The 60,700-nt window shown below is 40.3% G+C and overlaps 1 protein-coding gene across 4 annotated transcripts; it reads left to right on the forward strand.

Moving 5' to 3' along the window:
- Nucleotides 1–13,006: 13,006 nt before the first annotated feature.
- On the forward strand, nt 13,007–57,667 carry ndst3 (N-deacetylase/N-sulfotransferase (heparan glucosaminyl) 3). 4 transcript variants are annotated; one of them, XM_067584700.1, is made up of 15 exons: nt 13,007–13,441; nt 15,276–16,567; nt 26,343–26,430; nt 27,922–28,076; nt 29,500–29,685; nt 37,135–37,263; nt 45,011–45,193; nt 45,865–45,961; nt 47,044–47,167; nt 48,092–48,266; nt 48,701–48,871; nt 49,471–49,580; nt 54,200–54,302; nt 55,397–55,507; nt 56,456–57,667. In XM_067584700.1, the coding sequence occupies exons 2-15, from the start codon at nt 15,569–15,571 to the stop codon at nt 56,462–56,464; spliced, it is 2,640 nt and encodes an 879-aa protein (XP_067440801.1). In that variant the 5' UTR covers nt 13,007–13,441; nt 15,276–15,568; the 3' UTR covers nt 56,465–57,667. The 4 variants fall into 4 exon arrangements, with proteins under 4 accessions (XP_067440801.1, XP_067440798.1, XP_067440799.1 ...); XM_067584697.1 differs by having other exon boundaries at nt 56,461–57,667; XM_067584698.1 differs by having other exon boundaries at nt 13,007–13,434; nt 56,461–57,667.
- Nucleotides 57,668–60,700: the final 3,033 nt, after the last annotated feature.

Consider the following 60,700-nt stretch of genomic DNA (forward strand, 5'->3'; position numbering starts at 1 on the left):
CTCTCGCTTCTCTCTCCCTCTTCCTTGCTCTTACCTGCTGCATGGACGTGGAGCATACTTTGAGGTGATTGCGACTGACAGTCAGTGCTGGTGTTCTTTGCATGTGTGTTTGTGTGCGCATGTGTGAGTTTGTGTGTGGTTATCACTGCTTTAACACCCAACAGATAGGGAGTGAAACTGCATACTCTGGAAGTGCCACAGCCAATAAGAAAAGATTGTTGAAATGTCAAGACCAATCAGAGGTGATGCTCTTCTCTGTAGTGCAGTTTGGATCTGTGTGCGTGTGTGTGTGTGTGTGTGTGTGTGTCTCAGCCTTTTTGCAAACACAACAATGACACACACTTACACTAGTAACAGATGGAATCTGCTGGCTAAAACATCATTCATAAGATGAACAAATTCTTTTTTAGCTTGCTGCAGATGAATTAAAGCTGACTCTGTGCATGCATGTATGGCTGCGTGCATGCCTGTGTGTGTGTGTGTGTGTGTATATTTTGACATATCTACAACCAGGCAGGTGCAAGGGAAACTGCTGGCTCTTGCATCAGACAAAACCACATCAGGAACTAGAATGGTAGAATTGATGGGGGGAGAAAATACAGAAGAAAGAAGGGGAAGGAGAGAAAACAGCTTAGCGTAGCAGGAGGGTGCAGAGAGAAAGAAGGAGAATGCGGGAGGAGAGTAAAGTTGAATAGCAGGAGGGCGGGAGTGGGAGAGCCAGTGAATGAATGTGTTGTGGATCCATTGTGCCGAGCTTCTGAATGGAGTGTTAGTAAGCTAAGTAGTAACTGGTGATTTACAGTTCTGAGGCCATATCAGCTGAAGTGGGCAAACAATACCCTTTTATAAGAAACATTCAGCAATGGTAAAAAAAAAACAACCCAAAAAAACACGAAGAACTGTGCTGCTCTGGATCTAAAGAGGGGTGAAGTGTTTTGGAAGTCAGTGGTTAAGTGCGAGAAGAAACATCAGCAGAGAGGAAGAAGGGAGAGGGAGGAAAAGCTAAGGGAGGGACAGACACAGCAAAAAAGAGAGAGTGCGAACTGAACAAGGGGGATACAATATTTTTTCTCATTTTGGCATTAATGAAACATTTTGTAACCAATGTGTTAATTAAGTGTTGTATTGTCTCTGTTAGAAAGTGTGCCACGTGATCACCCTAACATTATCAACTGTTCAAATTTATCACAAAGCTGTGTTTGGTATTTTTGCGTGTGTGTGAGTTTGTGTGTGTGTGTGTGTGTGTGTGTGTGTGTGTGTGTCTGTGTCTGTGTCTGTGTTTGGGGTGTAAATAATCTCCAGGCTCTCTCTGCTGGCTGCAGGTTTGCAGGTTCCCAAAGATTAGCTTCCCCTCTGAGCTTTGAGCTATGTTCAGCACCTTAAAGCGCTCCCCAACCACTTTGAATGTAAAGACATACGATAATTCGACTACCACTTTGATAACAAGAACCTGTGTGGACTAGAAGCTAAGGTTTGTATTTGCTAAAGATATTTTCCACCATTTTTTTTCTGTCTCTCACTGCCTATCTCCCACACTCAGTGAGAAATGCTGAGATGCCAGTCATTATGAGCAGAGCCGCCCAGCATGGGGACCCTGAACGCAGACCTATCCATGGCATTAGAACAACAAGCCCTGTGACGAATGGGAGAAAATAGAGGAGTCGCGCTGTGTATGTGTGTGTGTGAGCGTGTGTGTGTCCACAGCTACACGTTTGCCATTCTGATTTGTTGAGAAAGAGGGAGATTCACATTCGACCACTCTGACTCTATTGCACTGCAGAATTGTGATAACGGCCACACACACGCACACGCACACACACAAACACACACACATTCACACAATCATTCACCTAATCTGCAACTGCACTCCCTACTGCACTGCCCGCTCTGCTCTGCATATAGATTGCGAAGAAGATAGTCCACAAGGAAGGTTCTGCAGAAGTGTCACAGGAGAAGTACACTCAAACACACACACGCTTTTGCACGTGCACGCTGTAAAGCCACACACACACAAGTGCTGCAGCAGGAGCAACAGTTGGCACTAGCTTGCCTCCCTAAACCCACGAGACCTCCTTTCAGAGACCCCAGAGACCTCAGCCTCCCTCCTAATGCTCCCCCATCCCTTTCCAATTCATCCTCTCCTCTGTTCCGTTCCTCCCCCTCCTCTGCCCTTCCCGCCCCAGAGAGTTCTCAGTTCTGACAGAACAGTTAATCATACAATCTCTGCAGGTCTCATCCTATGTGCGTGTGTGTGTGTGTGTGTGTGTTTGTGTGTGTATGTGCGTGCGTGCATGTATGTGTGTGCATGCCTGTGTCCAGCTGTACACCTTCATTTTCAGCAAGACAAAGGATTTATCTTTCTCACCTCCATTTTTCACTAATTTCTTTTAACTCATTTCAACTCCTCTTTGCCTGCCCTTCATCTCTCATGTCTTACAATAAAAAACACAAACAAGTACATTAAAGTAGAGACCGTTTTCAATAGTAAGTCTTGTGTTGGTCAAGAACACAAACAGCTGGATCCTACAGTTCCCATAATGTAACTTATGATGATGATTATTGATATTTTTTCAGACTGGAAAGCGCCCTCCAGGGCCACAGAGAACATTACACAATTATTTTCACAGACTGAGCAGTACTCCCAATGACAAGTAAACTTATCTTGATGCGGACTGCCCTGATAACCATTGTCATCTCTCTATTGATACCATCTAATAAAGGTATAAAAATACTTCTCTATATATGAATTGATCTTGATGTGTAAAATTGGTGGAGTGCACCTTTAAAAAGAAGCAAAATGAGGCTGCTGCTGGAGAAGACGCTGGTCATTCTGTATCTGCTATGGTGGATTTTTCTTACTATGATTATTGTGAGTCCAGATAGAAGCCCTGTTACAAGCTGAAATCTGTAACCTTCCCACACAATGTCACCTTCCCCTGCAGTGATAGGTCTCCAGCGAAGATGAACAAGTTGTCATGGAAGGTTGTGGGGAAGCCTGCAGTTTATTTGAACTAGCCATTACAAGAGCTTGGAAAATATCTCGGCTAATGAAGTGTGAACCTACTGGACTTCTGCTTGATTTTGATGCGTGGAACTATAAATGTGGTGCGAAATGTGTCGCTTCCAGTATGCTGGCTCAGTTTTAAGTGGACTTTATTGGCATTGTCAGCCAAGACAGGAGCAACCTGACAAGTCACGAGTATCCGATCAACTCACTGGCAGAGTACAGAGAGAGTCTCCAGCCTTGGTCAATGTGCCTGTATTTGCATTTTATACTCCACCACACAAATTGATATATTAGCTAATTATTATTTATAAATCCTTATGGAAACCAACTTTAAGTTTGAGAAACACTGAATAAATGTAAAATATCTAAATTAATTACATGATAGTTTAAAGTTATTGTCAGGGTGGGTGAGTGGAGCAGGTGGACCGAAATGCACAGACGTTAGGCAGGGACAATCCGACGCAGATATTTATTAATGAAAAAAGCAAAAAGTCATCGGAACAAACCAGAACGCAGGAGACACAGGGACATCAAACCAGAAGCAGGACAGAAGCACACAACTCGACAAAGACCAAACTGAAAACTGGACTATAAATACACAGGGAGTGATTGCAAATGAAACACAGGTGAGGGAAACGAGACACAGGTGAGACACATGAAATAATCAAACACAGGAAGTAAAGTGACCAGACACAAGGAGGAAATATTACAAAATAAAACAGGAACTAAAGTAGACAAACAGGTGACACAAAAAACACTGGAGGAACACACAAGGGAACAGAGAAAACCAAAACCAGGAAACAAAAGCAACACAAATGAAAGAGCCCCTCAAAAAGTCCAACTAAAAGCAGAAAAAATCTGAGGGCATCAGAGGGATAACAAAACCAAGGAAGTCAAAAGAACAAAAACACAAAGAGTCCAAAAACAGAAAGAGTCCTGGTAGGACGTGACAGTTATGAGCCCCAGTACCACATACACAAACTTGTGTTTTTGTTAATTATTCTCAGACAGCAGTGGACTATTCCATATTTATGTGCAGCTGCAACAAACAATTCAAGAAAGTGGAACAAAAGCGAAAGTACAAGTGGACAGAAAATAGACAAAGTTAAACAGCAAAGCATGCAACTCCCTGATGTTTCCCTTTGCAAGAGAAACAATTTTGCTAAAGAATGTGTTGCTGCTTTGTGCGGTAATGTTAGTATTGATAATGATGTGCATGATTTCCTTGTAATGATAGTGATAGTGACAAAGTGTAATTGAACCTATAACATTATTCTTATGTTGAGAATGCAGGATCCAGGTCCATCTCAATAGAATAGAAATTAAATATAAGACTGACAACAATTTTTGTTATTATCAACAAATCTTGCGAAAAGACCTAAATCTACAATGTGTCAGTTCAGTTTTTTAAAAACAACAAAGGCTAAAACAGCTGGGCACTGAGTGGTGCTCTAGTGAGTATTTACGGCAACAGGATGGTCTATGTGGGATCCAAGCAGTAACTACCATAACTTGAGACTGAAGCCAGTGCGGAGGTATCCTAAAGTGCAATGCCACCAACGGCCACTGGATCAAGTCAATAATTTTTTTCAACAAGTCAATATGTATGGTCTCAATTGCTAAATTTTGGTCCTCTAATAAGTGTGCTGGTGGTCATTTTGGAAATTATTGCTCCGTTAATACAATTTGAAAGCAAGGCAAAGCAACTTTATTTGTATAGCACATTTCAACAACAAGGCAATTCAGATTGCTTTACATAAAACTTAACAGGCATCAAGACAAAATGTAAAAGCAACATAAGGCATTATAAAAAGACATTTAAACACAATTAAAAGAGTTAAATAGAAAATAAAAATAGGCTATTATAGAATAAGAGATAAAACAGGAGAGTGAAAGTTACAGTGTAGGGTATGATATTAATCAGAAGCCTTGAATTTGATTTAATAAAAGGCAGCAGCAAACTGACGAGTCTTCAGCCTTGAACAGAGAGTTGTAGCAAGCCTGCAGTTTTCTTGGAGTTTGTTCCAGTAATGTGGAGCATAAAAACTGAACGCTGCTTTTCCATGTTCAGTTTTGACTCTGGGGACAGAAAGCAGACGTGTCCCAGATGATCTGAGATGTCTGGATGGTTCATAATGTAGCAGAAGATCAGAAATGTATTTTTGCCCTAAACCACTGCGTGCTTTATAAACCAACAGCAGTATTTTAAAATCAATAAATCAACAGGTAGCCAGTGTAAAGACTTCAGAACTGGATTGATGTGATCCATTTTTTGGTCTTAGTGAGGACTTGAGCAGCAGTGTTCCGAATCAGCTGCAGCTGTCTGGTCAATGTTTTAGAGAGACCTGTAAAGACACCGTCACAGTAGTCCAGTCTACTGAAGATAAATGCATGGACAAGTTTTCCAAATCCTGCTGAGACATAAGTCCTTGATATATTCTTCAGGTGATAGTAGGCTGACTTTGTAATCGTCTTTATGTGGCTGTTGAAATTCAGGTCTGAGTTCATGACTACACCAAGATTTCTGGCTCGGTTTATGGTTTTTAACATTATCAATTGAACCTGAGCACTGACTTGTAATCGCTCTTCCTTGGCTCCAAAAGCAATTACTTCAGTTTTATCTTTGTTTAATTGAAGAAAATTCTGGCACATTCAATTGTTGATTTGTTCAATGCACTTACTCAGTGCTTGTATTGGACCATAGTGCCCTGGTGATATAGTTATGTAAATCTGTGTGTTTTCTGCATAATTATGGTAACATATTTTCAATAATCTGAGCTGGTGGGAGCATGTAGATGTTGAACAGAAGAGGCCCCAGAATGGAGCCTTGGGGAACTCCACAGGTCATTTTTGTCTGCTCAGATGTGTAATTACACACAAAGTAGTCACTGTCCTTTAAGTAGGATTCAAACCAGTTTAGTACTGTGCCAGAAAGTCCCATCCAATTTTCCAGTCGGTCTAGTAATATGTTATGGTCGACTGTGTCGAATGCAGTACTGAAATTCTGCCACTCTGTGGCTGTCACTGACAACCTTAACAGAAGACCTTGCTGTGGTGTGCCAAGAAGTTGTTCAGCTGTTGAAAAACAGCTTTTTCAATGACTTTGCTTAAAAACAGGAGGTTTGATATGGGCCTATAATTGTTCATTAGTGAAGTGTTTTGATCGTTCTTTTTTAAGAGTGGCTTGATGACTGCAGTTTTCAGGACCTGTGGGAAGAAACCTTTGAGGACGTATAGTAGCTTTGATGTCTGCCATGTGGGCGTTGATTGACAGCTGCGATTGACAGTTTGCTCACCTGCTGCTCTCCCCAGTTCTGTGACATGCACCTAGTCAGATTATTGTTGCAATATTTTGGTAAGTTTAATGTTTCTTGATTACAATGCCTGCCCTGTTAGCACAATTCAGCTAAAGTAGCTAATGTTAGCCCAAGTGTGCACTGCTTGTTGCTTCTGAGGTAGTGGGGCGTGTTTCCACCACAACCCGCACTCCTTATTTGGAAAGTCCTGGCTCCAAACGGAAAAGATAGTGCCAACCGTAAGCTGCAACTCTGGGCTTCAAACCGGTTCCAATGCAAACCAATGGATGATGTCACACTTCGCTACATCCATCTTTATATACAGCCTATGGTGGGATCAAAAATTAACGACAATGCCCACATTCATCACAATGAAGGAACATGTCACCCAGTGCTACAGTATGGTTTGTTGATGTGTTTTCAATAACAATGGTCTATGGTACATAAAAACAAGCTATATCAGGCTTCATAGGCAATACTTGTTAGTTGGATCAATTAATAGTGTTTTGGGGATTTGCTGACAATAAGAAAACAGAACATCACCAGACTTGTCCTTAAAGGTCAATAATTCCGTCCATAATGGTCAATGAAAGGTCTGTTTTATGGATTTAAATGTATTGTTCAGACATCAAGAGCATTTACATCCTGCTACTTCATATTTGTTTCCAGATTGAGATTCAGGAACAATTTTGTCCTTGGAGCCATTACTAGTCCAAACACTACCCACCACTGCTAACTCGCTCACAACAGTCAAAGCACTAAATCCAACACGTACAGTGCTAGCCTCAAGTATTATAGTGAGTTATTATAAGTTAGTTTTTAGTTACTACAGTTTTTCATACAGAGCATTCCCTTCTTCACAGGTAGTGGGAGCCAACAAGACTGAGAAGAAATTTATGATCAAGCCAAGAAAGGATCCTAAAACACTCCAGGTTTTTTGTTTGGTCGGTTATCAAGTAAAAGGGGGCTAAAAATGTAGAAAAGTGAATTAATTTGGTGTGTTATAACATGTTTGAAAGAGGGTTGTGGATTCAATTTTTCCAATGGAGTCAATCACAACATTGAAGTTTTCCCAAAAAAACTTTGGTTCATATTATCATGTTCACACATTACACTGAAGACTGCTGATAAATGAATGCATGAGTCGATCCATCCTCGTTCTCCCTCTTGCTGATAAGATATGCTGATGGACACACATACCCTCTCTCACACGCTTACACACTCATCAAGTGTGCATGGAAGTGTGGGTGTGAGTGAATGTTACAAGTCAGCAATTTCGAGGTGTGAAAATTGCTCTTGCTCTCCAGGATATTTTTAATTTCCTATTAAACATCATTACATCCGCATGATTATGCATGGAAACCACACCCATGTACGTGCACATACACACCTGTGCACACACACACTACACACATTTATGCACCATCTCTCTCTGTCAAAGACAAACTCACCAAGTTCATACTGTGTGACTGCCCATGTGATGCTCATCCTTGTCCTCCATTTCATTAGACAGGGGGCGGGTGAGCTATTCTGGGATAGAACGGTAACTCTTTGTTGGTTGCTCAGCTGAAGAGACGTCACCAATAGCAACAGAGACCTATGGCCTCCCCCCTGTGGCGTCCAGCTCTCATAGTTATGGTTGCGAGTATCCATGTCTGTCTGTGTGTGTTTCTATGGGTTCATCCCACTATGTGTGCAGACTTTGAGTGTGTACCTGTGTTTTGCATGTGTATACAAACGAAACAGGATGTGATATATCACTCACAGATCTATAACACTGGCATACAGCGAGGGATGAACACGTTAGTGTCAGTTGCAGATGAGGGAGACGAGCAGAGGAGAGGAGTGATGTGACGGTTATCGATCCTGCCTGGTAATTACAGCGCGATTTATTACCAGAGAGAGGGAGTGGTGGGAGTGAGGGAGAGACAGGAGAGAGAAGGTATCATATTTAGTTTGGGGTTGTAAGTCAGGTTTTTGGCGAGAGTGAACAAGGTCAGAGAGAGACAGAGATAGATCACTTTACTCCTCCCTCCCTTGAGTGCTGTGTGATCTGATCACTGTTGTGCTTTCTGACATACTCCCCGTCCTTTCTCTCCCCACTCATTCCTATTTTCTATTTTCTAAATCCTCATATGACCATACAATGCAGATAGCACTGATGCTCAACACAAGCAGGACTCATGTTTGTCTTCTTAAAGCCATTGGAAACCAAAATCCACAATGGCCTTCTAACTATGTAATTTAAGGTCTTATGTACATAATAGTAAGCATCTAAAAAGTATTAGAAAGTAGTTTCAAACCAAATTCGAAATGTTGTCATTTAAGTTTTTGTAAACTTTCCTGATATTGGATTTTAATTGGGTGTGGTTACGCTTGGACATTTATTATGAAAATAACTCAATAATTCCACAAACGAGTCATTAACGATGTGACGTGCTGATGTGCTGTGGTAAGCGTATTGTCTCATTTCTGGTTGCTGGAGTTTCTATGTCATTCGTAGCATTTCTGCATCTCAACCCAGTTAATTTTGATATATTCTTCATTACTGTGGCTAATTATCCACTGTACATTTAAACTTACACTAGTTCTGCTCAAGCACTCTTAGCTCTCTCCTTTTAGTGACTTTCTTGCGAGTCACACAGTTTACATGCTTTTCAGATCTGCTAGTTACTTTAGCTTAGCAGTTAGCGATAGCTTCCCTCTCTCCCTCTCCTGCTCTCTCTTGTGAGTGGGGGGCTTATGTTTAGCTATTTTTCTGCCTCCTTTAGTGATAAGGGTACGTGTAATAAATGTAGTAGTATATTTACCATGTTGGAGGTGAGGCTCAGTAAGTTAGAAGCACGGCTCTGCACCATGGAAACCCAGTTGTTAGCTACTTAAGTTAGCCAGCCCCCAGTAACTGGTGCGGGTGTCAGGTCAAAACGTGATCTGCCACACCTACACAGTCTTGAAAAATGGTCTAAACAGCAAAATGAGCGGTTTTTTGAACTAGGTTTTCTAATAGTTATGAACATTTATGGATGCTTAATGAGAGATTCAACTTTGATATTATATATATGCATTTTTACTACTACAAACCAAATTTCCAGGGGCTTCAAAAACTCTTTCATACATTTAACCTTTCCATGCATGGTGCCTTTTTGCCTGTCAGAAGCATCACTTGTAATCAGTGTTGAAATGAAGTGTTGATATGATATGAAATGAAGGTGCGCTCTGTCACTCTAACAACAAGCCTGCCAGTGTTTGCGGCTTGTAAAAGTGTGGGAGTGTTGGGTTGTTTACAGAGATGTGTGGGCGTTTAGCATGATCTTGTGGGTATGTGTGTGCATTTATGTGTGTTTCTGTTTGTGTGGAGGCAATATTGTTCCTGAATATGTCAAAAACTATGTTCTTATTGGCGAACCACATCCTGTCTTTCAATGAGTCACACAGAAAAACACACGTACCAAAACACACTATGATTCTTCTAATGTCGATGTTTGATTGAATTGTAGAAACATAGTGATCCTTTCTTTTTTCCTGACCACTTTCTGTTATTCACAACCTACAGTTTAGGCCTTAATGCTTTTGGCCACAACACAATACTTTTTTTACACAACTAACAATCCTTACACTTCCTGATTTTTTGCCTAGTTTTGCTTTCTTCACCAAACAAAAGCTCGTTGTGCATGAAAGTAAACATTTCACTTATAATAAAATATCTTGAAGTTGTTTCTATTGGTTTTCTTCACATGTATGCAGACAGAAACACAGGCCTACAAAGACACAAATATAAACACAGACAGGAGACACAGGGCTAACTTTTCAAACAAAATGATGGAAAGCAAAAGCAAAATGTGTAATAGGAGGCAAACTATGTGTTTCTTATTCTCACTGAGATTTGTATGTATACGTTGTACCTTATAACATAAACCAAGGCCCAATTTCCCCTGTAGATGATTTTTTTCTTCAAAGCAATGTACTGAATATAGGCTTGTTATAGGAGTATCATGTTATGCTGGCGGAGGGATTAGATTAAAATAAGAATAAGAAGTTTATCTGGGACTGCTAAATAAGGAATACATTTGATATTATTCATAGAGCATAGTTTGCTGGTGTATGTTGGTAATGCTGCTACTGGCAGCATTCCAGTAATAGATTGATTTGAGTCTGGTTATTCTATACAGTAGAGACCCAAAGATGGAGGAAGCAAATCTCTTTCTCTCGCTGTGCATGTGCATGTGTACAATTGTGTGCTGTCGTGCACGTGTGTCTTTGCCTTATCAATCTATAAGCGCCGTATTGATTGACCAAAAGATATTTCCTCTAATGTGCTTGGGGATGAGGAGTGCGAGGGGGGGGGGCAGCTTTCACTTAGCCTCCAAGCTCTTAAGAGAACATCTATCTATCAACATTTCCAGGCATGGGGAGGGGTCAGGATCAGGTAGGTGGTTCAATCACACGCACACACACACACGCACACACAAGCAGGAGCAGGAATCATTAAAATAGCAACAGCTATAAGCAAAGCTCAAGCATGTTGTTGTTTACACTGTGGGAGGCAAAAAGCTGATGCATCTCAGAGAGCTGCTAGTTTGAGCAATAGATCCCGAGCTTTGTGGAAACAGCCAGGAGAGGAGAGTATCATTATTAGTGCCAGGGCTCAGGGTCTAGTATGTGTTTAGTGAAAGTATGTAACAATCTGCCCAATGTTTTGTTTTGTTTTTAATTAGGTGTGTATAACGTGAATGTTGCACTGTCTGAATGCCTCCTGCCATGACTCCTGGGATGATGTGATGCATTGTGATGATAATTTCTTTCCCTGTTTTTACACTCTAGCTCCATTTGTTCTCTTCAGGCTTCGCACAGGACTAGAGACTCACAGAGCCACCATTTAGCTCTCAGCAGGGAGAGAGAAGAGGGGGAATCAGTCGCTCCTCCTCTCTTATCTCTCACTTAACAAAAGCCTCTGATGAAGACAACAAGCATTCTGCCTCTCTCGCTCTCTGTCTCTCTTGCTCTCTCATTTGTCTCTGGCTCTCCTCTGTTTAACAGTCAGAGTGCTAGTTGAACATGGCAGCTCTGACACTTTTCACATCTCTAGTCCTTTGTTGTGTGTGCTTTCACATGTGTGTGAGTGACTGCATCCTTGTGTGTGTTGTTGTGCATAGCACCGACTTGCTTGCCAATGTCTGCGCTTTGTGTATTTGTACTTTAGCCTGTGCGTCCGTACATAAGGAGTGTGTGTGTGTTTTAGAGCATATGTGTACATATGTGTGTGCATGCATTCTCTTTCTCAGTTTTCACAGCAGTTTTTGTCCTATTGTTTGTGGCAATGAACACGTCTGTAATTATCTTTAGGGTTTGCACACATATGCATGGGACACATATTCACATTGTAGCTGATGCTGCAGTCTACGCACAGCTGTCAACTTTTCATTTCGGGCTTATTGTCTCCAACTAGCACCACGGCAGAAGTGGTTCTTAGCTTGTAATGTGGAGGAAATGGGTGAACAGCCTCTCTAATTACACTTCACCCACTGACACTAATTTACATACAAACACAATCACACTCCAATCCAAACCTTCATTATCTCTGGATTCCATTCTGTAGGGCATTATATTTTGGCTGGTATATTTCATTCAAGCTCTGTTTCTCAGCACCAATGTTTAGTCATTACGCTAATTGAAAGCCACAAATAGGGATGTTTCCAGTGAGAATGTGACCCAAGAATGTCTAAATTTCTCAAACTAAATGAAGGGTAAGTAAAAGGAGCATGATACTAGTATGAAATGGGTTTTTTCTCAGCTCGCTGTGTTCATTATGTGATGTTTATGTGTATGTGCATGCTTATGAGTGTTTGTGTGGGGCCTTCGTGCATAAAGTTTTATGTAGCCAACAATCAGCCTAAACATCACCCTCAGCACAACTGTCTTTTTCTATGGGCTCATACATATTCTTCACACTTCTGACTCGGGTTCTCTCAAACTGCATGCACACACTCTAAATAAGCTCTATTGTAAGGCCATTACAATGTGAATGAGGGGCCCACCAGCTCTATTGAGAGGAGCATGAGTGAGTGTGTGTCAGTGCAAATAGGTTAGAGAGATTGATGAACTAGTAGGAAGGGAAAAGGGTACACCTAATCAAGTTAAAAACACTGTATGATTGACATGCTATGCCTGGTTGATTGGCATTCTACAGAAGTAGGCCTAATGGTGCTGATTTCTAAGTGTGTGTGTATGTGTGTGTGTGAGTGTTCAGTGAACATGCATGCATGAGTGTATTTTGAATACTGAATGTCAGAAATATCTTGTATTAAATCCCATGATTGATACCATCCCTGATTATTTAAAATGCATTCTTTTTACAGCAGCTACAGTCGAAATGTTTCTCCTTCTTCTCCCTCTTTTCATCCTTGAGCATTACAACTTGTGCAAGAAGCGAGAGAGAATCAGAAAGGCGCGCCATTAACTTGCACCGGTGCGTATCCGCCTGTGACATCCCTCATCCGCCTAACACCAACTAACTGGCTGTGAGCTTTTACCGGGACCGTGATCGCTGATGCCCGAGAAAAAGGCTGTTTGTGTCAATCAACCCGAGCCCCCTCCCTTTCTTTCCCTTCTCTCTCTCTCTCTCTCTCTCTCTCTCTCTCTCTCTCTCTCTCTCTCAATCTCTCTCTCTCTCTCTCTCTCTCTCTCTCTCTCTCTCTCTCCTCTCGATCGCCTCCACTTGTGTAGGCGCCCTTAAACCAGAGCATTTACGCACGGCAGTCAGTCGTTAACGGGCAGCCTGATATCGGTGCTCCTCCGTCTACTCGCTACCTAATCTCCACCCTAAGAGCAGAGATAAAGGAACAAGTGAGCATAGCGGGAGAGAGGAGGGAGACAGCGGGGGAGACGAGAGTAAGAGAAAGAGAAGAATGATGAAGGGGGGGAGGAGAGCGGATCATTCCGGCTGGCCGCCCCTGCTGCTCTAGTGGAGGGTAGAGAGAGAGAGAGAGAGGGGAGATGGCACAACGCTTCAGCATCCAAAACACACGGGAGTGGTGCGCCGCCGAGACCGGAGCCCCGGACCCACCTGAAGACGCATCACACTCACCGCTCTCCCGTCACGTCCTCTCCCCGCACGGCAGCGCTTCAGCCTCGGTAAGAGGTAAGTGGGCGAGTCGGTGGTCGATCTTAACATAAACTTCAGCGGCAGGAGACGGGATGGAAAAGTCTCTGGAAGCATCTGAGTTAATCTTTCAGCCTGTTAAAAGTCTGGGATGTTTATGATGCGGGTTGTTTTCTTTCTCGTATTTTTGCTTGGATTTAACAACACAAACACAGACGAGTCGATTTATTTCTACTTTTTACTTTTTTCCGCAGTTTTTAAGTGTTTATCATTTACTTGACACCACGAGTATTCACTTGTTAATCCATAATATTTAAAATTGGATATTTTTTCATGTAGCTTTTCAAAAATAATTGCAATTATAAATAAAAAAATTCTAATATGGCCACTGACTCAAAGACAGAAAAAAGGACAAAATGCCTTTGGAATTCATTTTGAAGTAGTCTATAATCTTTGCTTTACAGGTTTAATTTTAAAATAATTCAAAACTTTGCTCATGTAACATTCACAAAATGCATACTGTACTGTATGGGCCTTGCATCATAAGATTCTATTGCATGATTTAGACTACTTTAGGGAGTCATAGTTATTAAAATGTAAAACTTCCATATGAAGTCTCTTGCGTTAGTCTAATTCCAGCGCCCTCCTGTGGCTCCTAATAGTGAGACACAGGCATACCTATAGTATAGTAACATGTTGAACCGGCACTCATAATTGAGACACTCAGCTGCTTGTCAGATTAAATGTGTTTCCTACTTTTGAATCTTTAAACACCAATTTGAAAGAACCTCTTCAAAGATTGAGTAAGTCCTCTTCTCAGCAAATGAGAGACGATTTGCGCCACATCTGTAGTGTGTAACCAAACTCAAACTCCAAAGAAAGAATTTAACACAATTAGTATACTTATTCAAGAACTAATTAGGATGACACACATTTTATTCAAGAAACTGTTACTACTTTTCCACTGTGTGGGAGTAACTATAAAGAAAAGTGTTAAGTGTTCTCTTCTTTTTCATTTTCTGGTATCATACTTATGATATATAACTGGAGTTCTTCGTCTATGACCTTCTCCTTGCGTATGCTCTCTAAAGGCAAGGAAGGAGAGAAAGATGGGGTACGTGAAGAAAGACTATTGATATTCAAAAAGACAGAAGGAGAGAAAGAGGGGTGTAGAAAGATAGGGGGGAGTGAGGCGTAGAGAGAAAAGAGAGAGAGAAAGAGATGCTGTGGGATCTTTTCTTCTCCCTGGCTCCCGGCACATACATTAAGATGCTAATCCTGGTCTTTTTTGTCTCTTTCTATAATTCATCGCATTTTGTTCCTCTCTCTGCTCTTTTTCTCCGTCTCCCTTATTCTTGCACTTTCTCTCGCTCTCCATTTCTTCTGTACTGTCATGGGCTCCCCCCAGATTAGTGCTCCTGGCAAAAGGATTCCAACTCTAATTTTGTGGTATTTTAGATGATTAGGTTTAGGAATAGGACAGAAGTGCACAGAGTTTGGCGCAATTAGAAGAATTCTCTGTAGAGCTTTATGGGACTGATTAGTTGAGCTCTCATCCACCTCCCCTCACTGCTGTATTAACACACAACCAGCTGTTGTTTATTTGTGAGGATTGACTTTTTTGTTGTGTTTGTGCTTTTAAATGTGATGTCACTTTGTGTGTGTGCGCGCCAGAGGTTGGATAAGCCCTGAGGATGCAAGTTGTTTTCAATCAGATCTGTAGTTACCAGCTGTGCCCTCACATTCCCCAGGGTGGCACAACCTAGGTACACACACACCCGTAAGCACGTACGCAGAGAACTAATGCATACTATTCAACCTTGCCCAGAAAATTCACTCTTTCTTCTTTTCTCCTTGTCCCCTTTTTCTGCAGACATTAATCATCACTCGCTCCATCTCTGCATGTGAGTCCACAGGGAAGATTGGAAGGAGAGTACCTCGACTGCGTTTCCTCAATGAAGACCTTTGTTCCCCGACATCCAGCAAAGCTTTCTTCTCCACCTGCCATGGTGACATGACACACCCCTGAGTGGCTTTGCTCCTTTCTCACACATATAGACAATCTCTTGGGCTCCCCAAACCCCCAAAAGCTGTGCACATACTCTCTGGGCTTCAGCAAACTAAAAAAGACACCTCTTCCTACGCACAACACCTCCTGGATTCGTGATGACGGTGGCCGTGCGATTCCGTCGCCACTTACGCAGGCTCCTGCTCCTGCTGGCCTCCTGCTGTCTACTCTCCCTCCTCCTCTCTGCATACTTTCTATTTACAAACTCCTCGCCTTCCATGCAACTTGGACAATCTCCTGAGCCTGCCTGCTCACAGCCGCTCTCCATGTCCCCGTACCGTCAACTCCCATACCCGTACCCCCCTAACCCTCCTCACACACATGTCCACACTGACCCGGTAGTGCTGGTGCTGGTGGAGTCCCAGTATTCCCAGCTGGGTCAGGACATTGTGGCTATTTTGGAGTCAGCGCATTTCCAGTTCCGCATGGAGATTGCCTCAGGGAAGGGTGACCTTCCGCCGCTGACAGAAAAGGGCCGCGGACGATATTCACTCATCATTTATGAGAATCTATTAAAGTATGTACATGCAGACACATGGAACAGACAGCTGTTGCATCAATATTGTACTGAGTACAGAGTGGGCATCATAGGTTTCTACCGCTCCACCGAGAACTCCCCGCCTCTCCTCAAACTCCGAGGCCTCCCGCTGGTGCTTAGGACCAACCAGGTGCTGTGGGACTGCTGTGTGGTGTCTAGTTCTCCCCTCCTCCACCTAACCAAGCCTGGGACGGATCGAGGGGCCTTACCTGGGGAGGACTGGACCTCCTTCTCCTCCAATCACTCCACGTACCAGGCTGTGCTGCATGCGCGGGCCAAGGAGGGAGCAGGGGCAGGTAGTGGTGATAATCCAGGGCCTGGCTTCAGTCTAGGCCTGCAAGCCACTGTTGTACAGGACATGGGACTCTATGATGGGGTGAGGAGGGTGCTTTTTGGCCAAGGACTGGGCTACTGGCTCCACAGACTCATCCTGGTGGACGCCATCTCCTACCTCACAGACAGGAAGCTTACTTTGGGCTTGGACCGGCACATACTGGTGGATATAGATGACATTTTCGTGGGGAAGGAAGGGACACGCATGAACGCCAAGGATGTGAAGGTATTTAGGGTGATGGGTGTGCGATAATGTGCATAAGAGAGAGACAGAGTGGGATAGAGAAGATGAATTCCTGTCAGGTCAGTGGTGTTGGATTAGATTTTCCATTCTGCTATCAACTTCTAAAAATAGTAATTGATGGCTTTGCACTCTTGAAGATAAGAAATGTTTACTTATTGCACTATAAGTCTGACAGCTCAGCAAAAGATTTTACCAGGAGTGTATTTCAGAGGATTTAACTTGGGCATGGGTGCACTGAGGGGGTATTTGGGAAAGCTCATGCGTGTGTGTGTGCAATGTCTATGTGTGTTGTGTGCCAAGTGCGTTGTGTGTAAAGCATATGTGTTGGGGTACAGCAAGAGGGTATTTATCTCAAATGGAGGTTTAGCCAGAAGTAAAGAGGCCATTTAAGGGAACAAAGACGTGGAGTGAAAGAGGGAAAGAGGAGGGGTGCGGGAGAGAAAGAGAGGTAGTGAATAAGCCTTTGAAAAGATGAATGGCACTTATTCCTCTTTTCCCACGTTCCTCCTCTTAGGGAGACTAAAGGAGAGTCAGCCATGCAGCCTGCCTCTCAAGGCACCTATTGTTTCAACACACACGCTTGCATGAGCAAAGACATACACACATAGGCATGCACTTCCACACATGTACACATAGAGAAATACAGTATTTGCACACACTCACATGCATGTAAGACTTCATTTCTGTGGGAAGCTGACATCTATAAGAGAAAAAAAAAATCTCAGGTTTGCTGGAGTGTTGATAAAACCCTTCAGCATGAGGAATTTTGTTTTAAATCGGTGGTCACATTCTCCCACTGTGTCAGCACTCAGGGGCATTGAAGGGAAACAAATTGTGTTCGTTGGGTAGGGCTGGGTCAGTTTCCGGTTTTGCTGGTCTGGTCTGGTGTTTGAGCTTAAGCTGGTTTGATTCTATGCAAACCAACTGAACCAGCATTTGTCATCATTAGATGTAAATTGACACTAAGTCACACTGGCGACGGTGCACAGGTCCTCTTTTCTTACGTAAATGTTGTTATTTGGATAAACTGACCACATATCGCCTAAAAGATATTAAAACTTGATGAAGTGATATATTAACAGTCCTACAGCGAAAATGATAACAGCTTTATCTCTGCCATCATCACTGCCGGTTGGTGTGAAATGCATTCTGGGATACTTAACTTAAGCTACCTTTGGCCAACCAATGGTGTAACATCATCACTCAGTCAGGGACAGTCAGGTTGCGTTTGTAAAGCTGGTCCCACTGGTGCGATGTTGAATGGTTGTCGTGAGAAAGAAAAACTCGATGTCACTCAGTTGTCCTGATTGTGTTGCCGCTACATTCTCATTCATGGGCCGTCATTATGTTCCACTCGGAGCGGCTGAGTCACACGCAACACCCAGTGGTAAAATTCGATATTACCAGTCCAGTCTGGTATTTGGCTTAATATTAAACCAGTTTGAAAATGTTTACATCGGCCCAACCCTGTCAGTGGGTTTTCATGTGTGGGAGTGTGTGTGGGACTCTAAGACAGGTGAGATTTATGTGATATGCATGAGCTAAGGCCAAAGGCTTCTGCCCATCTCAGTGCAGCCACAGGATATACATGATAGGGAGATATGCGTGTGTGTGTGTGTATATATATGTGTGTGTTTGTGCGTGGGTGTTTTCTGAATCACTATTTTAGATTAGAATGTCACTTTCCGTCAATGGCTGACACCTGTACCGTCGGGCCAAGTGAGCCACCTGTCCGTGGCTGAAACTTGGGGAGGAGATGAGAGGAATGGGGAGGCTGAGAAAACAGAACTGCAGTGGGTGGTGAAGTGGAGAGGAATTCCACCCTTGAATATAAAAAAGATGCTTGTATCCAAAAAGGATAAAAGAGTGTATATCCAAACACACACACACAAACACACACATACACACACACAAACACACACCATGCGTGCACACACACACACACATACACACACACTCACAAAATGAGCACACAACCACTCTCTAGTTGGGAGTTTTCATTTTAAGTCTGCCTGACTCTTCAGCTTTGTAGCATAAATATACATGAGGATGAACCAGTGCCGTAGCAGAAGGACGGGGAGATGGGGATGGAGGAAGAGGTCGAGAGAGGGAGATGGAGAGATGGATAAATAGTGAGAGGGGCAGAAAAAAAGAGAGATTGATGCTATTTGAAACACTCACACTACTCCAACATTTCTTCTCTCTCCTTCAGGATAGTTGGCAATCATAGAGAGGAAGACTAGAGGAAAAAAGAAGGAAAAGATTTGCAGGGAGAGAGGAAGAGAGGAGAAGAGAGGGGAAGGTGGTGTATGGTGCCTAGGGGAAGAGCTAGCAGCTAACTTTACGCGATTTCAGAGAAACAAAATGCTGAAGGGAAATAGTGAAGCAGAGGGGAGGAGGTGCAGGAGCAGAAATATGGTGATTTGTAGCAGCCCTCCACGGAGAGCCTCGGGTAGAGTTGTCAGATTACAGTCTGAACAAGGCATATTTTAAGTAACAAGTAAACGTGTAAACCATGATTATGTATTAATAATCGTGCATAAACACATGTGCGCATTCAAATCAGCCAATTTATTGTAGTACAGTAGTATCTTTTCAGTGTCATATATTTGTCATGATGGGGTTTATTTGATTTGTAAATCATGTTCGCTTTCAGATGGGCTGATAAATGGAAGTTTTTCCTTTCTAGCAAAATGTAATTGAAAAGCTGTTGAAAGGATGAGTCATACTAGATGACCAAGTCAAGCATTCATCTAGCTTTCGCTGAAGGTTACAGCTTGAAAAGATGTCTCTTCATTCAATTAAAAAGATGAATGCATGTGGAATTCAAGAAATTATTTAATCATGAAAGCAAGATGTTTCCACAAAGTGAAGCTAAGGTTGTTTAAAATAGTGTGGGTGTGATGATATGATATGTGATGAAAACGAGGAAACTGTCCTAAGTTGGATTTGGAACAGACTAACTGATGGCCATGATGACATTACAGATCAGAAAAAAGGACATCTTATATTTTATTTTGAATATTTTAAATATTACTCTAAATATTCTGAGATGATTTTGTAACAAGCAGATATCAGTAACAAGTCACACCACAGCGCACATATCACAGTGAATAATTATGAATGACACAGAAACTATGTGAAAATATAAATCCGCTTCAAAAACAGCTTATGTGTAACACTACATCGGAGTATGTAACAGGATGTGTTAGTGGCCATTTAGTAGGACAAGGTGTTTGCATTGCCAGTGTTAGAAATCCCCTCTTACCTCAGTAAAGCCAACATTCATCTCCTGCTCTCCCAGACAGAAGAGGAGAAAAGAGTGAGACAGAGAGAGAGAAAGGCCAATTAAAATGCCACCCTCCTTCTCTCTGCACTCTTCATTAGTCTCACCCCACGAGTTCATCTGGTGACAAACAATACCCACACCCCCTGGTGTGTCCTGTGTGCACACACTCACACACACAGCTGTATTTCCTCTATTAAAAATGATTCACGGGGAGGCACCCCACGCATGACATTTTTCAAAATGAGGGATGATGCCAGTCAAAAACCCCCATCAATGACGCGCGCGTGCCGGCGCTTGTGTTTTTTAATTCATCCGTCTAGGTTTTCTTTTCTCTGCCTCCATTGGAGTCGTCGCTGGGAGGTGTCCGGTTGTCGTCTTCAGATCCCTCTTCATCATCTTCCTCCTACTCGGTCTCCTCCTCCTGCATTCACCTTTCCTCCTCGCCTGAGTCATTGATTACTATCTCCTGCCTATTTGTATTCTTACCTAAACCTCTCTCTCAACTTGTTTGCGCTCTTTTCCTCCCTAAGATGTTCTCTGCCTTCATGTCATCCAGGTTGAGAGGACACACTCACACACAAACACACATGCAAACACAAATAATGCATGTGAACTAAAAAGCAAAGACACATATGCTCACTTTGCACATAGAACTTAGCATGTTGATCATCCTTAAAGGTGGGTCTGAACTCAGTGAAAAGCGCTGTCACCTCACATTAACTAAGAATCCTCCCTTTCTTTGATGTGTGGTTAAATACTCACCATGTTTGTATGTGTGTAAGTTCGATTGTCCAGTGATGAACTGTCATTATTTCAGAGGAAAGTCCCTCCCTGACCATTTTATATTGTGACAGCCCATCCCTTGCACTCTTGAAAAGTTATAGTTGGCTAAAATAAGATTTAACCCCTTTTACATTTGAGAGCAATAAAAACACCATAAATCCTAAATTTTAACCTTACATTTTATGACTTTAACTAAAATAAAGAATATACAAAAATGGAAATTTATTTTTGTGCAGCAGAAACACATTTTATACATAGAAGGCTCTCTGGGTTAAATGTGACCTGAATTTATTCAGAAATTAAAAAATTCTGCACATTCAATAACATTCATTGAAATCGTTATGACTGATGAGGTACATTAAAAATAGATTTGTGTTTAGATATTTGTTACAGAGACTAATTATGAAGGCATTTTGTGAAGGGTTGGAATACTAACAGTTTGTAAGGGTGAAGCATGTACTTTCAAGGAAACAATGGGGCAGTTATTTAAATTTCATTACTCGTGTTTCAATTGGCAAATGAAATAATTACAACTTTCATGTGGCCTAATAAGCCATAAATTGTTTTTTTGCCTGTAGGACAGAGCAATGTATGACTGAAGAGGACAGATAATGATGTTGGGGTGTTTGAAATGAAGAATTTAAATGTTCAGGCCTGTGAGGAAGACACACGAGGCAAAGTCTTTTTTTCATGTCTTTATGATCACTTTGGTTCTTACAGATGACCTAAAATTGAAAACAAAACAAAAAAGGCAGGAAATATCTAGACTTCAATGAAGGTCTTTGGCTTAGCAGTCTGTAATTTATTGTGCAATCCTACTTACAGTTAATCTTTAGACCTAATTAAGTATGATGCATATTTGCCACTTAAGTCAATGGAACTGAGCTCACATCCTCATATCCGTTTATTACTTTGCCAAATGCTGTTACATAAGTGATGAAAAAAAGACATAAGCAGTGGAGAAAAGATCTGAAAACCAGTGGAGAGAGAAGGAAAAGGGAGAAAAAGAGAAGGCTTTTGGAGGCGCAAACTTCTTTTTTAATGCAAGTTCAGACAACATCATTTGAGTTCAGACAGCATCATTTATTTAATACATGGCAAAAGCTGGCACCATTGATAAGGAATCTTAGGTGTCAGGTTTTAATGTAGGTGGGAATGGGAAAAAAGAGATGACATATAGGACAGCAGAGGAGAACAGGATATTGCTTCCAGCATGATGCTTTCTGACATCTGTTCTCATTCGTGCCCTGATCTGGACAAGTGAAATTATCAGTCTGCAGGAGGAGAAGTTTTACAGTTACTCTGTTAGATAAAAAAAAAAAAAAATTACATGTTTACATATGAGGGATTTTCTTTCTTTTTTTAAACATAAAGTGCAAAAAAGACGGTCATCGCGGTGTCATTGTAATGAATCCCCCAAAGAAACTATTTGTCAACAAGAAAATGATCTTAATATCTTTTTTGTTTAATTAACATTTTTTTTTGTCAGTGCTCTCATTTTTACTCAAAATTAACTCTGTGAATGTGGCTTTGTGCCATGCATTATTTTTCACAAAATGAGGCAGGTTCTGCGGTCACAGCAATCACTGAAACTCAAAATCCTTGTGGGCCTGCCAAGTAGAATTCAGTGTAAGTATAGCGATGCCAAAGCAATCACAAGAACCTTGGATCCGTAAATGCAAGTGAATAGATGATTTTGTAAAATGCTCCAATAAAAAAAAAAAAAAAGGCTACATTGACTTGGATTTGACAAGCAAGACTGGAAGTGAGACAGAGAAGGGAAGAGTAAGCAAAACGAAGACTGGCATTAACTGGTAAAGTGCTCTTCCTGCTCATCAAATAGAAATGCCTGACCCAGTTAAATTTGCTGGTCTGGTGTTCACATTACATGCACAGATACACACACACAGGCACAAGCTCGTATAGAGGAATAAAGAACTTTGACCTGCTTTCGTACAAGGATGAAACCCCATAAAATGAGTCTAATTTTCTCGTTGCCCTAAAATCTGTTTGCATATGAATGCTCACTTGCAAATTATTTATTTTATAATTACTTTTGTTATTTTAGATCTCCCAACCAGGCTTAAGGCTGTGAAAAGAAAAGCAAAGAAAAGCAAAGAAAAGAAAAGAAAAGAAAAGAAAAGAAAAGAAAAGAAAAGAAAAAAGAAAAGAAAAGAAAAGAAAAGTAAAAAAACAGTGCAAAGGCAAGAATGACAGAATGGGGATATGGTGGAGAGGTGGTTGGTGTAAAGGGTTTGTGAAGGCAGTGAATGCCAGCTGTCCAGATGCCTGTCTCCCATCTGTTTGAACCCCGACATCTAGCTGGCACCTCTTCCAGTGCTTACCACACACACACATGCAAGTACACACAAGTACACACAGACATACACACACACACAGTCGCTCTCACGTACACAGAAACAAACTGGCATTGCTTCTGACACTAGCAGTGTTAGGCAGCTGTGGGATTGGGCACAGAAATGAGGGCTATCGCTAACCGCTAATCCCAGTGTGTGTTTACCTTCATCACTAGGATTGTCAAGATCTCTCACATGCTACATAGTCCCTCCTCCTGCTAATCCAAATCCACCCTTCCTTCTTATAAAGTATCTTTTATGGCCCATTTTAAAACCATCCCCAGCTTTGAGCTCAATATCCAGCGGACAGATTGGCTCCATATTGCTCAAAGCCCTCCATTCTCTCGGATCTGCTGCCGTTACTCTCAGAAAAACAGCAGGAGAGGACTTCATTGTTCCTCAAAGCCAGAGTTAGGGTTTTGTCATGTGCTCAGTGCAAGTGTTTTTGTCCAAGTGTACTCCTTTTTATTGCTGGGCATAGTTTGTATACTCTTCATGGTGATCTTCAGTAGTTCTCCCATCGCTTTCGACTCCTGAAAGGAAGATTTCTGAGAGCAACACTCTAGTTTGGGGAAAGTAAACTGCTCTCTTCTGTTTGGAGAACCTCTGGAGAGGAAGCATAGACTGAGTTTGAAGGGAAAAAAGTTATTAAAACAGAGAGGTTCAGCTGATATGCAAATCACTCTGATCCTTATTTTACTGATACAAAAGAGAAATTTACTCAAAACTGAGCAAAACAGAAAGTATATTATTATAGTCTGTGTAAGTTAACATGTAGTATCATAAAGAAAACACACAAAAGTCACCCAAAATTCAAAATTGAGTGACATAGAAACAACAAGCTATGTTATTATATCTTTAAACTTTATAATTCTTAACAATTCAACATAAAATAAATAAATATATTCTCCTAGAAGAACATTTATATTAATAATAACAGGGTTTGAAATGATAAAGTTAGGATTATTTAGAATTTTACAATAGGCGACTTGTCAGTAATGTTCTCTTTATTGTCTGCAGCAGCATTATGCTATTATAAGCCAAGCTCTCTGAAATGAAACCAGTAAACTGCAAAGTTTATCTATTAAATGTAGCCTATTACATAATACATTTTTTGAATGGTTTTAAAACCACTTTGCAGAGACTGGAAACTTGCTTGAGAAAGCTGATCCATCACAGTGAGCAATGGGTTGCCTGTGAAAGTTTCATAATCAGTGCTGCAGCTGCGAGGGAGTATTTTGAAAACTCTTCTTTCTTGCTGGTGTATTCTCTGACATGTAAGATTTGAGTTTTGGCTGCGGAACAAAAATCTCTTTAATGCAAGAAACTGCCAAGTTCACATTAGTCCTTTCAGAACATCCATGTTTGCTTTTTGGAATTTGAAATTCCCAAAACATGGCTCGTCAGCGCAGTGCTTTTCAGGAGCCAACTATCAGTTCTCGGATGACGGAGCACCATAAATGCAGCGCCATGTAGGCTTTTAAAAATGTTTCTCTGCTCATAGTGGCATTACCGCGCAATGAAGACATAACTTTCCCAAAATAGGAAGAAAATAAAGGTGACAAAATGTTCGCTGTGATAGTTAAATGGCAAAAGGGCTCGTATGGTCATTTGTGCCTCTGAGTCTCACTGACGCATCACAAAAATATCCTTTCATGGCTTTTCTGTTTTCTGCTATGGATGTTACGTAGCAGAATACAAATGAGGTGTTTAAACTAATATACTGCATACTTGGACACACACCTACGCCGACTCTCACATATACGAGCACACACGTTAATAATGCATTTCGACCAAGTGCATCGGGGAGTGTATATTGAGTTAGAATGCAAAGCACTCAGCTACAAACTTAATTTAATTCTTAAATCTCTGTATCCACACGTTTGTCTTTGTGTGTGTGTGTGTGTGTGTGTGTGTGTGTGTGTGTGTGCGTGCGTGCGGGCATGCATGTGTGTGTGTGTGTGTAAAATTTAGAGGATGTCATAATAGAGGAGACAGGGGATCAGATTAGGGAGCTGTGCACATCTGTCAGCATGCAGTCATCTTCAACACCATTAGATTAGAGCTAATTAAGACACTGTGCATGTGCCTGTATATTTGTGAGTTTGGGAGCCACACACACACACACACACACATACACATACACAGGAGAGGATAAAATAAAGAGGGAGAAAGAAAGACTGCCTGGAACCGATTCCTTGCTCTGACATCAGCTGCTCAGGTCTCGTAAATCAGGGAAGGTTCCTGGGGATCGATTAAAAGCAGCATGACAAAGATTGGTAATAGAGATGTGGCGCTTAGCCCGACAGAAAGACCCTACAGACGGAGAAATATAGAGAGAATATATAGAGAGAGTTTCAGAAATAAACAAAATATTTGTGGGGGCAAACGGTGAGAAGTGCAACGATAGCAAGAAGATGGGGTGGGAGAGTGCAAGAGAAAGAGCAAGGGGAGAGAGTTATAGAAAGAGAGAGGGAGCGATCTTTCCTCCATGCTGCTTCAGCCTTCCTTTCAAATTAGAACAGCCCCGTCTCCTGAGAATGTGACATTTTCACGGAGCAAGCGAGAGAGAGATGGAGGTTCAGAGAACAGTGAGGGGGGTGGGGGGGAGACAAATGGGGAAGGGGGGCAGAGAGGTGACTGCAGGTTTTCAGAAGCGGGAAGATGGAAGAAAAGAGGGAGAGTCAGAATGAGAGGAGGCAGTAGTTGAGGAGAGAGAGAGAGAGAGAGAGAGAGAGAGAGGGGGTTGCTGGGTTTCATTTGGTAGTGTTAGGGATGGATGGAGTGAATGATGAGAAGGGAGGAGTGTGTGGGAGGGTTATTAGTCCACCCTCCAGAGGCTACTAATGCACTGACCTTCATTAACTCGCATTACTGTCGGTGTGTGACTGTGTGTGCAAGTGTGCAACTCTCTTTAGTTAACACTCATTACAGAGTCTTTGTTTAAAGGCCAGTAAACTAATGAAGTCATTAAATAAGTGGAGAAAATCCTGATTCACGCATTGAAACCAGCGACTGAGGTAACTTTAAGGACAGGAACAGCCACTTGTGCACATTGAAAACAGAATAACAATTACAAAATAATGAAAAACACTGTAATGTCATAAGATGAGTTCCCACAGCCAACATGATAGTTCTCTGAGGTACCAGAGTTCACTTAAATGTACAACAGAGAGGCATTAGACCTGAATCAGGTGTTTATCTATGCAATTGCAGACAGGGGAGAGATGAAACTGATGTACTGAAGGGGATTCTTGTTATTCTGTCTATCTATCTATCTATCTATCTATCTATCTATCTATCTATCTATCTATCTGTCTGTCTGCAGGCTCTCCTCGATACTCAAAAGCAGTTGCGTTCTCAGATCTCCAACTTTACCTTCAACCTGGGCTTCTCTGGAAAGTTCTACCACACAGGTGAGCGCTGTAAGGCTGAAATAGAAATACTGTGCCTTTACTAGAACTATAAAGCATCACTGTAAAAAAAAAAAAATAGTATAACCTAGACCTAGCATGATTTATACATTACTTCACTACGTCTAGTGTCTAGTGTAGACACACAAAATGCATTAGTAAATTGTCAGAAATTTACTAAATTGGTGCAGACTTTTCGATAATTAGCTTCATGAAATAATGAGCTATCCATTGTTCTTATGTAAACTGAGCGTACAGTATGCCAGCAGTTTTACTAAAAAGCCATTTTCATTTTCTACACTAAAACATCCCTTTTTTCCCTTTTTGTTTTAATTGATATTTTCACATTTACAGTTTTGTTTGTACCTGCCACAATCCATCAATTGGAAACTTAGCAGTAATAGCAATTAATATTAATAACATAAGATGATCTTTACAATTAGTATTATGATTCAACTCTGTTTTGATCTCAAAAAAGCAGCACATTATCATATGGAAGTGTCTAAATAACTTTATTCTTTTCACTGTGAGTAGTCGTGATGGAAAATCTGTGCCTTATTTATTTGCAGGTTTGAAACATGGCACTTTGCATCATACAAAATGTGGACAAAATGATTCAGTTTTTTTATGATGTAGATTTCTGTTGTGCATATAAACACAGATTACTGTATGTCAGTAACCATTTACACGTTCATATTAGACAGATAACAATGACTTGTGAAAGAAAGATCTATCAAGATGAAAACAAAAGTGCAAATGATTTAATTTAAATTTGTACATTTATTTTGCAAAAAATATAAAAAAAACAAGCAAACAGTAAAAAAAAAACATTTAAATAAATTACATAAAGATGATTGCATTGAAATGAAGCATGAATTTACAGCACAGTAGTCACAGGAGGACTGAATTAATCCCACAAGCTTGCTGTAGTTTATAGTGTATACATGTGATAAGATATCCAATCTTTTTATCTCTTTCTGTCTCTAGATTTGGAGTTACAGAGTCATATTTATATACTGTAGGCATATTTGTGAGACTGTGACATACAGCTGTGTATTATAAGCTCTGTTGTGGTTCCAAGGACAGATTTTATAGATTTTTCGTGTTAAAGTGTTTAAATCTGCAGCAAGGGAACAAAGAAATAGGACACACTGGAAAAGAAAAATTGAGTTGAGACTGAACATGATTATAATTAGATGAAATCTGATATAGAATACAACATATTACCATAGCATCTGTTATTGCTATGGCATCATATTTCATCACCATGGTATCAGATCTCCTTATTTAGCAACACGAGCTTACAGTAAGACAACCCAGGTGCTTGATTATATAACCTTATACCAGTATGAAGCTGTGTACAGCAGCAATTTTTAACATGCTCTGAATCCTCATGAAGCATGCATTTGTATATGTGTCATTCCTTGTCCTTTTGTCCTTGTGTGTGTGTGTGTGTGTGTGTGTGTGTGTGTGTGTGTGTGTTTGTGTGTGCAGGCACAGTGGAGGAGGACAAGGGAGACGATTTACTGTTGAAGTATGTGGATGAGTTCTGGTGGTTCCCCCACATGTGGAGCCACATGCAGCCTCACCTCTTCCACAACGAGTCCTCACTGCTGGAGCAGATGGTCCTCAACAAGGAGTTCGCTCTGGTGAGAATGGATGTACACGCGCACACACATAAACACACACATACACACATTTCTTGCAGCTGTCTATATCCTTGTTGCTTTCCTTTTGTGTGTCCTTTTAATCATTCTTTGTTTCTCATGATTGCATTTTCTTCAAGGATGTCTGTTGATGCATGTCATTTCTTTGCCACAGCAAATTACAGACATGATGTTAGCAGGTCATAGCACTGGCACTGTTATGACTAACTTTTTTCACAGGCTAAAAAAGGAATACAGTTGTTATTTTCACTATGTTATATAGCATACAACACATGGGAAATATACAGCTTAAAACACACTGGCATATGCGTCCAGGAAGTGTGACATTCTTATTACACAGGACATAAACACTGGAGACCAGGGTTCAAGTCTCTTGTCCTTTGAAATGTTAATTTTAGTTTCAAAATGTGCTTTATGTGTCGCAGGCAGATGCTGTCAGAAAAACAAATGAAAGACTTTGACAGGGAATGTTTTGCAGATGTGTGCAGTTTATTATGTCCTTGTTAAGTTGATTAGAAAAATTATAATCAGGGCGGAATTACACTTCCTGCAGAACATGCAAATTAGTTGCATATGAACGTATTTTTAAGAGGTTTGGATTGGGTCCACAACAACGTAGGAAAATAGTTTTACTTCTTTCACCATATGCAATAAGAATGCTTTTGCAAAATTTAACATTTTGTGCTAATTTTCTAAAACCTAACAATCATAATATTCCAGTGGGGAATGATGCACTTTGATGGGCACACCTGAGCCCTTTTTAATGTCTACTGTTTTAATCTGAAGTCCACAAGGTAGAGTACTATTGTTGCTCTGCTCTGCTCTGTTTTGCTGTGCTTTGTTGGTATGTGTGTGTGTGTGTGTGTGTGTGTGTGTGTGTGTGTGTGTGTGTGTGTGTGTGTGTGTGTGTGTGTGTGTGAGTGGAGATGATTTGTATGACCATACCGGAGTGTCGTGTTACACATACAGTACAGTGATGGGGGAGCTGGTTCATGTTGTTGAAGGTGAACGTGATCATAAAATGTGATCCTTAACCTTTATCGTATACACACATACATACTCCACTCTCTCATCTCCTGACCATTGATGCTTGGCTTTGCCAGTGTGTGTAAGTGTGTGGCGAAGGACAACACCATCAGTCTGCAAGATGCACCCAGAAACCATCCACCCTCACACTCATATACACATACACATAAAACATACACAAACTTTTTTTTTTTTTTCTTATTTCCAACCTTAAGGCCAGTGTCATAACAAACACAACACAAACCCATATGCTCCTTCTACAAGGTCAGGCTGTTGGGCTCAGTGTGTTTGCGTGTATAACACCTATAACTTGTGTGTTACAGTAATGTACATAACCCTCACACACATGTGTTTTTGTATACGTGTCTTCCCCATCTAGGAACACAACATTCCAGTAGACATGGGTTACGCTGTGGCCCCTCACCACTCAGGGGTCTACCCGGTACACCTGCAGCTGTACGAGGCTTGGAGACGTGTCTGGAACATCCGGGTCACCAGCACTGAAGAGTATCCCCACCTCAAGCCCGCCCGCTACCGCAAGGGCTTCATCCACAGCAACATCATGGTGAGACAAAATTCTTACAGTAATCACATGTCCGTGAAAAGCCTCAGGCGTGCATCATCAAGCACAAACGTGTGCTCATTCACATGCACATCCATAAATGCTCTTTGATCATTTGACATGTTTCTAAGCATATGTTAAAATTCATTAGCACCTTCACAACTAGCATATTTGTAATTGGACATCTCATTTTTTTGTGCAGCTGAATGTGTAAATGACTGGTCTCGTTTGAAAATATATATCTTACAGCCAAACACCGTCATGATTATTTAATGTTTTTATTTTTGCTCTTTTAATCCTCTATAGGACTAGTATTCATGTTGCTTGTTGTTCACAGCTGATGGGTGTGGATATCCCATAGATTACAAGTCAGTGTTGACACATTTTACAGAATATGTTGGCCAGGCAGGGTGCAGATGTATGTGTTGTTTGACAAAAAGAGGTGAGTCAGGTTGATCAGATAAATATGATAAATATCACAACCAAGTGCATCTGTGAAGAATTCCTGTATGTTATCATGTGCTTTCCCTTAACACCATTGATCATGCATTTTGGAGCTTTCATTCATATCACATGATCTTCATGATTCATCGGTCTTGAATCAAACCTAACACTCAAAGCGTGTTATGTGGTGTCTTTGACTGCCACAATTAAAAAGGATTTGTTTAATTTATATAACTGAAATTAAAGCCATTTAGAATTCTTGGAGCAACAAAATCAAAGCAGACTTACTGTAAATGGGGAATCGCTTGGTTAAAAGAGCCTGTTTTGATATGTTGCTTTGCTGATGCTCTTTTATTTTACTTCAAAAAAAAAAACTATTCATCTACTGTCTCTTTGTTCAAATAAGTGTTTGCTGAATAGTAAATTGTGTGCTGATTGTTTCTTGCAGTCTTGAACAGAAAATCAATGATGCCTTGCGTGGTTTGTAACCTCTTTGTGTGCGCACGCATACGTGTTTGTGTGTGCGTGTGTGTGATATGAATTATTTGACCTTGTCTCACCACAGCATGCTCAGCTCCACATTGATTCAATATTTAATGGCTGCCCAGTGCAGCTAAAGGGGTGAGCTCTGCTGTGTGTATGCGTCTGTGTGAGCATTTTTGTATTTGTATATACGTGCAGGCTGTGAAACAGGCCTTGTACACTGTATTATAGGATAAGGATCTCGTAATGAGAGCATTTTTACACTTTCATGCTCCAATAAATAATTCATCAGTCAGTGTTTGAGAAAGCAAGAATAAAACTCTTGTCACCGATTTCACCTAAGCATGTTGTCTTCATCCCTTTCTCTGTTCCTCCTCCTTCTTTTTGCTCACTTGTCAGTCAGGCACTTTGTCAATGCGCACAACTGCTCCCTTATTGACAAAAGAGCCAATCACATCTGACACCAAAATTACCAGTCCATGTTGTTCTGCCATATTTGGATCTTGAGAAAACAATTTCAACAGACAGCTATGTCAATTTCCTAATCAGTTCTAGAAATCTGCTTTTTATTTCTTGACATCTTGTCACAGCATCCGAAAAGACAGCCACTTAATCCTACGTCCCTCCAATATAAAACCAAGCTGACAGTTTGACAGGTTATAATGTGTTATTATACATTATCAATAGTAAAGTATCCAGAATGAGTAAATGGTAAATAGACTGCATTTATGTAGCGGCTTTCTTGTCTTATCAACCACTCAAAGTGCTTTACAATACATGCAAACTTTCATCCATTCACACGCACATTCATACACTGATGGCAGAGGCTGCTATGCAAGGTGCCAGCCTGCTCATCAGTAAGCAGGCAAAGCTTTATTTATATAGCGCTTTTTAAAACACACAGTTACAAAGTGCTTCACACACACACACAAAAAAAATATAAATAAATAAATAATTAAAGCAAAATAAATTACTATATAAAACACAGCACTATGAGGAAAAGACCAAACTAAAAGGAACCAAAACATAAGATGGGAAGGTATCAGAGGCATCACTGAATCACTGATTTAAATAATAAGCCACTGAACAAAAATACATTTTTTTTCCTTAACAACATGAAACATCACAAAGAAAAACGGGAGAAACAACAAAGAAGAAACTGGCAGAAAAACTTTAATTTTTGTGTAATACAAGAGGAAAGCAACTTGGTATTGAAAAAAAGATTTTTAAGGAGAAACCTGACAGTAAAATTAAATCCCCAACAAAAATTACTCTAACTTACCGACCCCAATGATTGATGCACTTTTTTGGAAAGTTTTGTTCCTATTGCCTTAAAGCATAGGTTCACAAATTTCCAAGTCTGTCCTAAAACAATAGTCAGGTGCCCAAATGAACATTGACATATTTTTTTCTTGCTGTAATCATTCCTCTTGTTCATACTGGCAATTAAGAGAACCCTTCATAAGGCACTTTCAATTTAAGTGACGGGGGACAAAATCCAAAGCCCTCCTTCTGTGCAAAAATATCTTTATAAATTTATTTGAAGCTAATATCAGGCTTCAGTTGTCCAAATTAGTCAAATCAAGTCAATATCTTTCAAAGTTCCTGTCTTCTTAGTGCCAAGTTCTCTCTTTTTGTCACAATCCTTCCACTGCAACTGAACAAGAAAACACTTTCCGTCAAGACACAGAGGGAATTATTTTAGTACCAAGACTGTAACTGTGGAAGATATCCACTTGATTTGACTAAATCTGACAGCTGAAGGCTCATATTATCTTCAGCTAAACTTTTAAATAATTTTTTACTCAAAACGAGCACAGTGTATTTTGTCCCCCATCACTTACTAGGGATGGGAATTGATAAGATTTAATCGATACCGAGGCCATTACAGATTTTTTATCAATTCCCTAATTGATTCCTGACAAATTTTCTGTGTGGAAAAAGGCCTACACAGGTTTTCAGCATCAACTCAACTGTTCTATTATCTCTGAGTCTGAAGACAGTGTAGAAACAGAGTAGAAAAAAACGCATGCATGTGACTCAAGTGTGCAAAAGCTTCACTGTTTAACTGCTGTTTAATTTGGAACCGGTTTGAACTTTGTGCAGCATTTAATTTTCATTTTCTTAGTTAAAGAAAAAATCAACATTACCAAGTTTCCAGCAGTGTAGACAAATGAGCTTGATGTCATTGTTTTGCAATGTGCAACTGTCAGAAAAACATGCCGGCATCAATAAAAGGAATTGATTAGCTTGGAGGCATACGATTCCAATGTATATGTCATTTTGGAACTGGTTCTCAACTGGAGCTGGTTCTCGATTCCCATCCCTGTCACTCACTGTACATTTTAAGTGGATTCAGAGGGGATCTTCTAATGGTCAGTATGAACAGGAGGAATGATTACAGTGAGCAAAACCTGTTTCAGTGTTCATTTGGCCACCTGAATTTTTCAGACTTGAAAATTTGTGAACCTGTCCTTTAATCCCTACATTTTTATTGCATGGAAGAAACTTCTTTTCAATTTTTCAAGTTAGAAATTTCGTTCATGCACTGAAAACATGCTGGTAGGGGAGCAAGGACGCATGCAAATCAGAACAGATTGATGAAAGCTGATGATCAAGTTGACTGGGCTTTCATCAGCTGAGCTTTCCTGGTCTCTCAGCTCTCTTTCAGGAAATGAAGGGATTTCCGATGACTTGTTGATCATGTCGCTTATAGTCAGACTCCAGAGTGAGGGAAGCAAAATTATTCTTGAAGCCATCACTCCTGCCTACAGACTCTCCAGAGAGGATTCCCTGGTCTGGTGCTAGGCAGCTATATTCTGTACAGTGGACTGCTTTTTAGTTCTCTGAGGAAAATGTTAGGATACAATTACCTCTGGGAAGCTTTGGGTGACTCTCAGGTCTGTGAATTAGAATTATCTGCCACTGGTGGTCTCAGAGGTACCCAGTATGTGCTGCATCTAATTCATTCCCACCTCTTACAGTATCCTGCAAAACAATGTATTCTGATGGGACAGTAGGTTTCACTCCACTTACCTTCAAATGTTAGATTTGGTGAAGTTTAAAGTGCATTCTTGACTTTGGAAACAGCAGCTGACAAAATAATCACCCCTCAAGGTTTATTTAGTAGCTGTTTTGGAGCTTTCATTCATATCACATGATCTTTATCAGCATATGGAGTTTGCCCAGTTGTCAGGCAATTTTATATGCTTAAATCTCCTGTTTTTCTGAGCATTTTAACAACCTCTTGTCCGTGTTCGCTTTAAAAGTAATCTTCATCCTCATTATCAGTAAATGAAGATTATGTGATCAAAAGCTCTAGAACAACTACTAAATGGAACTTGAGGTGAGATTATTTTGTCAACTGATGTGTGGAAGGAAAAAATAATAATAATCATAATAATAATAATCAACTTTCAAGCTACCATGGACAAAAAGTCATCAGTGCCCACAAAAAAAAGAAAATACAGTATATACGGCCTATATATATAAAATACTATACAGTACGGGCCTCAGCGCATGCTGAATTAGAATTATAAATCACTCCACCCTAAACCGCCTTGTGAGCTTTTAGGATCTGATAATTCATCTACCCCCCTGACCTCTCGTAAAATTACTCACCACATCACTCACGTCCTTCCCATTTTCTTTACCTTTCACAGTTTTTCACCTCCAATTTTTCTTGCAGTTTCTGTCTATTAATCTCTTTCTCCCCTGCCTCTCACTCCATCTTTGTTTGCTCAGAGGAGGACAGGAAGTTGTCTTAAGGTTGTAAAATTGGTGTTTGTGTGTCTCTGTCAGCAGATTGAGAGCCACCCACTGGACCCACAGTATCAGAACAAATCAGACTGAGATATGGGATTGTGCTGTGTGTGTGTGTGTGTGTGTGTGTGCGCGCGCGCGTGTGTGCGCGTGTATGTGTGTGTGTGCACCCACGCAAACATGCGTACTTCTGTGTGTGTGTATTTCTTTTTAAAATGTACTATATCAGTTTGAGCTATAGCTCTGTGGATAATTGGTTTGGTGAAATAGTGCTGAGTGTCTGGCTCTGGTGGCCTTCTCTCTCTCTCTCTCTTTCCCTCTCTCGTGTGTGAGTGTGAGTGTATTTGTGTGTATTTGTGTGTGTGTGTGTGTGTGTGTGTGTGTGTGTGTGTGTGTGTGTGTGTGTGTGTGTGAACGAGTCTACAGTGTTTTATAGATAAACCAATATCTGCACTTCCAGCCTTTACTCTCTATTTCACACAGAGAAGTGCTCCACAAGGAGTTTTCAATAAAGACCTTCTCTTCTCTTCTCTTTTTTCTCTTCTTTTCTCTTCTCTTCTCTTCTCTTCTCTTCTCTTCTCTTCTCTTCTCTTCTCTTCTCTTCTCTTCTTCTCATTAAATGACCTAATGAAAAGACGATTAACTTTAGCACTGGTCTTTTAATGCTTGATTTTGTCTTTTTGATATGTGTATAAACCCCAGAAAAAGCAATATAATTTTGTGTTTTTTATAGCATTATTTAATTACCTATACATACATTCCCCAAATGACTTTTTAACTCACTAACTCACATAGGATGTGTGGCAAGTTACAGTTGAGTTTATCTATAAAGACTCTCTGATGATTTGAATATTAGACGAATCAGAATTAAAGCAAAAGGCAATGTAATTGCTCTGAAAAAGAGAAGCAAGTGTGCCTTGCAATTGCGTGCTCAACCTCAAAAATACAAAAAAAAACTTGTGATCTGCAATGTATTTGCTGTTGACCCAATTGTTGCTGTCACTTTTGCAAACACTGGTGTTACAAGTAACAATAAATAGCATCTGAGAACAGCCATATCCTGCTTTCATCAATGAAGGCACAGAAGGGTACGTAACTCACACAGGGTGTGTCTGTATACTTTTAGTATTTTCATGGCCAAGGAAGCATAGTGCACCTGCTCGTGGTGTTATTAAAAGTAATCCCTTATCATCTCCTCCCGCCTCGGTAAACAGCAAGTCACCAAAATACCAAGCAGGTGTAGTTGAGTAGTGCCCTCGGAAAATTTAACCTCACCAATGCAAATCAATGCCTTGTGCTATCTATGCACCTGCATGAAAATAGGGTCTCTTCTGCCGTGGTGAAGTAATCTCTGCTGGACAGCTCATCAGGACTGCCTCAAACACACTGGAGGCAGTAAGCAGTGTGTCCTTTGACAACCCTAATTATACACCTTTTTTCACAGCAGACATCTTGACTTGTCAAAACATGAAAAGCTCAGGTGGAACTAATAACATTTAATGATGGCTCCATTCTGTTTAAGTGCCCCGGTAAGCGATGTCAGTGTGAGCCAGCATGCACAATACCTCCTAGTCCGGGAACTAGAGCCACCTAAATGGAACAGAGCCATATGTTAATAATGCCTGTGCTTTTTCTCCTATGACAAGTCAAAACGTCTGCTGTCAAAAAAGGTCTAAGAATGCGACTTGAGCCATCTGTGGAAGTGGCACCTGTGTTTCACCACTGCAATAGGTAACATTACCATATGCTTTATGGCATGACATGTCAGAGTATCCTTGACCTGTCCTGATGCTTACGCTTCTCATATTTGCAAACTGCTGTGTACATGCTTGATGAGACGATTGATACTGCTGTCATTTACACTATTAAGAACACCTGTGCAATCGTGCTCCTAATAAAGCGTTGTGGTGGGTGGTGGTGGCGTACTGAAGTTCATTTTATTGAAAAGTGTTCCTAATATTTTGTCCCCCCCATGTATGTTAATGGGGTGGACTAAATATTAGGAAACATAAAGTAGAATTATCACCATCAACAAAAACTGAAATTGTATAAGCTTCATAAAAGTAGAATTTATGGCAGAGCTGTTGTATTGGATTGCATTAGATTGCACAGGTGTTCCTAATAAAGTGCTTGGTGAGTGTATGTCCATTAGATATAAGGCTACAGCCAGCAGCAGCCAGTTAGCTTAGCACAAAGACTAGAAACAGGTGGAAAAGACTAACCTGGCTCTGTCTAATGCAAAACAAACATCCACTTGCCAGCCTCTCTAAAGGTCGCTAATTAACGTCTTACTTCTCCTTTGTTTAATCCATACAAAAAGTGTAAAACCACACATTGGAGTTGACGGACTAGTTCCTGGCTGTGAACAGTTGCCAGGCAACCGGCAAAAATTCTAGGAACTTTCTTCCACAATCTCACAGAGAAACTGCAGTTTTAGTTTCCTGTTGTATCTCAAACCATTTTGGTGTTGACTGTAACGGTCAAGTCTAAAAACTCTGTGTGGTTCATTGAAAACAATTGGCATGTTCCTGTTCCTGTTATTTTTGAGGTTTTTTCCATGAATGCTATTAGCACATTATTTAGCTTTGTGGGTTTTTTTTTTACATATCAGTTCCTGTTGTTGATTGTTATCATAAACTATTTGTTAAAGTTCCTCCACAGACATGCTTTGCCAACGGAGGATATTAAACATATTAACAACTCCTTCTTTTATGTGAATGTGTGTATGTGTGTGTGTGTGTGTGTGTGTGTGTGTGTGTGTAGGTACTGCCTCGTCAGACGTGTGGCTTGTTTACTCACACTATCTACTATAAGGAATACCCTGGTGGACCTAAAGAACTGGACAAAAGCATCCGTGGGGGAGAGCTGTTTCTCACTGTGCTACTCAACCCGGTGAGTCAGAGAGAGCACACAAACACACACACACACACACACACGCACTCAAACACACACAGTTTGCACATGAAAACGGATATATAGCAAGAAACAGGGAGGACTGTTACTTTCTATTTTGATTTTTGCACCTAAAAGAAGCACCAATGGTTTCCCGCTGCTCTCTCTCTCTCTCTGTAAAGGTAACTTCCTCTCTGTCTGGTTCATCCTGTTTCATTTTTGCTTTGTGTGGGTGTGTCTGTCTCTTTTCCTGTCAGGGGCTGCTTCTCACTGTGGAGCTGTGTTCATCTCCCCACTTTAAATTAGGTCTTACCACAGGGGGGTTGCTGTCACACACGCACACACACACACACACACACACACACTCACACACTCACACATATACATCCTCCCCCTCTCACTTACCCCTGCTGTGTATGTCAGCTCAACTTGATTCTGCTTTGAATTAAGAAACAGAATTAGGTTTTGGTGTCAGTTAAGATGCTCATCCACGCGCACACTCTCACAAGCGCGTGCACACAGTTAAAGGTAGGAATAGAAATCCACAAGAATTATCCCCTAACAATCTCCCTCTGTCTCTTTCTGACTCAAACCACACACATGCACATGCACAAACACACACAAAGATGCTCATGGACCAGTAGTAGGCAGTATTGAAGTGTCAGGTAGGGGAGTGCTGAACTAGAGGAGCTGTCAGAACTCAGTGAACATCACAGAGTCAAGTGCAGCTTCCCACAACAACCCAATCTACCCCTTTCTTCTCTCTCTGCACCACTTTGTCTCTGTCTGTCTTTCTTTTGCATGTTATTCTTATTTATTTAATTTTTCTTCCTTATTTTCTTTCTTTCTTTTGTCTCTTTTTTTCTTGACCTCTTTCTTTCTTTTGTTTCTTTCATTTATTTCTTTGTTTCATTCCCTCTTTGTTGCTTTCTTTCTCTTTTCAAATAATAATGATACATGGCATTTGCATACAGTAGAGATACACCATGCTCATTGTTCTACTCTCAATTTGATATAACAAAGCAGGAATCAGTATCCAGCTCAACAGAACTTAAATAATTGCTTAATGCTGCAGTTCCTAACTTCTCTGTGTCTCTGTTCTCTTTCCTAAAAAAGAAGTCCTCTAGTGCACATGAAGTGTTTTACACTTCCCCCTTGCAGCAACAAATGCTCTCTAATAATAGTCATGAACAAGGTGGTTGAGTACAAAACTAGAGGGAGTGTAATTTACCTTTTTCTGTCCAAGGTATGCACTGGTTTTGGGGGCTGAATTGCCCATTACGTATTGTTAAGTGAGACAAATTGCATGAATACAAGGAATCTAGGTGACATAGTCAACTGTGGCTATAAAAGTCCTTCTCAAAGCCATTTTGGGAAAACTGGCAATTTAACAGGAGGTAAAAGGTGCCAGAATCTTTACTGGCATGAGATAATGCAGTCCGTAAAAAAATACTGACATGGCCGGTTTTAACTGAATTAAAATCACAGACTTGCTCTTATTAAATTGTATATTATCCCATCATCTTAAAAACCTATTCTGTCCAAATAGTCACAAAGTAAAAGCAGACTGCTTTGTGGTTCCTGAAATCACCCGAAAGGACCCTGAGAGGAGATTCTCAGATGATGGCTGGACTGAGTGCCTCCTGAGTAAAAACTCCTGCACCATAAATTTAAGGAATCACCTGATCCAAAAGAGGGTCGTTCAAAGGCTCCGTGTACTAAAACATACTCATCGGATTCTTCATCCTTCTGCACCTGCAAATGCACTTAGGGATCCAACTGTAAACAAAGTTATTCTGCACTTGTGTAGCGCTACACCTAATGATTATCTTCATTATTGATTAATCTTTCGGTTATTTTCTCAATTAGTTGATTGATTGTTTAGACTATGAAATGTTAGAAAATAGTAAAAAAAATGGCATTCACAGTTTCTCAGAGGCCACAGCGACGTCTTCAAATTACTTGTTTTGTCTGACTGACAGTCTAAAATGTTAAGATATTCAATCAACTGTTCATATATGAAAAGAAAGAAACAGTAAACCTTCACTTTTGAGAAGTTGGAACCATAAAAAATTTGGCATTTTTTCTTGAAAAATGAAAGGAATGATATATAGTTGCTGATCAATTTTCTGACAATCAACTGATCGATTAATTGACTAATTGTTGCATCTCTAAGGAGATGTCAAGATATTTTCGATTAATGTTTCATGGACAGTCCAATACCTGACCCAGGAAGTGCAGCTTTTAGTGATGATGGTCCAGATAATGACAACAGTAACCCAACATTTTGTGATTTTAACTATTGCTATTGTAATGTAATGTGGGGTGATGCTCATAATGATTATAATAGTGTAGTGGTGTAATAGCGTTATATAACAATATAGTGAACTTACAGTTTCCTTGCAGTAACAGGGTTTAAAATAAAATAAACAATAAAATAAGCAACACCAGAAAAAGAAAAGAAAATTTGAAATATCGATCAAAATATGTTATGCAGTTTTCATTTTGTCACACTGTCTTCATTATATTTTTGCAGTGACTTCACATTGTGCTCCAGAGGTGGTGATTAGTGCAAGAAATATTTCAACAGATAATTTAATTTGAGTGTGTGTGCGTGCATACATGTGTGTGTTATATTTGTGTAGCAGTTTCTTTTCATAGCTGCTCCGAGGACCTAAGAACATTTCTACTCGCATCACCCGTGATGTCATCTCAACATGAGCTCACAAACCAAGAGGGATGCCTCCGCAGGCTTAGTGTCCCTCTGTCTCTAGCTTTCACACTCACTCACACACACACATAAAGCGAGAAACACACAAAGGCTAATTACATTTTTTTTCCTCTGTTCCCGCTATCTTTTGTCCTTCTCTCTCACTTCCTCCCTTTCTTAATCAGTGCAATAATAGATGAAACTCTTCTCTTATTGTATCTCTTAATGAAGAGACCTATTAAACATAAAAGCAATTTAAACACTAAATGAGAGTTATCTGCCATGACGTCCATCCACGCGCACACACACACACACACACACACACACACTGATGAATCATTTTCATTTCTCCCTGCTATGTTTCCATTTGCAGATGCAAAAGCTTTCATTAGAGTGTGCACTTTGTAATCAATAGTGTTCTGTAACTCTCTGCTTTAGTCCCTCAGGGGTTTCCTATTGTTTGATGATCCGCACATTGGTAACATTGTCACTTCCCATTCAGTGACTTTAAATCACATTTGGCCTGTGGTGGCAGTTTACCACTGACAACAACCATCCAACATATTGGATGTGTGTGCATGTACGTGTGTTCATTTGTCTATGTGTGTTTGGATACTTTTCCATCATTCCCGGGCTGCATAAGGCCATCATTGAGCTCCCCGTCTCACATAAGCTCGACAATCGATTGGACGACCTAGACTCTGCAAACAGCCAATAGGGCACAAGTCATTCCCCAATAAATGGCCAGAGAGATGGTGAGAGAGCAAGGGGGGAGAGAGAGAGAGAGAGAGAGAGAGAGAGAGAGAGAGAGAGAAAGAGAGCAAAGGAGGAAAAGAGGGAGGAGAGTGGGGGGGAGACAGGGAAGGCAGGGTGAGAAGGTGGCAGACAGATTGAGATTTAATTTTCAGGTCACGGCATCTTGTGTCACTTGAGAATCCAGACACATACAGAGAGGAGGTGATGCACACACACACACACACACACACCCACCCATGCATATGTCAGCATGCAAGTATCTGCGTATGTGCGCATGTGTATGTTTGTATAAATGTGTGTCTAGCTGACATAAGCAGAGCTGTAGACATATATCAGGGCTGACATTTAGCGCTTAGCTCTGCCACTAAGCTTATTAGCCAAACACCAAATATCAGCAAAATCTCCCTCCCCCTTACAGTCGCCTGTTTTACCCAGCATTCACCCTCATATCCCTCACCCTTCCTTTCCTGTCCTGGTCTCTGGTGGCCTTTTCTCTTCTCCATCTACTTTTTTCTTTTTTTTTTTTTAAACTCTTTTTAAAAATCCCCAACCTTTACAATTGTGTTGACTTTGGTCACACATGTGAATCTTTCCACACTTCTTTTGTCTCATTTCCACTCCTTCCTTCCCTTTCTCCGGAGTCCTGCTGATTGCTACTGAAGGCTTTGGCAGCTCATCAACACATAAACGCTCTCTCAAACACACACACACACACACACACACACACACACACTCACACACACACACACACACACAATAAGCTACAATCCAAACAGGAGGAGAAATTACAAAGTGAGAGTAAAGCAGTGAAGACAGCAGAATGGGAACGGGCCAGTAGATGTTGACTAGAGCAGGCAGGATAAATTGAATTGAAATCATTTGCTGTATTGACATTCAGCTTTCAATTATCCACTGATGAGACAGAGACAGTGAGATGGACGGTGAGAAAGAGAGAGAGAGAGAGAGATAGAGAGAGAGAGCAGGTTGCAAGAGCAAGGAGGGGTGACGGTGAAGGAGGAAGAATAAAACAGGCAGGGGGTTGTAGGCCTCTTTTTAGTAGCAATAACAATTCAATCAGGCAGAAATGTATGTGGAACTAAGTGTTCTGTAATGGGAAACAGACCGCTACAGCTAGGAGGAGAGAGAAAGCAGCAGAGGAGACAGAGAGGGATGAGTGCCAAGGACAGGCAGACAGATAGAATAAGTCATTTATGTCTTGTTTTCTTAATTATAGCACAGACATGACGGTACCACAAGACAAGAATGTGCTGGTTGCAAAAAAATAGCGCAAATGAAGGTCAAAACATCTGTAAATGTATCTTGTAATAGATACAATTGTAGATTACAGTTTTCAACAGTTTTCTGTTGTTGTTTTTTGAGGTGTTCCTGGAGCTGTTTCATCACCAACCAAGGACCAGTGAATCAAGTAATTTCTCCCAAAATGCAATCATGTTAGAGGGGATTGGAACATGTCGCAAACTCAAATACATGACTGGTGTTTTCCTAATCTTTCAAGACATGGCGTGTGTGTGTGTGTGTGTGTGCTTGTGTGTTCATGGATTTTGAAGAACATCACTCCATGTTGGACTGACATGCTTCATCAGAGCATCTAGGTCAGCATAAGATCAGAGAGAGAGGGGGAAAAAAAACAAACATAAAGTGACTTTTTGGAGCAGATGAGCGAGTGAGAGACATTAAAGGATGAAAGACGAGGGAGGAAATGAAGCTACGTAGGAGCAGTGAGAGGAAAAGACAAGGGACAAAGATTAAAAGAGGGAGGCTGCGGCATTGGGTTTATTTCTCTCATTTTTTTCACTTTGCTCCCAGTCTAGTTCCAAGTATGATTTGAGCCCAATTCTGGTGTTAAATTATTAGCATGGTATTCTTTATTAAAGGCACATATGGGACTCAAAGCAATCCAATATTCAGGAAATGAGATGTGGCACTGGAAGCTGAGAAAAGGTTTATATGGTTCAGTTAATTGAATTCTTAGCCATAGCGAGTCCTTCCACCAAAAGGGTTTGGGGCCTGCACTGTGTCGGGAGATTAACACTCTCTCAAGTGGCTTTTTTGTGTTTTGCTTTTTAATTCAGACTAACCTGCCAAGGTTATTTTGGGGGGCTTTTCCTTTGTTATCCCCCTCTCTGTATTTTATTCTTTTCTCCTTCTCTGCAGTTCTCAAATTGCAAACACAAAATCACCTTCTCTCTCCCTCTTTGTTTAATTTGGCAGCCAGTGCTTAAGCCCAAGCTCCATAATGAATGTTTCCATGTTCAATAACAATCTGTCTGTGTGTATGTGTGTGTCTTTCATGCACCTGCACGTACACCTGACACACACACACACACACACACATACATACAGCACACCCCCCTCCCCTCGCAGCCTGAGTCAGACATCATAGGGTATTGAGTGGTTTGAAGGGAACATAAATCACTTTTTGATCACTTTGCCTGCTTTCAAAAAAGCACAAAACAACACAAAAAGGGAGAGGTGGAGAGACTTTGAAATGGTTTATCGCATCTTATTTACTCAGGTCAGATATGTCTGCATTCACTATATATCACTTCGAAACATTTTCATTTTATAAAGTTCACGTCATGCTATTTATTTATTTATTTATTTTTAATCCCAGCAGGATGCCATAGGAAATATTCCTCCTCAACCGCAAATGTGAATAGATGTTTCCATTTAGCCACTGTTGAATTTAATTTTACACATTTTTAAAAGTAGTGCTCAAGTTCTTTATTCATGCTTCAAAGAGGATGGAGGTTTGGGGTTTTGACATAACGATTTACAGGACGGGAGGAGCAGGAAAGCAGTTTTTACTGGCTTGCATTTCTGTTGTTAATGGTTGAGTGCTTGGTGATGCCTTCACAGTGGTTCCACTTTGTTACATCAACTAGATTGATATGAAGCAGGCAGGGCTGGATGGTGCGGTGCTGGTATGCTTAGAGTGAGCACGAGATAAGACGGCTATGGCAGATGCACACAATCGAGCTGGCATACGCAAACGCACAAACGCATAAACAATTACGCTGACATGTGCCCTGCTTGCATACCCTTGGTCTCTCTCTCTCTCGCTCTTTCTTTTGTGTTCCGGTCTCTGTCACAAGGACACACACAAGTAGACACACACATGTCTACTTCTCTTTCTCTCCCTCACAGTGCGTCTCACACACACTCACACACACACACACAAACAGACAGATTCCTCCCATCAGTATTCGGAGGCGATCAGTATTCTGAACAGCTTTCCAGGTCGGCCGGACGCTGATCCATCAAACCCCGACACTGTGTCGCTTTGTATCTACGGCAACCTTCGGCTTTAAAGAGGAGCACCGACAGTCCTCTGTCACCAGGAAATTCACTGCTTGTGTGTGTCTTTGTATGTGTGTGTTCACTTTCATAGGCTTACTCCCAAATATACTCACACACAATCATTCATGCGCACACAGACACACACATGCACACATCCACCAAATAATTCATATCTTAATGGCTGATGTTACCGTTTCATCCAGACACTTCACGTTCCCAAGCTCCCTCAAATCACAAAAAGAAGCGTGCGTATGTGTGTGTGTGTGTGTGTGTGTGTGTGTGTGTGTGTGTGTGTGTGTGTGTGTGTGTGTGCATTTGTCTGTAGCAGCCATCTTAGCTTGTCTCTTTGATCAGCCTATAAAAGCACTGAGGCGTGGACAGATAGCCTGGACCAACACACTATCGCTCCTTCACTCCCTCTGAGTCTCTCCTTATCCCTCACACACATTAACCGCCGTGAACACACCGACACACTCTGAGACACTCTCCCATGTGAAGCTGCATCTCTCCCATCACCCAGTGGTTATGAGGTGTATTGTGTTGCCTCCTGAACTTTATCTAACAGAAGTGGTGAATACATCGGATTCAGTTTATCTGATTTTCCTCTTGGAACTGCACTGGGCTGAGAGTTAATGTATAATCTTACATAACACAAGTGGAGGAGTGTGTCACTTTACAAAATGATAACAAATATTGATTCCCACTGCTGGACAGCCTCTCTGTTAGTGACTTTAAAACCATCACATACTGAGAAATTATCTATTTGCTTTCCACTGCAGTCATAATAACAGTAATTAGATTTTCAGTGCTGCCTCAGTCTTTCACAAACATGGGAACTTGGAAAATGAGATTTTGACTTATCCCAGTTTTGCACAATACAATAAGTATTTTTCTCCTTCTTTCCATGCCTTTCCCTTTTCCCTGCTACCCCTCTATCCTGTCTCTGTTTCTCCACCACAGATCAGTATATTCATGACCCACCTGTCTAACTACGGCAACGATCGTCTGGGCCTTTACACATTCGTCCACTTGGCCTCCTTTCTTCGCTCATGGACAAACCTGAAGCTCCACACACTCCCACCCCTTCAGCTCGCGCACAAGTACTTCCAGCTTTTTCCCGAACAAAGGAACCCACTCTGGCAGGTGTGTTTGCGTGGGTATTTGCCCACATGTATGGGAACGTGTTTTCCTGCGCATTTTATCAGTGCATTTTTGTGTAATGAGATATTCTTAGTGTAGATTCAAAAATGTTCAAGAGGAAAACAACGTACGCTGTGTGATTTTGGTGTAGTGGAGTCCCGTTTTCTTTTGTACTGCACAAATTATGATGAGTAAAGAGTAAATTGTCCATGAAATGGCAATGACAAAACCCTTAAATATCCTGGTGTACAGATGATCAAATTGGAAAAAATTGGAAATGTAGTTTAATTTTGATACGTTTAAGTTTGCTAACTTCGTCTCAAAAGCCTGGAGAAGATTCAAAGATGGACTATAATCATTTTACAAGTATTTACTCCAATTTCTCTACTTGTAATTGTTTTTGCCAGTGATTTATGGATTTTACTGTGATTGACTTGATTTTATTATTGAAAATGAAGGTCTAGAGATTTGATCGTTATTGAAGTTGGGTTTCTATTTTTGAGTATTGTTGAAAATTTATTTGTAGCACTCGGGCTGGGAATCATTGAATGCAATATCAAAAACTTCATTCATTCATTCTGTGTAGTAAATCCTCAATGTGCTGGATGTACGTGCACATGTGTTCTTATATGTGTTTTATGTAGCCCTATAATCCTTTGTCTGTGCTCCTACAGAACCCATGTGATGACAAACGACATAAAGACATCTGGTCTAAAGAAAAAACCTGTGACAGATTACCCAAGTTCATGGTCATAGGACCACAGAAAACAGGTAAGACAGACACACTCAGACATACACATACAACAAAGAGACTCCCTCTGTCAAGTCAAGTCAAGTCAAGTCAATTTTATTTATATAGCACCAAATCACAACAGAAGTTATCTCAAGGCACTTTTCACATAGAGCAGGTCTAGACGGTACTCTTTACTCTTTCTCTGTGTGCCCAGGTGTCTAGATACTCCACATCAGAGCCCATTCATTTAATCCCCCTCGCTCCTTTGGTCCTGTCAGAGTGAGACAAAGGAGGAGGCTCTTACCTCCTTTCTTCCACCCACATACTAAGTACTTTAGATGCATAGAGATACAGTACTGAGCTACTGCCCTCTCCCCCTTTCCTTTTCTTACTTTTCCTCTGTCAGAGAGACAAATTAAGAGGACATTATTAAAAAATCTGCACACGGTGCTTGGGACCTGAGTTTTGCCTCCTTGTGATTTCAGGAATTCTAATTGGCGGTGTTTGGTGTGAGAGGTGAGGAGGTCCCGTAATGCTGCTAATTAACCAGGTCATAATTTTATAAATGGGAGGATGGGTCACTATAGCAACATTAGCAGCCCAACAGCAATCACAGTACAATAAACTCTCATTTTATCGAAGGCTATGCCTCCCATGTCAGAGATGTTGCTGCAAATAAGAGACAAGAATGAGGGGAGATGTAACAGGATGTGTGGGAGTAAGCGTAAGGGGAACAGGGTGGAAAGAGAGCTGCTGAGGGTGAGACAGAGGGCACGACCACAGCCCCAGTGCTGATTGGTGTCAAATGGTTTTGAATCATTTGATGGGGAGGCCTGTGATCATTGCAGACACACACACACAGACACACACACACACACACACACACACACACATACATACACAGTGTATTCTCAGCAAGATATAAATCTTGCAGGGCGAAAAATCATCCAGTATGGATCAGTGGATGACAGCTCTCACACATACACATACACACACACACACACACACACACACACACACAGACACACACACGCACACACACACACACACACACACACACAGACTACTCTCTGCTGAGCTGAATTAACGAGCCAGTTATGAATTATGCCCTTTCTTCCAGGAACGACAGCACTTTATCTTTTCCTGCTCATGCATCCCTCCATCTCCAGTAATTTCCCCAGTCCAAAGACTTACGAGGAGGTCCAGTTCTTCAACACTAACAACTACCATAAAGGAATTGACTGGTGAGAACACACACAAACACACACACACACATACACACACATACACACACACACTAGTCTCGCGATACTAGACAATCGGAAATCTTAACTTACCGAAGTGTAGGGATTTCTAAATGCACGGTAGTTGCTTGAACGGCAGTGATAATGGCCGCTAACAAAACTACGGTCCTTACATTCTGGACATGCAAGAACACGCCTTAACGGAAACGATGCTGTCCCCCAATTCTCCTCTGTAGTGAACTGCATTTCACCGCCCCAATATGAAGGGCCGCCCTAAAGACTTTGTTTCCACTCAGTTTTAATAACGAAACCTGGGAGATTGTCCTCAGTCTCTATGAGCAACGCATTTAGAGACTGATCTGTGAGTCTATATACACACACACACACACACACACACACTCACACATTTATCCCCTATCTTTCATTCTCTCCCAGAAGAAGCAGAGGTGAAATGAATGATTATAAACAACCCTTTTGGTTTTGTGAGGTTGTTACAGGCTGTAATGTGTCTTGCAGACTTCAGTGATACATTAAGCAGTTCAACAATGTCTTCAAAATGATCCTTCTAAGCCTTCAAAATGATCCTTTTAAGCCTGCACATATAAGCCAACAGACATATGGCTGCCTAAATTGACCCATAAATGGGTTACTTAGCTGACAGAGACACAGCTGGTGCATTCTCCGAATTCATTCAGCAAGAACTTGACTCTTCATTAAACACTGTATGAATTATATCATCAAGTTTATTTAAGACTTGTTGTCTAAGAAAATGGCCATATCTTTGTGACTGAAGAACTTGTATATTACTTTAAATAAAGCATTTCGGTGACAGAGTTTACTTAAGTGTATGTGTATGAGGTGTATATCATGATTGTGTGTATTTATATTTCTTCTAAATATTTTTCTGTGTGTCTGTTGCCTCAGGTACATGGAATTTTTCCCTGTGCCCTCTAATGTTAGTACGGACTTCCTGTTCGAGAAGAGCGCTAACTACTTCCCCTCAGAGGAGTCCCCGCGGCGCTCTGCTGCCCTGCTGCCCAAGGCCAAGATCATCACCCTGCTCATCAACCCCTCTGACAGAGCCTACAGCTGGTATCAGGTACGTACACAAACACACACAGAATAAATTACATGCCAGTTACTACTACATGTATTATTTTTAACTCTCTACAGCTGCCTGCCTCTTCATATGAAATGCTTCATCTCTGTATTGATTTGCAGTGAGTTCTTTATCTGACTGTTTGAAGTCAGATTTTTCTCAGTGAGTGAGGATTTAATGAGCCTGATTTATCTGTATGTCTTAATATGGAAAATGTCAGGACATCCTGAATCTTCAGCTTAAACCTGTTTGATAAATGAAACATGAATGCCAACAACATGCCATCTGAAATGTTGTTCCATCGCCCACAATGAAAAATTATAATGCAAAGTTGTGAATATATTACTTTAAGTATGAGAAGATGAATGACATCAGCTGTAAAATCAGAGTGAGTTCTTTAAAGCGTATGTGGCTGTATTTTCGAACCTTCCCAGCATCAAAGAGCTCATGAGGATCACGCAGCCCTGCGGTTTACCTTCTATGATGTCATCAGCGCAAGACCGGGAGCACCAGCCGAGCTGCGCTCCCTGCAGAGCCGCTGTCTCATCCCCGGCCTCTACTCCACACACCTAGAGAGGTGGCTCACTTACTACCCTGCTAACCAGGTATGCACTCATACAAGCCTATGCAAATGCACACGTTCAGACAATTACACCCTATTTCAGTGGTTTCCAGACTGAGGGTCGAGACTCCCACAAGGGGTCACTGCATTAAGGTGTCGTAAAGTGACAAGACAGAAAGAAAAAAATTCTGACACACATTTTTTTAAGCTCTTCTCCAATTTTTGTGAAGATTTCAATGTGAATTATTGTATTTTATCTCCTCAAGTCTCAAAAGATGTTAAAATAAAAGAAAATATTTTCATTGAAAGGTTTTCATTTTTTTTTTATTATATAAGATTTATATTTCACAACTTTTTGAAATGAGGACATTTGCCCTGAAGAGAGGGAGGAATGTCAGATGAGATGTTAATTGTGATGAGGGACATAACGCTAAAAGGAATGCTAACTGTATAATGTCCTTATTTTTGTGAAAGAAGGTGAAGTGATGTCTAATGTCAGAGTTTTGTTTTCCAACTTTACCGCAGTTATAGTTGCAGTGAATCATGCTGTCACTTTTATTGTGTTCCTGAAATTAATTGTAATAAACTAGCTAGTAATAGTACCCAGCTTTACAGTTTGTATGTATATATGTCTGTGTGTAGGTGATGATCATAGACGGCCATCAGCTGAGAACCAACCCTGCAGCAGTGATGGATGAAGTCCAGAGGTTTCTGGGAGTCACTCCTCATTTTAACTACTCTCAGGCCCTTACGTAAGTCTCTCACACAGTATGTCTGCTGCTGCCTCTTTGTCTCTCTCTCTCTCTCTCTCTCTCTTGCTTTCTCTCTCTCAGTCTCTCAGATCTCTGGCATCCTGGGTGAAGGCACCTTTCACTTGCTGTGTCCTGTGATTGAAATGATCAGTTCAGCAATAATAAGACTTCAGACTCAAATCTGTGTGAAGCCTGACATCTACTGGTGAATCTGCTCTTTGCCAGTGTTCGGTGCCAGGTGATGTCACCGATTTTGAGTACAACAATGACATCGCCTGGCACCAAAGATCAACCGCTAGCAGATGGTATGTTCACTAAATGCTTTGAGCCATTAAATGTCAGACTTTACACAGATTTAGGTTTGGGCTACTGTCTGTATTTTAAGGGGAAAACGGTAGTCAGTACGTGTGTCTTTTTTCAAATGTTATCTTATGTTGTATGTGGTCCCCAAAAATAAAGACCACATACAAGACATAAGAAATGATGAGACAAGAAAGAGATGGAAATATGATGAGCGGAGACTCATTTTTCTTCAAATTTGTCGCATGTTATTACAGCAGAAACTCTTGGGTATAATATCAATTTAGCAAAACAAGTGAGTCAAAAGGAATAATTAATTAGTGTCAAGAAACAGCAAGTAGTTTGTGCAATCTATAACATTTATTGAGGAATGATTTGATAAACCTTATTTATCCTGATTGCCAGTAATCAATAAATGACACATGTGGCTAAAGCATCACTTCCAAACATATTAAGAATAAGAACAACTAATTACATTGCTTGTGTAATTTGTTCTCCAAAATAACATGTGTGCAATGTAATTAACACATGACTTTGTTTTCGCAATAACAATTTGATGCCTATATTCTTGCCAAGAGACAGTCAAGTGGTGTTTCAGCCTCCTGGGTCGCTGGCCTGGGATCAAGTCCCAATAGAGTGTTCACTGTCCTCTCACTTACACTGGCTGCCTGTCAGTGTTACAGCTGTCCGAATAAATAAAAGTGTGAAAAGGTTAGTCCACTGCACAGTGTCAATCCAAAAGAGCTAAAACAGCAATCGCAATAGTGCCAGTAATCAAGATAAATCACTAATGCATTTTTTATGAACGAAGCATATTCGTCCACAAATAGCACATCCTGCTAATATACTCTAATTAACCTCAAAGGACAGGTTCACAATTTTTCAAGTCTTTCTTAAAACAATAGTCAGGTACCCAAATAAACATTGAAATAGGATTTTCTTGCTGTAATCATTCCTTCTGTTCATACTGGCCATTAAGAGATCCCTTCATAATGTACTTTCAATGGAAGTGATAGGGGGACAAAATCCACAGCCCTCATTTTAAGAAAAAATGTATTTAAAATTTTATATGAAAGTAATATGAGGCTTCAGCTGTCTGAGTTAGTCAAATCAAGTGGATATCTTCCACAAGTATAGTAACAAAAAGAGGAAATTTGGCACTAAAAAGACTTTGAAAGATACTGACTAGATTTGATGGATTTAGACAGCTGAATCCTCATATTTGCTTCAAATAAATTTTTAAATATATTTTTGCACAGAAGGAGGTTTATGGATTTCGTCCCCCATCAGTTACATTGAAAGTGCATTATCAAGGGATCTCTTAATGGTCAGTATGAAGAGGGGGAATGATTACACCAAGAAAGACATGTTTTAGTGTGCATTTGGGAACCTGAATATTGTTTTAATACAGACTTGAGAAAATGTGAACCTGTCCTTTATAGAAGTAATGTAGAAATACAGTTCCTGATGTGAGCCACATTCTCAAGGGTTGTAAATACAACTAAACAACAACATCATGCGTGTATTCTGTGATACAGGTTCATTATACAACAAATGTATTCATATTTTAACATGCTTAATATGTTGGAAGTGATTCCTAAAACATGTCAACAAAATTATTTTTAATTGGAATACAACTCCAGAGAATTAGCTTTTAGCCTCTTGATGCTCTGTTTCCACTCATTCTCCATTAGAGATGTTGCACGTGACCTTTAAGTTTGGGAGGAGTGGTAAACTGTTTATTTCTCGAGCACCACTCATCAGAATGCAATCTGCCTGCGAGCCCTCAAACCTCCAGACAGGGACATCTAGAGTTTGCAGCTCAGATTGGGACAGAGAGTGCCTCTGTTTTGAATCACGAACCCACATGCATACAAATAATTTGTAAAGAGATGCATCTTGACAGAATAATAAGGAAGATGTGCGTATGTTGTGCTTGAGTGAGTGAGTGTGTGTGTGTGTGTGTGTGTTTTTGGCGAAGTGCGAGTTACACAAAAGCCTAATCTTTCTTTTCTCCTTCTCATTCTTTTGACATGGCAGCAGTCTGACAGATCCTCAACTCTGGAGCCTATTTATTTACTGTAATCCCCTCTCCTTTCTTCCTCCTGTCTTGTCAGAGGAAAACTGAAGGAGAACCACTTAACTCTTTTTTTTCTCTTTTAGTCTCCTACTGATGCATGCAGATAAAGAACAATATTTGCAGTCACATACACATTAGCCCCTATCCTCTAATGTATATCTTTCTACCTCTTCTTTAGTTGTACTTTGTGCTTCTATACTGCAAAAGCAATCTGCATAAATATAAACGCCTTCAGAATTTAACATATAAATAATAGATTAGTAAAAATTCTACAGTATATAAACATAAAAGTACATTCAAAAATATATGCAGGCATACTGTGTACACACATGCACATACACACTTAAATACACACACTCACACACACACACACACACACACACACACACACATATATATATATATATATACATATATATATGTATACATGCTTGTGACAGGTTTTCACATACAGTAAGATGCTGCTGGAGTGCAACACTCTTTGCACTCTGCTAACAAGACAGGCAGTTTGGCTTCACATAGGATGCTGCAGCCAATCAGGGAACTTTATAGAGGCGCCAACCTTTTTTTTTTCTCTCCCCTACATTGCGTGTTGTTCACAGTCAGTCATGAAATGAAGTTCCATCTCTGGCACATTCATCCTCAGTGATTATACATCATCTCTCCTATCTTTTACAGTCATGTTTTATGATATCCGCTTTTCTCCAATAGTGAGGTTGTGATCAATCACTCTGTTACTTATCGTGTACCTGGCATTCATGGAAGTCAAATAATCTTCCACTTGTTTTTTGTATTGAGGGTTAAATGCCATTCTGGCCTTAATAAGAATACTGATTTTAATACGGCCCCAAGATATATATACATAGAACAGTTGGAGCAACTTGCAGTTTTGTAACCCCAGTGAACTAATGTGTGGCAAAATTATATAGAAACATGATTTTCTATTTTTATACACATCTGCTTATTGATCAAGAGTTATTGAAGATAAGCAACACTTTGGATAAAGTAGAAACACATATTTTACTTCTTTCAAATGTACTATTCTATTGTCACATTTAAATAGAAAATAGAATGCAGTACATCAATAGAAACAAATGAATAATAAAAATAAATGTATAATCTCAGAAAAATAAGGAATGCTTCTGGTATTGGAGGAGAAAAGAAATCATAAAAAAAATAATAAAGGAAAAAAGTATGCCTTCATCCTTTGGTAGTGTGGCATACAAACATCCATTTCTAGGTACTCAACTTGATGGTTGCATATTAAAAGCTTTGAATGAATATGGGCTAATACAGTGCATTATAAAAATTGTTGGTATACTTGTTTTCCTCAGGATGTCTTGACACAAAATGAACCCAAACCAATCACATTTAGAGCTGCAACAATTAGTCGATTAATCGATTAGAAAATAATTAATTGAAAGAAAATTAATCTGCAACTACTTTGATGATCGATTATTCATTTGAGTCACTTTTACAAGTAAAAACACCAAACATTTGATGGCGACAGGTTATCAAAAGTGAGAATTTGCCACTTTTCATTATAACAAATTGAATATTGTGAGGTTTGGACTGTTTGACGGGCAAAACAAGACATTTGAAGACACACTTTGTGCTTGTTGTTTGTTGTTTTCTGATGTTTTTAGACCAAAAATAATCAATTAATTGGGAAAATGATCTGAAGATTAGTGGATAATGAAACTGATTGTTAGTGGCAGCCCTAATCACACTTTTTAATCAAGTAATTTAAAAAGTGTTAGAGATCATTTGCATCTCATCTAGAATTACCATTAGCAGTGGATTAGTGTATTAACCAATCAATAAACTATACTTTTTCCTCATGCCTCTTGTTTCTCTGGTGCACTGCGAAAGATAGAGAGAGGGGTTGCACGACAGAGAGGAGAGACATGGAGGGAGGGGGGGAGATAGAGACAAATAGAGATGAAACAAGACAGCACAAAAGTGAGAGAGATGCAGATAGTGAAAGAATTGGAGACAGACAGTGTGTTGAATGCGCAGTGACATTTATGTCTGGTCCGTGAGTGTAAGATGGCCCATTTTTTCTTGCCTAATTTCCAGAAAAGAGAAACTCCCTCTTGATGTTGCAGCCAATATGGCAATACTGACATTCATTTTTAAAGCAAGCAGTTAAGATTTTTTTTTATGGAGAATTCTTTTGCTCTCCTTTCTCTGTCTTTCTTTTTTTTCTATCTGCCTTGCTCTTTTTCTCTTCTCTCAGGTTTGACCCTCAGAAGGGCTTTTGGTGCCAGCTCCTTGAAGGAGGAAAGACAAAGTGTTTGGGAAAGAGTAAAGGGAGGAAATACCCTTCCATGGAGCCAGAGGTAAATTTAAACATTTTAATTAAAAGAGATTTATGCTCAGGGAAAAAGTGGATATATGTATCAAATGAAATGTTAAAGAAAGAGACAAATAAAAAAAGGAAAAGCAGCAACCTGACTGACATTGACGGCTCACAGTCCTCGCCAGTGCTGTGGCAAAATTTCCCACAGGACTAAGCATAGGGGTGGAAACTGTCAGCCAATCAGATCCAGCCAAAAAGTTACAACCTAATTATGAGGCCTCAATAGTAACACATCACCCGTGAGAGAGAGGATGTGGGGGAGGGGGATTAGGATGGAGCGAGAAAGGTAGAAGAAGAAAATACAATCCATATATATCCTGGCCACTGATTCCACAGAGGACAGTGAATCACACCTTTGCTCTCACATGAAGACAAACACACATAGATACAATTCGTCTTCTCACATGTGCTCACACATGCCTCGGTGTCACCTGTAATTAAACTGTATTTGAGTTTGCACCAAGGGGACAGAGGCAGAGGACAGATGAGAAGGGAGGAGAGGAAGGGAACACCAAACAGGAGAGACAAGAGAGGGGGAAGATGAAGATGAGGGATGCACACAGGAGGGAGAGAGATAACGGATCTCATGCATCCTTCATGTAATTTCCCCCCCCCTCTTGAACCTCTCTTTTCTTAGCTCTGCTCCTACCGGTTGGCACTTAGTGGCCCTATAGTCCCATTGAATTGAAAAAACTAATCTAAAGGTGGTGGCACATCATTAATCTCTCTCAATTTCTTGTTTGCCTCCTACTCCCTTGCTGTCTTTCTTATTTTCTCTTCTAAATATCCCTCCTGCCGACCCTTTTTGCACCCCTCGTTCTTCTTTCTCTTCCTGCCTCCTTCCGTTTCTCCGTACTTTGCTCCTTGATCATTCGTCTCTCCCCTTTTCCTCCCTATGTCATATGTCCCTTGCTACTTTCGTGCTTCCCTACATCCTATCTAATCCTCACTCACCAACTTGCCTCATTTCCTTCTTTCTCTATTTGTTTTATTTCCTTACTACATTTCCCTCACTCCCCATCCATGCCCGCTTATCTTCTTACCTCTTTTGCTCTCCCCTGCTTCTCTCTTCAGGCACGTGCATATCTCTCCAGGTACTACAGGGAACACAACGTGGAGCTGTCAAAGCTGCTGCATCGCCTCGGACAGCCCCTCCCCTCCTGGCTAAGAGAGGAGTTGCAGAAGGTCAGCAGCATTAAACTCTTTGACACTCACCAGCATATAAATGTTGGTTAAAATCTCTAAATGAATTCATGTCAGTGGATTGGACTGAGTAGTAAAAATCTGTATTCTTAAACCACCTTATTCTAGTATTTGTCTATAATATAAAATTACTGTTACTAAATAAGCAACAATTAAAGTTTTTATAGCTCTGTGCATGTGTTTTTTCAGATTTGATCAACAGTGTTGGCAACATAAGCATGCAATCCCTCAACAGTCATTAGATTTGAATTCAAATGTTGCTAAACTCTGATTGGTGCACAGAAATACACAACACCAATACAGAAATTTCTCGTGTGAAATAATCAAAACTGTTTTAAATTTTACAGTAAGTTTTGTTCATGTTGGACCCCATCGCTCATAATAAGAACTTTGTGAAAAGAGGTTTTTAAGGGCCTTTAAGCTGTAAGATAAAACCATACACAGTAAGCAACACAAGTTTCGATAGAGTATGCAAGACACAAAGGAAACACAAAAAGTGCTGGCTTATGAGAAAAAAAACTTGATTACTTCTTAATCCTGTCAAGGTATTCAAAGAATGTATTTAAATGAGGTTTCATAGTGTAAGTGCAGTAACTGACAGCAGCTTCACCTTGATCTCTGTGGAGTCCTGTTTTTTCTGCAGTGCTCAATATTGTTTGTCTTTGTACATATTGTCTGTGGATTTGTTTGTGCTGCTGTGTGTCACTGTATGTGAATCACAGGCCACCACCTGACAAGTACACTTTGGTTTTCCAGCCCATTCACAACATCCACAGCATGATTTCATCCCTATTTTCATGGTTGCTACTGTATGGGATTAAATAAGAAAACAAAATGTAATTAAAATATTTTATCCCTCCTTTTCCCCTCTTCTCTGTGTCTCCATCCCCTCCCTGTCTACATCCCCTCCCTGTCTACCTCTTTCTTAAGGTTAGATAACCTTTGCATCCATGAGCCAGGGTTAAAGGTCAAGGGTCAAAGACCAGGAAGCAACCAGGAGCACCTGACCTTCAGATGCACTGTCTGTGGCCTTTTAGCAAACCCTGAGGTGAAGGCGAGGTCGACGTGCCTTGTTTCACGGAGGAGCTGTGACACTGCTGAAGGGAGCAGAAGTCATGAAAGCGCAAAGAGACTTTGTGGACTGAAACTGAACTCTTGAAAGGATGTGTGGATGAATGTATGGATGTGTGGATGGATGGATGGATGAGAGAAAGACAGTTTCAGCTGAATCACACAGCTCTGAAGAAAGTGGGACTAAAAGGAAGAATCACGTCATAATGATGAAGAGAACTATGGGAGAAAAGGAGCATTTTGGCAAGTCTTTGATGCCCAAACCCTGTTCTGGCCTGTGGTGAACTCTCGTACAGACCTACAGTGATTCTGATGGTTTTTACTTTTTGTTTTATCTTCACCTTTAATTTATAATGCCAGAACAGCGCTGGTCAGCTGTGCGTGGTTCCCATAGAGATGACTTTGCACTAAGTTCTGTTTCTTGTATCTCTTAAGACAAAAAATCCCCACACCCTATAGTTTGGTTTTACTTTGTTTGTTTGTTTCTTCCACAGTGAGAATGGATAAGCTGGGAGTTCATATTTTAAAGAAAGTGCGTAGACTCAGGGTGATGACAGGCTGTTATTGTCTATGATTGGTTCTTATTGTTTTGTTCCTTTGTTTTTTTTTTTAAAGTAAAGCTAGATTCTGGTAGATCTGGTAGCCTTGTTCACCCTTAGAGATGTCACTTGAGGCTTTCACTGGAAAGTATGAACTGGGAATGAGTCACTGAAGCAAGATGCATTGCCCGCTCATTATTTTCCTGTGACAAGCCATGCAGAAGAACGCTGTGTCCATTTAGCAGAGCATGGGCGCTGATGATTTCAGCTCTAAGGACTGAGGGGACATCAGTTTGTGGGAAGAAAACTGACCAAAATGAGCTGAATTGATATGACACTTAATTCCAGGACTCTTAAGTAGCTACTGACCGCAGGCAGTTTTTGTTTTGTCAGTGTCTCATTCAAGTCCCAACCTCCTTTTTTTTCCTTTTGAAAACCAGTGGCCTACGTTGTTTAGCTTCAATTTGAATGCAAAAAAACCCCTAAATGTCAAACACAGAAACCAAAATTAAAGAAATGGATATGACTGACAGCATAACATGTTTTTATTAATGAGCAAGCCAAGACACACAAACCTTATTGTGCGATGACACACCCACACACACACACACTTGTGAAGAAACATTATCTTTGACCTTAATAGTTGACAATAGAGTCCTTGTCTTCTAAGGTAAGTGAAAATGACACGCATGACAGTTTGCTATTCAAAAAATTTGGGCACACTTTTGTCAGGTATTGCATCAGTCACCATTAACAAACCTGCTCTACAATAATCTTCAGTTTAAATAACAAAGTTATTTCACTATTCCTGTTTTTTTTTTTTTTTTATCAAATCCAACAGAAATGTTCAGAGCACAACAATATGTCAGACTGCAACATATAGACACTGCTGTTACACAATGTAACTGGACAAGAAAACTGAAACAAGTAAATAATTCATCAAGGAAAAACATACAAAACAGTGGACACCACAACTCATATCATTTTTTAAAAATCCATATTTTAGCTATACATCCTAATTTGGGATCGTGACAGGTGTTACCACATTGAGTTACTGTTTAGCACAGATCTTGGTGTTGGTGTGAATCACACTGCATTATCACGTCATACATGATGCATTAAAGTAGTATAGTATTACAGTACAACTGTCGCACCCTGTTAATGTCATGGCATTCAGATAAAGTACATACTGTATCAGTCAGTGTTGGAGGCCTTGAGACTACGTGTTTTGATATACTGCAGTAAAGGCTGCCAGGTCAGATCGTATTTATCAGTCTGCTGTTGAGCTATGTGTCTGATTTGTTTTCTCATCATAAAATGTGAAACATTTGCAGTAAACCTTGAATGTAATGGAAAGCTTTGAGATTACCAAAGCAGCAGGATACAACATCTAACCATGAAGTCACAAGGCAACCAACATCAGATTTATGTCTTGGGAGTTTAAATAGCACTGTAAAAACAGGTCTGGAAGATCACAGTAGGAGACTGTATGAGGAATCAATTAAAACATCCATCACAGGTAAGGCAGGAATGAAGTCTATAGCATGTGTATGTAGGAGGCTGGTCGTGTCCTTATTACATTACAGAAAATTGGTCTTTATTTGAAAGAGAAATTTTTACCATGTTCAATGAACCTGTCAATGAATTTACACTCTGAACCTCTTTTTAGATGAAAGATAAATTATACAATATGGCTTCCCATAAATCATTATTTTATGCACAGTATATCCATCCCTGCAGTAGCCCACTGTAGCTCACTGTGTTTGTAAGGAGGATGGCAGGAAAGCAGTCAGTGTTTTTCCTAATTATAGTGTGTATTGCTTTGAACAAGTTATTTTTGAAATGGTATATACAGTTATGCTTTTTGTTTTGTTACACCATAGATTAAACCGATTGGTGTGTAAAGACTGGAGTAAAAGTGTGAAGCAGTATGGCCTGTGGAGAGAACAATATATTTAGCTTATAATTAACTACGTTGTTGATGTAGCTTGTGAGTGGGATATTAAAAGAAGTTACAGACCAGTAATATCATAACATATCAAGATGAAGGTTGTTGCATGATCTTGTTTAAGTGTGTAGCCCCAAACAGTCTTGTTTAAAGAAAGAGCCATGCTACTCATAAAAATAAGTAAACTCAAGTGCTGATCTAAATATATTTAGTCTAAAAATAACAAATCCCAAATCTATTAGGGGATTTTTTCTGCCACCTTCAAAGCAGCTGTTAGAGGAAGGAGTTTCAGGCAGCCAATTTGATGTGCATGAGATCACTCTTATTCAGGTTTAATTTCTATCCTTAGATCTCACCCAACTGGTTTTCCCAAGTGTTGCTAGTGTTTAAAGAACGGGAACAGATATGAGTGGAAACGAATTAACCATGTATAATGAAACCTTCTGTTCTGCACCGCCACTGGTGACATGTAATTAGTGCAGAGAGCTATAGCTAAAAGTTCAGTGAGAAAAGCAAAAAGTAAAAGAGAAAAAAAGGGCAATGCTAACTGGTTCCTCTATTTATCATTTTATTTCATTGTTTACTTATAATATATTTGGATTTTGTTTGTTTAATTATTTGAATAGAAAAACCACATACATTTGAAATGTCAAATCTGCAGCATAAATATCTTAACACCAAAATCAACACAAGAAGTAAACAAACTACAGAAAATCAAAACAACAGGAGATACGGTAGCTCCCATATCTGTTCTGTAATGTGCAATAATGACCACAGGAGGGTGCACTCACATAATAAAGGCAAGTGTACAGACAATTCAGCAGAGTTAAAACAGGATATATGATGATGGAGTTGAATATTTACTCCCATAAACATTCCCCTGCAGCATGTTGTGTCTTCTGGGCTCATTACCTAAATGAATGTTTGCGATTGAGTTAATTTGTGTGAAAAATACCTGCATATCACTACCATGCAGAGTTGTGCAATGCCTCTGTTTGACACACATGATACAAAATACAATGCAAAAAAAAAAAGTCTACGAAGGAGGAAGAAGAAATGTTCAAATACAAAGACAGTAATGCATGCAGACATTGTCAGTGGCAACATTTCTCATAAAAATTGCATTAATTACCACATCCAGAGCCAGACAATGCTGCTCTTTTATATTGCTTTTTCATTTGAGCAAATGTCTTGGCTTGTGGTTTACTGTGCATTTGAATTTCAAATGTGTTTATCTACAATAAGAACTTATAAAACTGTAGTTATGTATTCTCTGTTGTGTCTTTTTAAAGATTATTTATAGTGATAGTGATAGTGAAGGTCTTTTATTTAAATCCTCCTGCATAGGAGGGAAATACATACAATCAGTTACGATTATACAGCAACAAGGACCATTTGGAGAACAAAATGTCACATTTCACTGCCATCTTTTCAGAATTGTAGAACACATTTTCATGTGATGGGGTAACCAGAAGATGTTGCTCTTTTGCAAAATATGAAAACTGAAAGGCTACCCTACCAGTATATTTATTGTCAAGAGAGTATTGTGCTTATAACAAACAAGTTATAACCATAATTTTCCAACAATTTAATAACTGCACTTGACTTTTGAAGCAC

The sequence above is a fragment of the Thunnus thynnus genome, chromosome 3 (assembly GCF_963924715.1).
Source record: "Thunnus thynnus chromosome 3, fThuThy2.1, whole genome shotgun sequence".
NCBI lineage: Eukaryota > Metazoa > Chordata > Actinopteri > Scombriformes > Scombridae > Thunnus > Thunnus thynnus.

Bases quoted from the DNA above. Each gene is read 5' to 3' on its own strand.
- ndst3 (XM_067584697.1), top strand. From the start codon at position 15,569: ATGACGGTGGCCGTGCGATTCCGTCGCCACTTACGCAGGCTCCTGCTC. The intron at 37,264-45,010 runs GTGAGTCAGAGA...TCTCCACCACAG, and splicing joins TCACTGTGCTACTCAACCCG to ATCAGTATATTCATGACCCA. The intron at 47,168-48,091 runs GTGAGAACACAC...CTGTTGCCTCAG, and splicing joins TACCATAAAGGAATTGACTG to GTACATGGAATTTTTCCCTG.